At 41.2% G+C, this 72,089-nt stretch overlaps 3 protein-coding genes, 1 long non-coding RNA gene and 1 other non-coding gene across 6 annotated transcripts in view; 3 read left to right on the top strand and 2 right to left on the bottom strand.

The window, feature by feature from the left end:
- LOC115366739 (uncharacterized) overlaps nucleotides 1-540 on the bottom strand; it is a 10,189-nt gene extending 9,649 nt beyond the window's left edge. Inside the window, 3 exon segments of the mRNA XM_030062327.1 lie at nucleotides 78-145; nucleotides 266-359; nucleotides 500-540. Coding sequence (XP_029918187.1) covers nucleotides 78-145; nucleotides 266-269 — 72 coding nt within the window. The 5' untranslated portion in view covers nucleotides 270-359; nucleotides 500-540.
- A 13,593-nt stretch (nucleotides 541-14,133) lies between these two features.
- Nucleotides 14,134-28,069, top strand: dnd1 (DND microRNA-mediated repression inhibitor 1). Its single transcript, XM_030061330.1, has 5 exons — nucleotides 14,134-14,249; nucleotides 15,007-15,118; nucleotides 19,127-19,452; nucleotides 22,309-22,441; nucleotides 27,242-28,069. The coding sequence occupies exons 1-5, from the start codon at nucleotides 14,217-14,219 to the stop codon at nucleotides 27,781-27,783; spliced, it is 1,146 nt and encodes a 381-aa protein (XP_029917190.1). The 5' UTR covers nucleotides 14,134-14,216; the 3' UTR covers nucleotides 27,784-28,069.
- A 1,867-nt stretch (nucleotides 28,070-29,936) lies between these two features.
- On the bottom strand, nucleotides 29,937-45,046 carry hars (histidyl-tRNA synthetase). 2 transcript variants are annotated; one of them, XM_030061988.1, is made up of 14 exons: nucleotides 44,875-45,012; nucleotides 42,031-42,438; nucleotides 41,688-41,777; nucleotides 40,334-40,453; nucleotides 40,128-40,223; nucleotides 39,216-39,341; nucleotides 38,255-38,362; nucleotides 38,073-38,171; nucleotides 36,494-36,587; nucleotides 34,902-35,029; nucleotides 33,081-33,356; nucleotides 32,421-32,537; nucleotides 31,772-31,918; nucleotides 29,937-30,688 (listed from the first exon to the last, which is right to left on the bottom strand). In XM_030061988.1, exons 2-14 carry the CDS (start codon nucleotides 42,154-42,156, stop codon nucleotides 30,629-30,631), a joined length of 1,587 nt encoding a protein of 528 aa, XP_029917848.1. In that variant the 5' UTR covers nucleotides 42,157-42,438; nucleotides 44,875-45,012; the 3' UTR covers nucleotides 29,937-30,628. The 2 variants fall into 2 exon arrangements, with proteins under 2 accessions (XP_029917848.1, XP_029917849.1); XM_030061989.1 differs by lacking the exon at nucleotides 42,031-42,438 and having other exon boundaries at nucleotides 44,875-45,046.
- A 3,387-nt stretch (nucleotides 45,047-48,433) lies between these two features.
- trnaa-ugc (transfer RNA alanine (anticodon UGC)) lies at nucleotides 48,434-48,505 on the top strand. The gene has a single exon. It is a non-coding gene; the product is annotated as a tRNA-Ala (tRNA).
- Nucleotides 48,506-64,721: 16,216 nt separating this feature from the next.
- Nucleotides 64,722-65,304, top strand: LOC115366888 (uncharacterized). The gene is made up of 3 exons (XR_003928873.1): nucleotides 64,722-64,861; nucleotides 64,936-65,072; nucleotides 65,165-65,304. It is a non-coding gene; the product is annotated as an uncharacterized LOC115366888 (long non-coding RNA).
- The last annotated feature ends 6,785 nt before the right edge of the window (nucleotides 65,305-72,089 follow it).

The raw sequence follows: 72,089 nt of genomic DNA, 5'->3' as shown, positions 1-72,089 counted from the left end.
TCAACTTGTGTATCGAAAATGGAAACCTTCAAGTCCTCCATGTGTGATGTCACAACAACAAAGTATGCTGTACTTACACCGTCACGGCTCCACAGCTCCAAACGATCCAGAGGGAGGTGCTCTGCCACAGACACATACGGGAGACCTGCCGCAAAAATGAGAAACATCATACATTCCTGTAATAATTAAACTCATGTAAAACACATGAGGTTAATCTCACGATACATCGGTTACAATTGTGCAGATGACCAAAACTAAGACGTACCCATGCGTGCTGCGACACGGCGGAACTCCTGGCGGAACAGCTCCTGCAAGCCAGGCTCGATGTTCAGGCGTGGAGGGAAATCCAGCACAAACACCTACACACACAAAAAACATTTACAATCACATTTATGTTTCTAAAAAAAGCACATGAGAAAACACAAGCTTACACAGCCTCTAGCTGTGACAACACAGGACAAAACAAATACTGCCAGCAGCATCTGCAAATTAAACACACCTTCGCCCAGCGGCTGCAGACTGTAGCCAGGAGAGCACCGAAGTCCAGCGACGCCTCTCCGATGTTCCTGCTGGCTGTGAGGTTGTTGCTGGGGGCCAGCACACACACCACATCCGGGGTCCAGGGGAGAGCGGCGTGGGACACCTCCTTCCTCAGCTCTGCTGCATGCGCACCTGGAACAGACAGAAAAGCAAAAGAGAGAGGTACCTCGGGCATGGCGACGAATCCATCCACCAGGGGCCGCAGGTGGGAGTCTCCCACGACGAACACCATCTGCAATGACAGAGATACTGCTTTAGAACACAGACACCAACTAACCACAACCAGCACTGTCTTTCTGAAAAAGAAAAAGAAAATCTAATACCTTCTGGTCCGGCTGCTGGGCTGGAGTGACCAACTTGAAGCTCCGCTGGGTCAGCTCCGAAGTTGGCCATCTCCGCACGCGATGGCGGTAACCGGTACCGCGCCCTGTGTGGTTGACAACAAAGTTAAGGATGATGACACAAAATTCATACATCTTTACATTACATTTAAACTGCGTCAGTTAAACATAAAAAAAAAATAAAATAAACAAACTGTTTGACACTTACGAGCAACGAACTCGGGGACAGGCGGCTGGGGGGTCCATGGCTGCGGCTGCGCCATCCTCCGCTTCTGGGCCTGGGCACGACGGTGGGACTTGGCACGGGGCATCTAAGAATGAAAAACAAACAAAATTAATATTTTTTCAAAGTTCACAAAGAAACTTTAAAAATCAAAGTGAATCTGTACCAATCATACTCACAAACAATGCTTTACCAGACAACGTCAGCCTTCAACTACACAAATGTTTCAACTTACCTTGGCAGTGGGAAATCAACAAATTGTGTATGTGTGTGTGTGTGTGTGTGTGTGTGTGTGTCTGTGTGCTTGTGTGGAGAAGGAGTATGTGTGTGGATTAACAATTAGTTAAGTGTGTTTTTTAAATGGAATCAATGTGTGTGTGAACTTGTTCTGGATTAGAGGATCACAGATGTAGTGCAGGTAAGTAGCAGGTCCAAGGCAAGTGGCTCGCAGGTCAATTGCAGGTAGAAAAACACCAGATCTCACAGCCAACAGAGATGAATCTGTAAATTAAATGATACATATTGTTTGATGTAAACATTACGTGCCTAATAGGAAAAAAACCTATTTAAGTGAACAGAACTTTACTCCAAACATCATGAATACACATAGCTCTAGCTACTTTATAGGTTTTAATTTTAAATAAGGTCTTTTTCTCTACAACATGGTTAAGACACAAACTAGCATCCATATTATTGTGTTCAAGTAATAGAAAGAATATGCCCAACAGCACTTCTTTCAGCTCAACTGTGCAGCTCAAAACAGAGACACATCTTAACAAAGAACACCCTTTTCTCTCAAAATCATGGTTAATCAGCAAACTGACATCCTTATTACATTATTTGCCTCTTCATTAAACAGAAAATGGCTGACACAACATCTCACAGCTTAGCCATACCAGTGGACACAGACACCCAACTAAATACATCACAAACTATGGTTCCTGCACACAGCAAATGACACACACAGGGAAAAAAATTATTACAATTAATTATCAATATTAAATCAAATAATTTCCCTTTTCACACAAGGAAAATCTTCTTACAATCATAAAACCAACCACTAGTACAGCATTTGCATACGACACAACAACACCTGCTCTTTGAATACACACAGAAGCCACACACACTCAAACTACATACATCATAAGCTTAGTTCCATGCAAATAAAACCTGATATCAAACAACAAAAAAACACACATGCCAGTTTTCATCATCAAGTCCAATAATTTTACTTTTTCCTCACACCAAGATAAAGTTTTCATCTCAAAATCTGGTTGAACCACACATTAGCAAAGCTATAACTATAGCTAGCTAGCCCGCTAGCTAGCGCTAGCTTAGCGCGCTAATCTAATTAACCAAATGCCATCAATAAACTTTAAAATTCATCTCACGTCGACGGTAACGCTTCATAATAAACGTTTCAAGTCAACCACATGTATCTTAAGAGTTGAGATTATCAAATACAGGTTAGCTTTGCATGTAAAGCTAGGCTGCCCTCCATCCAAAACCAGCAAACAGCATAAAGACCATAACAACAGGCCTCGGGCCTACCGAACGGCAAGCTAGCGCTAGCTTAGCGCGCTAATCTAATTAACCAAATGCCATCAATAAACTTTAAAATTCATCTCACGTCGACGGTAATGCTTCATAATAAACGTTTCAAGTCAACCAGCTGTCTCTTAGGAGTTGAGATGATCAAACACAGGTTAGCTTTGCATGTAAAGCTAGGCTGCCCTCCATCCAAAACCAGCAAACAGCATAAAGACGATACAACAGGCCTCGGGCCTACCGAACGGCAAGCTAGCGCTAGCTTAGCGCGCTAATCTAATTAACCAAATGCCATAAATAAACTTTAAACTTCATCTCACACCGACGGTAATGCTTCATAATAAATGTTTCAAGTCAACCACTTGTATCTGAGGAGTTGAGATTATCAAACACAGGTTAGCTTTGCATGTGAAGCTAGGCTGCCCCTCCATCAAAACTCACCATAAGCCAGCAAACAGCACAATGCAAAGTACATAACCACTCTCTGAAATATAACATTTTAATTTCGTGTTTTACCTGTGTTATCATCAACCATATCCTCATATTAGCACAGAGTTCACACAATAGGCTAAGGTTAAGCTAACAGAGATGAAAACAGGTCTTACCTCGAGAGTCTGTGAGAAGAAGTGGGTGGGGCGGACAAAGACGCAGGAGCCTTTTAAAGCTGTGGGAAAAAAAAAACGTGCGTGCGTGCGTGCCTGTGCATATGCGTATGTGTGCGTGCGTGCGTGCGTGCGTGCGTGCGTGCGTGCGTGCGTGCGTGCCCGTCTGACCAAAATACAGACAGAGCCTCATTCAATCCAATGGAGAAATCCAGAAAACCCACCCCTGTTTGAGGCGTCACAGCTCGGTCACCGTTTGAGTTACAGACTTGATTCAAAGCTTAAACGAGTCACGAGACTCGGCTCTATAAATCTTCCATTTACATGATTTTGCTATCTTTTACCGTTTTTGAATTATGGCAGTTTTAGTTTGAGAGTGTTTTCTGCTCCCTCTGAGCTCTTACAATGGGTGTGTATTGCGCATTCCTGAGGCAGCTAGAGTGAGTCACATGTCCAGGCAGAGTGCAGAGCAGAGCACACCAGAGTCAAAAATGTTTGAAAACTCTTCACAGCTCCCACAAACTTGGTCCAATCCACATCAAAACTACATATTTTTGTAGGAATTTTTGTCCTCTTTCCATCTGCATAGTTTTCAAAGCTGTCAGACTTTTACTTTAGACTCCAGGGGCTTAATTAGTGCCAAAAGTCAGCCTCTGCACACCAAACTCCATGGGAAAAATTGAGGTTTTGGTTCTGGCCCCTCCGACTTGGAGGTGTTATAAAATCCAAACGAATCGAGTAATGACGGAGTTTTTAGCAACTTTTGTTCAGCACTGTGTCCTCTGTCATCTGTTAAATTTTCAAGCCGCTGACATTTACGCCCTGGGAGGAGATAGATTTTGTTCAAAGCGGAATTTTGGCGAGAACGTGAACATTCCAACGCAAATTGCAGACTTCCTGTTGGTTTTAGAGGGGGGGTGTCAGCGCGTGATTTGTAGGGCTTGATGAGACCTACATTTCGGCAGTGGTTTGGTCTTTCTATCACATTCCTGTGGGCCGCAGCGGCTGCCTTTGTGTGCCTAGGTGGCGCTACCGAGCCCATTTCTGCACTTAGGGGGTCCGTTTGTCCATTTTATCAAATTTTTCACCAGACCTGGCCTGCGTGCCGAATTTGGTGAGTTTTTGAGCATGTTTAGGGGGTCAAATTAAGGCCTAATGACACGTAATAATAGGAAAAAAAAAAAACGAAGCAAAAACAATAGGGCTTCGCACTGTTCCAGTGCTCGGGCCCTAATTATTATTGCTGCATAACATTACCTGAATGTTCTCAGTGGCATAGGGGACTGCCGGCTCAAGACTAATTAAAAGCAAGAAATAAATGATGATCCACTGCTCTACATCCAGATAGTTAACTCCCACCGGATGCAGAAAAGAAAAGCATGGACACTTATCTCTCAGTAGAGTGATGAGGGCGTTCAGGTGACCTAATGCTTCCTCTGGTGGCCATATTGGAGGACAACAGGTCTTTGCAAGCGTGGCTGTGAACGGCTGATAGTGTTTTTAAGACATACAAGTTGGCTGTTCCATCAGAACTTGACAGACATGGTTTAATTATCTTCGCCATGGATGTGACGCTTTGAGGGGGAGGTTATTTTTCGCCCCCGCCCATCCATTTCTCACACGGCCGTCACTCTTTCAACAGGACAGTCCAAAAGCTCCTGGACGAATTTGCACAAAACTGAGTGGATAGGCTGGCCATGGGTCATCAAGGAAGGGATTCACTTTTTGGGTCACCTGGCCTCAAGGGTGTGTAGCAATGGGTGGGGCATAGCACAAACAGAGCCATAGTTTCCAAAGGCAGTCATGTCACATTATGAAACCCAGCATAGAGAAAAAACACCTTAGCAATGAAACATAATTGGGTAGGATATATGTTTTTTTCTTCTACCAATAAAAGTTGAGTTTATTTACTGAGCAACACGCTTCAAGTCCATCTGATCTCAGCAATGTTGTTGTGAGTTTAAGTTTTTATTCGCCCCTGTGCAGTAGAGAGAAACAGGAAAGACAGGGTAGAGAGAGGGGATGACATGCAGCAAATGGTCTGGACCAGATTTGAACCCAGGCTGCTGTGGTGAGGATAGCAAGTATGTGGTACGTAAGGAACGAGTTGCACTTCTAAACTAAAAAGATGGCACTCAGCAAAGTGCATACCTGCATCAACACTATGCAATTCTCAAAATATGCCATTTCCATATCACATCGTTGACCAAATTAAACTTTTGCCAATTCTTAATTTTCAAGCTTTTAACTGAAGGTCAAGCCTTTTTGAAGTTCATCTGCTCTTCCTTGCCTCATGACCAAACCTTCCCTAACATTTGCCATGTTTCATTAATTCTTTTACAGCTTCTATTCCATTTTGTGATCAGTAACACCCACAGTGTTAATCGGGTCTTTCTTGAGCCCATGACTAACTTCTCCACGAGGTTTGTGCAAATCTATTTACAACTTTTGCCCTGATAACAAACAGATAAACAATACACCTTATCAGATTCACTTTGACTTAGGACAGACATGTGATTTAGACATGTGTGCCAGTCTAAATCACGTGGAATCAACTGAATTTGCTACATGTGGCATACACATGGCAGAGACATGGCGAGATGCATCTGAGCTCAGTTTGGAGTGTCGTAGTAAAGGGTCTGTCTTTTTGTTGTTTATGAAACTGTCATAATGTCATATGTGGTATTGTCTGTAGATTAGTGGCAGAGTGAAGGTGTAACAATCATATACATATTTCATCTTGTGTGGGACAATCATTTACATAAAATGTAGCATCATAATGACAATGATCAAACACCATAAGGGCTCTTCAAATAAATGGTCTCACAACCAGCTCTAAATATTTACATAAGAAATCCAACAGACCGCTCTTTTCAGGCCTCTCTCTCTCTGTCTCTCTCTCTGTCACACACACACACACACACACAGCTCTACAACAGCATACACTACAGTACTGCCAAAAACAAAAACATCAACCAGTAGCTAAATCTTTATTTATGTCTTTGTAAAGTATTTTTATTTGTGTGAATTGTGACAGAGCCAAACGTAACTGAATGGGAGAAATGCTTTATCATTATCATTATTGTTATTGTTATTATTATGACTATTAATATTATTCTGACTGTCTGACTCTGCAACATTCAGCAAACCCTCCAGCGCTGATGTTTCATTGTAGCCGTGTCTCGTTTCCTCTTTTAATGCCACACTGCGTCCAGGTTCTATTGTGTTGCTGTTGTTCTGGAAGACAATGGGCCATTTGAAAGCCATTTCTCTGACTTGAACAGATTGGTTTTCTTATTCAGACAAACAGGCAGACACTCAAATCAAATGACTATTAACAGACAACATGGCTAATTGATCACACTGGTGTAACTAATAGGAAGGAAGCCCAGAATGCACTGCACTGTTGACAGTCAGTCCTATGAATTTGTTATTAGTCAGGGGTGCAGTGGTTCTCTTTAAAGGAATAAATCAGTGCTGTTCTGATAATGTGACTGTTTTTGTTGTTCAGTTGGAGGTCATAGCTTTTCATGCTCCTTATATTAACCACCCATTGCCTACTATAATCACTGGACCAAGAAGTACATACAAATTGAAACTTATTTGTCTGATGCCATTATCAGTATCTGTGAACATTTGGTCACATGTTCCAAAATGTTTCAGGAGGGGAAAATTGTTGCATTGTGAGGCCGGACAGGAGGATCCCTGACAATCAGGCACATAATAATAAACCATGTTGTGCCTAAATATGCCTCAAGAACACTGGTGCCATGATGATGATCATGCAGATCTTTTTCAGCAGTTTCAAATTTATTTTATTGAGTTTTTAATATTTTTGAAACCCAGTAGTTTTTATTTTAACAGGTTCTATTTAACCCTCTCAACAATTTTAAATTGTTTATTTTCTTGTTTTTTTTTTTCACTTTTTATTTTATTTTTTTTAGCATTTCTCTGGTAAATGTTTGCTAATTCTCTAATTGCCTTTTTTTCAAAATCAAGAGGATTTGCTCAGGTTTCAAATGGTTAAAATGCAAACTATGTCCTGATGACATAAATTAGCTTTCTAAATTTGATAAAGGAGTAATTATGATGTGCAACAAGGCACATTATCTCTGAGCTGTTCTTTTAGATGTAAGAGCAACACTGCAGGAACCACACAGATGATCCAACACTGACACCCTGTGGAATGAACAACACAGCCTTTTAGTCCTGTTTAAGGCCTGTATCTGTATCTATATAGATCTATAGATTTATATCTATATCTATATCTATCTATCTATGATAGGTACGTACACACACTTAGTGGCCACTTTATTAGATCCACTTGTACAATCTAATGCAGTTCAGCTCAGCAGCTCTACAGTTTCTAATGTTCAGTTTTTGTTGACGTTGTGCAGAATGTGTCACTTTAATTCTATGTTTATTATTGAGGTTGTAGTTTGCAGAGGTCTGCTACTGGACTACATTATATTGAAAGGTGTTTCTAATTTTTTGTCCTCCATATTGCTATACATGAGGGGGACAGAATAGTAGAAACTCCTCTCAGTAAAATGCAGTCCAGTCCAACAGCAGCACTAACTACGAGCTCAGTGGCAGACACAGAAGTGAATGAACACCTCTATAAAACAGTTTTGTGTGTGTGTGTGTGTGTGTCTGTGTGTGTGTGTGTGTGTGTGTGTGTGTGTGTGTGTGTGTAATTGAACTGTTTTAAAATGTTAACCTCACTAATTAATACAGGTGGTACTGTAAGTGAATAAATTAATAAATCATTACATAACAAACCATGAGCATAACTTGTAGTTTGTTTGAAAGTTAATTTCAACATATATTTGTGTCTAATCTGTGTTTTTGGAAACTCTACAGTAATGGGTTTAATTGATTCATAAGTAAAAAGCTTGTGATGCTAGATCCACCTGAACTCAAAACCCATCTGAGAAATGCATATATGTTTGACAATAATGTGAATATCTTTTAAGAATAAGATTACCTTAGCAAATTCACAGTAGAAGCATCAGTCCATGCCAACGCTAAGCTATTAGAACCCCCCACCTTTTTCTCTTCTTTCGGAAGTTTGGAATTTTTCAACATGATATTATTATTTGGTAAATACTCAGAAATATTAGTCTTGGCTCAACAAAAGGCTTCAAAGGAAAACTGGTCCTGAAGTCTCCCAAGTTTTTCTGTGGGCTTATGTCCAGGTTGTATCATGGGCAGGTGTAGTAGAGGTACGATTTGTAACCTGAAGTGAGACAAGACAGAAGGCAAGGCAACAAAACATCAGCAAAATATTTATCTACTAAATATAGAGCAAAGTTATAACTAAACCATGGTGACACTATCCAAAATAAACAACAGTATAATCAGAAATCCAACCACTGATCAGTATAAAACGTTATAGAAGGGGGGAAAAAAAAAAGATAAATCAGTGGTCTACATGGTTCAGAAGGACTTTCTGTCTGAGGAGCTGTGGGGCAACATGTTACAAATCAACAATATCTCCTCTAAGAGAAAAGTAGTAAAGATGATCATATTCTCACCAAACCACTGATAAAAAATATTCGTTATTGGATATGATGGAATCAACTGTCTACAAAGGACCTCAATAAACACCGATTACATTATCTGATTCAACCACTGAGTATACAAACATGCATACAAGAATCAATAATTTATACACTGTGAAAGAGAGCAGTCAATAAAAACAGTGAAAGTCTAAAGATTCGTTTAGGCCGTGTGCAGCAGTTGTGTCCTCATGTTTCTGATTGTAGCAGCTCTCGGCTGAAATCTCCTCCACAGGTAGAGATTTCAACTTTTTCACTGACCCAGAAAACAAAGTGTGTCTCTGTACGGCCATGCTGAGTGAAGTGTGTCGCTGGAGGGGAGCTGTCATCATTGTCTTTAATTGTAGCCTACTTGTATGTTTTGTTATCCTGGCTCTTAACTGGCATGATTCTTGAGAAAAGCAGATGAAACAAAGTTACAGTAGTTATAGAATTACTATTACATTATAGTAAGTCAAACTGGAGTGCAGAGGACAAAGAAAGAACCAGTGACCTGCAGTCTCAGATGAACTTCATCTCAACAAAGCACAGGGATCATAAGGTCCAGAGCCAAGTGGACAGAGAAAAAAACACACCATATTTAATCATTTAGACAATCATAGACAGAGAGAAAGTGTGATTTGTAGTCTCATAACAAGAGGGGAAGAATGCACAGAATCAAAATGCATAAATAAAGAAATGAACAGCCTATATTTACAATCAGGTGGTGGTTGGTGGCAGGAACGTCTCAGTGAAGGGACTCACTGGTGGCGTTTACCTTTGACGATCCTCAAAGAGGGGATGCTGAGAAATGATGCCCTGTCTCTGTCTTGTGCTACTACTACTGCTGCTATTACTACAACTACTGCTACCGCTACTGCTGCTGCTGCTGCTACTACTACTACTATTGCTTAATTACCCACAAGTCATTGCACTGTGGACATGATATTGTAGTAAAGATGCTCCATACAGAAGATAACACATTAGAAGCTTTGCCGGTGGCATGGAAATGTTATGGTCGTCAAATGTATGAAACAATGACTGTTTTAAAACATTATTTGAATAATGGAGGCCAGAAATAATATTATCATTACCAATGAATCCTGCTAGAAATTTTATATCATCACCCATCAAATTACAGAAAAAGACGTAATCAAAATAGTCTAGTTGGAAAGGGAGGTCCATGCGTATAGGGTGGGTTTTTTATCGGGACCTGCTTTTTCTAAGACATGTTTTTTCTTTTAAGAATCTGCCAGGTACCAAGCTGAAATAATGTCCCATGGGGTTCAATTTGAACCCCATGGGACATTCTTACAAAACCTTAGTACAAAATCCGAAAATGGAAAAAATACAAAATAACTTTTGAACAATACATGCTACAGGAACAAATGAACACATTTTTCCATACAATTTGGACCCAGGGAATCCATTAAAATGGTTATTATTAAGATTCAAGCACATTTTGACTCCATTTCTGGACAAAAATCACACAAAAACAACAGGCGGACTGATAGTCCAGCAGCTACGCGCAATATTTCGATGGAACCGTGCACTTTATGATACAAGCATGAAATTTGGCACAAGTTTGACCTTTGGTCAAATTTGTATGGAAAACTGTGTTCATTTGTCTCTTTATGACTCGCTTCAAAAGTTATGCTGCTCTCTATTTTTTCTATTTCAGGTTTGGTAAGGATATACTGTATGTGTAAGAAAGGGTTCAAAATGAACCCCATGTGACATTACTTCAGCCTGGTACCTGGCAGAATCTTAAAGTGCACCCTTCAAGGATTGAGAAAAAATAATTTGCAAGAAAAATCCACCCAAAATATTTAGTAAACAGAGAAATATAGATGTGATCTGACGATTTTCAACAATTTTTTTGTAGTTTTTGTCCTGAAATGGAGTCAAATGTGCTTGAATCTTAATAATAACCATTTTAATGGATTCCCTGGGTCCAAATTGTATGGAAAAATGTGTTCATTTGTCCCTGTAGCATGTATGGTTCAAAAGTTATGCTATTTTCTATTTTTTCCATTTTCGGATTTTGTACCAGGGTTTTGTAAGAAAGGGTTCAAAATGAACCCCATGGGACATGACTTCAGCCTGGTCCCTGGCAAAATCTTAAAGTGCACCCTTCAAGGATTGAGAAAAAGCAGGTCCCGATAAAAAACCCACCCTATGCGCGTGGACCCCCCTTTCCAACTAGACTAAAATGCATTTTGATGCAGTACCAATGTGATGTAGTGCCAAATATAGGCTAGGCTAAGAATAATGGTCCAAAAACAACAAACAAAGGTCTTCCAACATTCAGTAAGTAATATCCAGTTTATTTTGTCATAGTCCAGTCCAAATTTACAAATGTTTGTGTATTTGAATGTGTGTAGCCTATATGTTCCATAGGAATGTATGAATATGATTTTGTTCACTCACAAAAAAAGCCTATAAATGGGATTTCTATATCTTGTCATCTGCAGGGACAGATGAGCAGACACTAAGATTCATCAACTTGCATGAGGAATACAAGCTACTTTTCAAAAAAAAAAAAAAAGTGTGTTAAATTACAAAATCTGAAGGTATATCATTATAGGCCAAGGTCTTGGCTGTTCAGCAATGCACCGGTGCAACCTCCTCATTTTGTATTTTTTTCATAAAATAGGTGTTTTTCCAGTTATTAGGCTACTTTGTTTTTGTCAACACCGTCACTGTAATGTTTTTTTTTTTAAATTTGAAAAACATATTTTTGTATTAAAAGAGACTAATACTTTAATAATTCAACAGCACCAAAGAAACATATTGTACAAATATTCATTTAAAACAAATATAACTGCCTCTGACGGTGGTGACACTAATCTGACGGTGGTGACAGTGGCCTCATTAAAACATATATTTCCAAAATTTATACCACTCAAGTCAATGGCTTCTTGCTTAACAACTTTATTTAACTATTTGGTACAAAAAATAAGAATCCTGAGCACTGTTATAAGCATTTTTCAGACTTCAGTCATCACCATCACACAGAAAACCTGACGGTGGTGACGTCTGACGGTGGAGACAAAAACCTGCTCTTTCACATGATAAACATGAGTTGTTCACATTAGCCAGCTTGTTTTCGCCCTGTTGCTACCTGCATCAGACCTCTTCTTAAAAAGTATACATTTATGCCATAATCTAATCTAATATTTTTTATACAAAAGTGACGGTGTTGACATGTGATGGTTGTGACAGTAGCAGTGTCCAAAAATATGAAGAGATTTAAGAGAAAATAGCAAACTTCCAGGAGCCTGAGTGGTCTTGAAGCATGCAGTAGAGCTGAAGGTTTGAAAAGGGCTCCTCAGGAATGTAACTGACCTTGTATTTGTAGAGTTTTTTGTTTTTTAAATAAATATCTGACAGTGGTGACAAATATGTGGGACACATTTTGAGCAACCACAAAATAATAGTAAATATTGTTCAAAACTCATCGTTGGTAGTTTTTAATACATATTATGATGTACTCTTTCATGTGGTAAATATATTATTCAATGAAATTATTACTTTTTGTTGTTTTAATCAAGTTGAAATGATTATCTCCTATCCGAGGACAACTGGTTTTGTAGGCCATGGGCCAACATATAATCATTAAATTAATACAAATTAAAAATAAACCTATAAAAGAACCTTACAAATGTACAAAGGACCCCCTGATTATGCCCTTGATTCTTTTTATTCATTACAATGTTGTAAATTTCCAACAGAAATAGCATTTTTCTTAGTGGGACATGATTTATCCAAATTCCCAAGAATCAGTGAGGTGTGAGGCATCCCTCAGTGAGTGAGTATGGTAATGATGGATTATGCTAAAATGACTTTGTGGCACATGTTTCATTATGCACATCACAAGAAAATTAAAGAGCCTCTTCTGTGGAATTACATCTTGTTTTTATTGTGGAATACTGTGGATTCGTCCTAGAAAAATTCTAAATCAAATGAGCCTCATCCAGTAGTGGGCAGTAGTGGGAGCAGAGGGTGTTTTCTGTGGCTTGACAGTACAGTTTAGAAGTAAAAACAAAAATCAGTGATAGATAATACACTAGAATGCAGATGTGTGTGTCTGCTTGGTGTCCTGTTCAGATTCCTGTTTAGATATCTAAACATTATGAAAATATTTATAGATGCTATGCTTATATACTGCACATTTTCCACCCTAAATAAATGATAGAAACCAGCTTATTGTAATTTTCTTGCACAGGTATTGTGAACTGGACATGGTGGACATTCAAAAACTGCTCATGGAAATGTGATGACTACTTCTTTCAGTTATTGAGTTATTGCCTCCCAAATGTATGTATATACAGTACAGGCCAAAAGTTTGGACACACCTTCTCATTCAATGCGTTTTCTTTATTTTCATGAATTTACATTGTAGATTCTCACTGAAGGAATCAAAACTTTGAATGAACACATGAACACACAAAAAAAGGTGAAATAACTGGAAACATGTTTTATATTCTAGTTTCTTCAAAATAGCCACCCTTTGCTCTGATTACTGCTTTGCACACTCTTGGCATTCTCTCGATGAGCTTCAAGAGGTAGTCACCTGAAATGGTTTTCCAACAGTCTTGAAGGAGTTCCCAGAGGTGTTTAGCACTTGTTGGCCCCTTTGCCTTCACTCTGCGGTCCAGCTCACCTCAAACCATCTCGATGGTTTGTCAGACAGATGGGCATGTCTGTTTTTGGCTAATTAAATGCTTAGGTACTTAAGGCACTTCATCACAATGATGTAAATACCATATTATAATTCAATACTGCAATAAAATAGTCCTGTATATTGGTTTGTAATGTTGCCTGAAATGAATGAATGCAACCACAGATACTGCATTAAAAAGACAGACATTTTCTGACAGTTAAGAAATGTATTACTGTGTCACCATACATTACATAAATACATTTTTTGGTTTCCATTATTTATGACATATGTTGCCAAGCGCTGTCATTTCAAACCAGTAAGATGCCAAATTAGAACCGTTGGTTTGATGAATCATTACACCTCTAACAGGAGCTGATATCTTTTCATATGTCCCTGCACTTTTATTTATTTAACCTATTATTTGCTTAGGGACCTATACTTCTACTGTTTGCTGCTGTTATGACTCAATTATCCCCATAGATATTTCGCATTTCTACTCTCTGCTGTACGGCAGAGAGCAGGCGGGCTCTCACCCTCGGGCTCTCCAGACCTGACAATTAGTTTTATGCTCTAATTCTGTAGGTTAAAGACAACTTGACCATGAATGCAGCAAGTTACACTGACATTGATAAGCTTCTGATATTCACACGTGTGTTGAAGGCAGCAGGGCTGGGTGGGGGGGGCGGGGCCGCAGCAAGCGCTACTAGACAGTTGGCGGAGCTGCAGCGTTGCACTTGATGTGGAGAGTTGGCTGAGATGCAGGGCAAGGCAGAGAACAAGCACAGCCAGGTACCTCACTCAAGTTTCTTTTGTTTACCCGCTACATAATTAAGGTCTTAGTCCAGGTAAACCCCTTCAAAACATTTTCTTTGAAATTTCACGTTAAGTCGCTTCAAAGTGAAACGTTTGAAATGAAAACTTTTTGCTTCGTGTTGTGCGACAGGGGCACGTCTGTTTGTTGCCAGACTGCCGAAGCCGCGTCATACTTACATTGAAATAGAATAGAATATACTTTATTGTCCCCTGGGGGAAATTTGTCATGGACTCAAGTGCATGATAGTAGCTGCCTTACAAACAATGAATATACATAAAATACAAATAAAATAAAATACAAGTGAAATATTCAAAGCCAGACAAAGCTCCCGCTGCTTCTGTATTGTGTCATTTTAGACACATTTCCCTGTGATAAACCAGGACGTGTGTGGCATCACTGGAAACCCCAGGCTCTCCAGTAGAATTTCAATACTCCTGTTGGTTTGACCAAAGCCTGGCCGTGCAACAGTGGCCGAGGCACCGCGGGCGCGCAGAGCTGTGCGGGGCTGGCCTGGGTGCTGTGGACTACACGGTGCGCGGCCAGGCCTGACGCTACTATTTTCTCTGCTTCATTGGTTCATGGGACTTTGTGTGTGTGTGTGTGTGTGTGTGTGTGTGTGTGTTCGCGTTCGCGCGCGCTGTACAATGAGGAGCTGCCGTTAACCTTGATGAGCTCACCTGTGGCTCATGTCCTTGATTGCACAGTTAGTCTCCACTGTGTGCTCCACCTCAGGCAGGCCTGCTGAACCCGGAGCGGCTCAAGGCGCTGGACACCTGGCTCACCAAGAACAACGTGAAGCTGACCCAGGTCAACGGCCAGAGGAGATATGGAGGACCACCTGAGGGTGAGAGCCCGTCTGCAGACATCACAGCGAGTAGAAATGCTGCATATGTAAGGGGATAGTTAGGACGGTGTAGAAGTGCCATTGTAAGAAAAAAAAAAAAAAATGAAGGCGGGGTTAATATTCAGAGAAAAAACTCAGAACTTCTGAAATTAAAGAAAAAGTTTTTCATTTATTTGTTAATTTATTTAGGTAAAGGAACTACCAAGGAGCATATATCAGGCATGCAGCTGATGACCTCAACAAATTCTGCTTTGCAACGGGATTTAGTAACAAGGAAATCCTGCTGATTTTAGCCAAGAATCACTATATTGTGACTCTGAATCTCAGAATATCTGAGTTTTTTTCTCGTAAATTTGTGACTTTAATCCTCCCGTTCGTTCCAAATATTTTCTTTTTCCCTACAATGGCCCTAATACGCCTTTGTAGTATTTTCTTATTTGCAAAATAAGGCAAGACTCTACTTAGATTATTGAAAAACAAGCATGTATTAAAGTATAAAAATCTTTCAGTATATTCATGAGTTCATCAGCTCAGTGCCTGGTTGTATGGCTCTCATACAGTGGCTCTATGCACTGCACTACACTCTGTCACCCTGGAGGTCCCAGCATCACTGGTAGCAACTTAATAGGGTGGGCTGTCTGAACAGTTCAGCTGTGCACCCCAAGCTCCTGTACAGCATTATGAGGCTCGGTTTAGAGTTCTCATATTCTGCCCGAACCCGACCCGACCCGACCCGACATTTTCGGGTCGGGTCGGGCCTAAAATTTACGTGAATCGGGCTTCGGGTTCTGTGGGGGATTTTTTTTTTTTTTTTTTTTTTCTAAATAAAAAAATAGAATTATGTGTTCTGTTATTGATTATGACGTTTCATTTTTATGTGACTGGTGGAGAGAGTGAGAGACTGGATTGGATTTGGAGGCTAAACTTTCAGTGACAGACAACCAGCTGTGCGAGCGCAGCGCAAACAAGAGAGAGAGAGTTGCAGCAGTATCTCGCTGTGCTGGCAGACTCGGAGCAGGGACGGTTTTTGCAATGTATTGACCCGCACATGCCGCGGCACCATCAGTCGGCATCAGGCGGGCCGGACACGGCACCGTCCGATACCGGGCCCACCCGTCAGGTCTGCCGGATCTGACAGGTGAGTTGCCTGATACCGACTGATGGTGCCCCGGTGCCGCGGCCGACCGGCTTTTTTTTTTTTTTTTTTTTTTTTTTTTTTTTTTTTTTTTCGGGCTTTATCGGGCTGTCGGGCCTATAGTTCGGCTAATTAGTCGGGTCGGGTCGGGCCTCGGGCTGGCCCAGTCGAGCCCGGGTCGGGTCGGGTCTTAATTTTCAGGCCCGATGAGAACTCTAGCTCGGTTTGAGTCTTTGAAGAATATCAGCTGTTGAACCCACTTGACACAAAGGAAAATAAACCAGAGTTTGTACAAAATAACACAATAATATAAAGAATGGGGAATGAAATGATCAAACATGTCAAAACTAATGTAATGTATACAAATGAGAAAAGATAGAGGTAACCTATATAATGAGACTAAATGTGAAATTAGAACTTATACTCATGCATAATATCTATGAACATATCACAAAATAGCCATTAAGATGCCGTTTGACTGTTAAACAGATTGTATTGACATTGAATAGATCTTCAATCAGCCTAAGAGTTTGCTGACTGCCGGAGAGCACTTGATTTGGTGTCATTTTATTTGGACCATCCAGAGTTAATATTCAACTTTGTATCAACTTACTGTCAAGTTTACATCAGGCCAGCAACCTAGCTTTAAAGGGTAATTCCAGAATTTGGGCCTTATTTTGCCATCATTTGGGGTCTAAATGACTAACAGGGACAAAATCTTTGGAATTGGTCCAGTATTGACATGCATCACATCACCCCTTAGCTGCAAAACAGGCTGCAATGCAATCTCTGTAATATCTCTCCAATATTCCAGAGATGGGCGTGGCTGCCTGAAGCTGTCAGCCCAGTCACCTGTCTCAGCAGCTTGTGAGACTGAGCACTCTGCACTTTATTTTTTTTTGCTTCCTTAAGCAAAGCACATTTATAATGTCTTCTTTGCTTCTTTAGTATTGTGTTTGCCTTTGGCAACACAATCTTATTCTCTGGCTTATTTCAGACAGATTTCAGAGTGACTGCTTCAGCTACATAAAATACTGCTTAAAATACCTTTTTAAGGTTTTGCTCTACACTTTTCAGCATTGTTTCAGCAATTTCTTTCAGCATTCACATACATTTTCTGCAGGAAATGCAATTTGTAGTATCTATTACTACTTTAGAATTAAAATGGAAACATGTTCAAAGTAATAAATTCTTTGTATGCACCTGCTCTTTGATAGGTCTTTTGAGAGTTTACGTTGTCCTGAAAAATCTTTTGACAGTTGGCCAAGATGTAGCAGGATATCAGCCTGCAGGTTGACTGCTATGACAGAGCAGTAAGTGCAGCACAATCCATACAAGCCCCTGAGCCACTGGGAATTAATTGACATCAGTCTCCATGGCAAAGGCAGCCAGGACTGTACTGAGGCTCTTTGTTACAGTGACGACCAAGTGTGGAGACAGCAATTTTGAGTAATATTGTTTTTAGGGGTGTGCGATGTATATCGTCTAGGATACTATCTTAATTGTTGTTTTAATGATATGCTTTGCTGAATGACAAACTCAAGTATGGCACTCATTTTGCAAAAACCAATCAAAACACGCCTTGAGAGTCCACACACACTCACTGCATATGATCAAGCCAAGTAGGACAGACCATGTGCAGTGTTCATGAATCACACCAAGCTAAGCTAGTGTAGTTGCCTGCATGGCTGAAGTTAAAAATGAGTGAACAAAAGTGTTTGTGTTACCTAATTGAAGGAACTATACCTTGTCCTAGTAAGACGTGTGACTTCATGCAAGCAGATGTTTCTTGAAGTGGTGCTCTGTGGGACTCTTTTTTTTTTTTTTTTTTTTTTTTTTTTTCAGGGAACCTGAATTATTTCAACGTTATTGTGATTGGTTTGTACTAATGATTCAACCAGGAGAGTTTCCCCCCCATCCGAGCATTGGAAATGGCAGTCCTGAAACATTGCATTTGGAAAAATTAATGATTTTTACTTATGGAACCTTGGCTGCCCAAAATAACCACACCCACTGTGATTGTATCTATTAAATCAGGCATCCTTGAAGTGCAGCCCTCGGAAACATTTCTGGTGGCCCGCAATGAGTTCTGCTTCCAATACAGTTTTAAACCAACCTACTTTTTAAACCAATCACACTGTACTTGTTTTAAGAGTGGTTAAACTGCACCCCATGGGATAAGCTGTCAGTGTAGGAATGGTTGCATGGCAGCTAGTCATACAGGGCTCAAGACAGATTACGTCATCATTGCAGGTACGTTAGCCGGTTAGTGAGATGAAGGTCGCAATAAACCTTGCATCTGTGAGAGGACAGGACATTTGAGGAGAGCAAAGCTTACTTTGTTGTATCTCACAGGGCAGATAAAGTGATGTGACTAATCTGCAAGCTGATGAGTACAATGTGCAAATGCCATTATGACACCAGTCCCAAACAGCTAAGCTTGTGCAGTTCCAATGAGGCTCAACTGCCCAACAGTTTTCACAAGTTGTGGAGGAAGCTGTTCAGGAACAGAGAAATAGTGTTTATTTGACATTACTGGCTGCAAACCTTTTCTAAAGCAGAAACTGTAGACACACATCTCTGTCATGAAAACATCTACAAATGGACAAATGGGATTTTTTACTCCTCTGGAGAGCACAACATACATTTCCCACATTTTTCACAACTGGCATGACTGTTACTTTTTTATATGGACCCCAGGAAGAATAGCTGTGGTAATAAGAGTAGTTGATAAGTTTAATAAACAGTAAGCAAAGTAGCCGGTAAAATAGTTGAAGTCTTTACTTTATTTTGCTGACTTGGGCATGTGATCATTTGTCCAGATAATTAAGCCAAACTGAACCATTCTCATTGTCTTTCCATCCTGCTGGCAGTTTGGGACGGCCCTCCCCCAGGAGACCGTTGTGAGGTCTTCATCAGCCAGATCCCGCGGGATGCCTACGAGGACCTGCTGATCCCTTTGTTCAGCTCTGTTGGGCCACTCTGGGAGTTCCGGCTCATGATGAACTTCAGTGGTCAGAACCGTGGTTTCGCCTACGCCAAATACGGCACACCAGCTCTCGCTGGCAGCGCCATCCACTTGCTGAACGGCTACATGTTGGAGCCTGGTGGTCGCCTCAACGTCCGCCGGAGCACTGAGAAACACCACCTCTGCATTGGAGAGTTGCCGCTTACTACCAGGCGAGAGGACCTAATGCAGGTAGCATCGCCTGGTGGGTTGTCCTCCCCTTAAAGGGATAGTTCACCAATTTTGAAAATTTGATACCACTTCACTTTCCCCCCAGCTGTTGTGTAGGACAGTAGTGGTGCTATCTTGCTCTCATTGTTACTGAGTGCTGGATACTGGCTGGATGCACCAAATGCTAACTGTTAGCTATCTTTTAGTGCTCTGCAGAAAGTTATTTTTGTCATCCAACATGAACATGTGTTCAATGAAGAAAACCAACAGCAGAAAACTCAGTCTTCTACTTCTGGTTCTCTGGTGGCTACTGCTCCTTTGGCGTAGAGCAGGGGTGCCCAACCTTTTTTGACCCAAGATCTACTTTTCAAGTAGCCAACCTCCCGAGATCTACCAGTCCAGTGTCAACATCGCAAGCCCACACACACAGTTTCCAGCCTGCAGTAACTAACCTCACAACACTTTTCTTGTCACATCACAAACCCTCCTTCTCTCAAACACACACACACACACACAGACAAATTCCTCTCATACAGTTGCCAGTTTGCATAGTGCACTGTAGCACAAAACCTCCCTCTCTTTCTCTCTCTCTCTCTCTCTCTCTCTCTCACACACACACACACACACACACACACACACACACACACACACACACACACACACACACGCGCCAATCTGCATGATGAGCAATAGCCATAACTGACCTTAATATGACCCAAACAGAAAAATGAACCAGATACAAAACAGGTAGATCTGAGTTTGAAAAAAGGAAATCACTTCCTACCTTAGTGGGAGACCTGGCACTGGGAGGAGGAGGCTAGCTTCTCGTAGTCAGGAGTATAGGAGCTGGTTGCAAGGCATAGGCAGGCTGCAAGGTGGTCATCAGTCATTGTTGATCTGTACTTGGACGAGAAAGCAGACTCGCACAAATAAGTTGATCCAAAAAGAGCTGTCAGGTTCAAGGCACATCTTCTGAGATTGGGATACTTCTCCTCCACCAGTAGTTTCCAGAACACTACATGCTCTCCAGGTTGAGCGGATGTTGATCTGGCTTTGACTTTGACTTTGGCAGCAACGTCACCAGCATCAATACTTGCACCAAATGGATAACACATAGCTGGTTACAGGCTCGATGGATGCAAAGTCAGTAAAACGCCTCTCAAACTCTGAGGAGATGCTCTGAACATGCTCCTCATAACTACACTGTCAAGCTGTGTCACACCTTTACCGTGACGTTGTAGTTCTGCTTGCATGTGGGGGAACTTGCGCAGGTCACCACGCTGCAGCCTGCTTGACATCAGCTGTAGCTAGCTTTTAAACGTGTTCACTGAACTCATGTTGACTACATCTTTACCCTAACCCTGCAGCTCTAAATTCAATTCATTGAGCTCGCCAGTGAGATCAGTGAGGAAAAATAAATCTAAAAGCCACTGGTGGTCCTCTAGCTGTACATGTTTTGAAAGCTTCAGGAAGTCCTTGATTTACAGAGCAACAGCTCTGTAAATCTGGCCAAAAACTTACCTCTGCTTAACCAGCTAACATCCGTGTGAAGCAGCAGCTCTGTGTGCTCAGCGTCAGTCTCCTCCAGGTGAGCACGGAAAAGCCTTCTCTGCAGACTCCTGGCCCGAACTGAACACACAGTCTTCATCACAATATCCATCACTTCTTTCATATTCAAAATGTTTCCACACAATGCTTGCTGGTGAAGTATACAATGATAATTCAGGATATCCGGGAAAGATTCACTTTCTTTGCACAGTGCAGTGAACCCACTAGTGCGGCCCATCATAGCAGGCGCCCCATCAGTTGTGATGAGATCAGCTTGAAGAGCGGCAGTTTTGTCTCGCTAACAAATCCCATGAAAGCATTAAAAATATCCTCACCTCTGGTGTGTCCTTTTAATGGCAGAATGGTGAGTAGCTCTTCTTTGGCGCTCATGTCTTCAAAAACCATCCTGATGAAAACACAATTGTGCCACATCCACCATATCAGTCGACTCATCAAACTGGAGGGAAAAGCACTCACGTGTCAGTATCCTTCCTCAGTTGCTCCTCCACATCCACAGCCATTCCCTCACATCGCCTTGTAGTCGCCTTGTAGATCAGTTTTATTTTTAAAGTCGGCAAAAAGGCTATCCGCTGCCTCGAGTTAAGGCTTCCTTCACAATATCGCCGTCTTTGAATGGCTTCTTGTGTTTAGTAAGGACGTGACTGATGCGATAGGAAGCAATAGTTGCGGCCTTACTCTGGGTCTTCGGTTTGGTGAAGATTGACTGCCGTGCTGCAAGCTGTGCTTTCAAAACCCGCACTTTTGTAGCGTGTAAAGGCATTTTCCAGCCAGTATCCAGCACTCAGTAACAATGAGAGGAAGATAGCACCACTACTGTCCTACACAGCAGCTGGGGGAACATCATCACATTTTGAAAATGTTGTCACTCATTGGTTGGTTATATTGAAATGGTGACTCTGGAAATTGTGAGTCAGATACAGCTAGTATGTCATGATGATGTGACAGTGTTTTGTTAATAAAGGTTTTACATACATTTACAACACATGAATAAAACCATAATTGTAATAACCATATAACATCAAACACGACTTGGGATGTACCAAATACTGTGTTCTGGAAAGCATGAATAATGGAATGGAATATGGAAGATATTTCCTCTGTCCAAAGTGGCTAATAATTCAGATTTGGGATTACAAAACAAACAAAGAAACAAACAAAATAACTCAGCTAATGTAATGTTCGCATGGCCCTAGCTAATGTTAGCAGGACAAAGAGAATTGTTTTTTGTTGTTTTTGGTCAAGTCTGTCAAAAGGTGTGACTGTCAGTGCCTTTTCATGATGCTCCTTTGATAATGTCTGTGCACCCAGGCGCTGCATGGCCTGACAGAGGGAGTGGAAGGAGTGTCTCTGAAGTCTGGGCCTGGTATAGTGGGGACGTCAGCTGTGGTCTCCTTCTCATCTCACCACGCTGCATCCATGGCCAAAAAGGTGCTGGTGGAAGGTAGGCTGAAACTGTGAGGTTAATTAAAAGATAAGAGATTGTCCAGACAGTGTTGTCCACCTCAGATATGATAGTCTGTGTCTGTATACATACTTAATGTGGCGCATAAATGAGCTTTAAGGGAAGCCCATATCCTGAATTGAGTCCAATGGCAACGTTAAGCTCAGATTCCACGCGGCTCAAAATTAATTTGGGGTTTTTTGTGTGGGATTTCCCCCTTACGTACAGCATAAGGGGGAATTACCAACAATATGTTTTCTTAGCTAATTTTTCTGTTGAGCTCACTTGCTAAAAACCTCCACTTGGGAGATTTTTTGAGGCTATAGTTGTGTTTGTGTTGTCTCTGTCATTTGGCATACAAGATGCCGACTCTTTACTGGTTTATGATCGCCAAGCACTCTTTAATATCTGACTTGCAACTGAAAAACAGAAGTATGTCCTGGCCACAAAACTTAATTCCTATAAGGAATACCTACTCATCTCTGCTGTGCTCCACTTCCACTGCTCCCTCGAGGAGGCGTTACAGACGCTGGAGTGGATGCAGTGGTCTGTTGATGAAAATGAAATTGTATTGAGCACTGTCTCCAGGGACAAATCACTATGGTGAATTAGCCGAATATGGATCAGATCATCGCTGTTTTGTTTCCTGGTGCTCTCTGGATCATGTATACATTTGGTTGTTTTTGGGCTGGATGAGGAAATACAGTTCATCTGCCTTTGTTTACCTCATCTCTGAAGAGGTGGTGAACCAGCTCCAACCAGGCTAGCCCTGGTGAGCTAGATAACTAGCAAATACAGCTTTTTATTTTGATGATTTCTTCACTTCCAGTGGATTAAATTTTTTGTGTGTGGCCAAAACCTGGGTGAGTGTCAGTTTTGACTGTTTTTAATAATAGTTTAAGCTGTCTGCAACTGTTGTCTGACTTCTACTCCAGCTTTGAACTGAATGTGTTGACGTTGGATAAGTTTCACCCTATACTGAGACTTTATTATTCATGTCTGCTGTACCACTAAGCCATTGGTGAAAATCTCTCTGTATCTCATTGATTTTTTTCAGTCTTGGGTTAGTCTGGGTTAGGTCCCACACAAAGAGCGTGGACACATTTATCATGTGGTCTACCACTTTTTAAAATTGAGTATGCAGTGCCATTTTCTGTGATAATGTGCCTGTCTTATTTGAGATATCTGGGGAGCTTACTATTTTATTCCACTTGTCAAACCATCCTGGATACTGTTGCTTCATTCAAAATAATGCATTCCAAACCTAAATGTGAATCATGACTGACTGACACCACTCGTGCTGTCAAGAATATAGGAAAGCTGAATAAAGATGGAAAGAAAGACAAGTTGCATGTATCTTTGACATTTAAAGGACAGCTGGTGCAGATACCATAAAATTGTTATATAATTATTTTAAATAACTGTCACAAAGCTAGTGTTCTTTTTAATACCATTAATGTTGTTCTTATCAGCTCCTGATCTGCTTGTCTTGATGTTTTGTCAGAAACCTGTGGGGAAAAAATTCCTTCATATTTTTTTTGACAAGATTGCAATCATTAGAACACGTATCTCACATCCATCTTATGACCCACCCATCACTGTCAACCACTCTGCTGTTTTCACCAGTTTGAGCCTGTCTCACTTCTAAAGGATGCTGTTGTCATATAAAATCTTTAGCTTGTCCCAGATGTTGTCCCTCCTCGACTTTTAAGAGATCTTTGAGACTATTGGACCTAACATCCAAAAAAAATATGAACAGCAAACTTCTATGGAGGACTAAAAGGGACAGAATGAAATAAATAAATACATCTTTAAATAAATACTGTGTCATTAATTAATTAAAATGGGAATTAAATAAATAAATGTGTCATTAAATGTCATTAATTCATTAAAATACCAGCTCATTTAATGTAAAAACATATATAATTATTTCACTATTTAATTAATTATTTCATGGACCGGTGTTGCAGTGCTTCATAACAGTGCTTCATAACAGCTGCAGACCTGCAGGTTTATTGGTGGTTCCCAAAATCTCTAAAACTAGATCAGGAGGCAGATCCTTCCAATTCCACACTCCACGTTTGTGGAACAAACTTCATATCTCAGTTCGGAGGGCAGATTCACTCTCTATCTTTAAGAGTAGACTTAAAACTTTCCTTTTTGACAAAGCTTATAGTTAGGGTCGGCCCAGGTTGCCCTGGACCAGCCCTTAGTTATGCTGCTATAGGCTTAGACTTTCCTCTCTTCTAATCTTCCTCTTCCCTCTTCCTTTCTTCTTCTTCCTGTCCCCCCATACCCCCCCTCCTTTTTACTCAGTGCATGCTATTGTTCCAGAGTCCACTGCCCCTTTGCTTTCGTTGTGCTTTTTGTGTCTTGCCTAGGTCAAACTGTCCTGCTTATACTGGAAGGTCATCCAGCTGCAGATGAGAAGGCTGGATGCTGGGTGTCACTTCCATCTAGATTACCTGTTCAGGATACCCTGCTGTTGTCTGCTGTCCCAGTTTGTCCCTATCTCCCTGTCTCTGTCTCTTTGTCTCTCTCTCTCTCTCTCTCCCCTCCCCACCCAGCTGGTAGAGGTAGATGACCGCCCGCCCTGAGTCTGGTTCTACCTGAGGGTTCTTCCCGTTAAAGGGGAGTTTTACCTTGCCACTGTCGCCAAGAGCATGCTCAGGAGGGGATCTGTTGGGTTTCTTGTTTTCTACTATAATTTGTAGAGCGTGGTCTTTACCTGTAAAGCGTCATGAGATAACTTCTGTTGTGATTTGACGCTATATAAATAAAGTTTGATTGATTGATTGATTGAGATCCTGCACAGACACTGATTTTTAAAAGTGTTATACATGCTATTATCTCATCTCGACCTGACTTGTAATTTCTTTTATGTTGGTGTTAGCAAAGCCTCACTCTTATGCTTGCAGTTGGTCCAGAATGCTGCTGCACCAGCCTATAAATCTTTAAATGGGATAGCTCCAACCTATCTCTCTGACCTTTCTTTTACAACCATGCATCCCATTAAGGGATGTGGTTGTAAAAGAAGCCCAAAATATAGAAACATAGTCAAGATGACTCAACACTGAAGTGTGTAACTTGTTTACCTAATGTAGATGTTACTTAAATTGCACATTTTTCATTTTAATAGTTGCAATACTTGCAAACATCTTTGCAACTATCTGGTTCAGTTTTAAAAAATGTTATATACCAATTGGTGTCAATAAAAACATTTAAATAAAAAATTGTCAGAGATGCACAATAATATCGGCACATCATTTGGTATCAGCTGATATTGGCTTTAAAATTAAATCAGTATCGGCCCAAAATGAAAATTTCTGCTGACATGACATGCCAATATGAGAAATAGATCAAATCTGTCCTTGGTGTGTCTGTTGTCAGGAATGTCTCAGGGACAGAATCATCCACGCTTCTTTCAGCAGGATAAATCTTGTAGTTTTGTTTGCAAGAAAATGTTATATAAGAACAAATATGTCATGCTGTACATCACCTAAGGTGAAATAGTTCTTATTTTGCCAAGTGAATGTGTACATTTTGAAAAGCATTGTGCATCTGTCAGTGGGCCATTACAGCAAGAGTAGGCATAATAAAATGTTAATTTCACCACAGCAATTTGGTGGAAAAAATGTGCATATCAGTGTCTGCATCGATCAAAATAATTGGAAAACATCAGCAAATCGGATATTGGCAAAAAATCCAATATCATGCACCCCTAAAAATTGCATAGCCTATTTAAGTTTACCATCCCTTTTTAAAAGTAAAATTTATTTGAGGCAGGGCACCACGATGGTTCACTTGGTAGAATGTGTACCACGTATCAAAACTAAGTCCTGACAGCAGTGGCCTGGTTCAAATTCAGCCTGGATATTTTATAACTATCATTTTTCCTTCCAGCCAGGCTCTGTAGGAAAATAGTCCCTGGGTAAATGTTTGCTTTACACAACCAGTTATCAGTTCTGTGGTTTATGAATGAATTTGGGTTTTTTTTGTTTGTTTTTTTGGCCTATGTTGTTTTTGGAAATTTTTCCACCATGAATAGAATGATATACTTGCAAGTTTTTTTAATATTTATTTTCTTTACTTTTGCCAAGAAAATGGTCAAATTTAAATATTAAACTTCAAATACAGTGGTCCCTCGTTTATCGCGGGGGTTACGTTCTAAAAATAACCCGCAATAGGCGAAATCCATGAAGTAGTCAGCTTTATTTTTTCCAATTATTCTAGATGTTTTAAGGCTGTAAAACCCCTCACTACACACTTTATACACTTTTCTCAGACAGGCATTAACATTTTCTCACTTTTCTGTCTTGTTTAAACTCTCAAAGTTCAAACCTTCATAGAAAAATAAGTCCATTATTATAGAATGAACGCATTCTGTACTGTACAGGAGACATGGCACGGAGGAGACTGATTGACAATGGTCTACAGTCCCTTAGCCAATCAGGACGCAGAACACAATGTGCTGTTTAAAAAAAAAAAAAAAAGCATGCAAAATTGCACTAAAAAAAATCCGCAAAACTGCGAGGCCGCGAAAGGTGAACCACGTTATAGCGAGGGACCACTGTACAAAAATACCCCTCAGCATCCTTGAGAAATCCAAATTAGTTGAAGCCAGGATGCCATAAAACAATTAACATGCATAACGTTTTGATTTTTGCTGCTGCCAGCTTTTTATGCAGTGTTATAGCAGTACATTCTGCCTCTCATGTGACTGGGAGATGGCACTGACACCTTGTAACAAGTGCACCTTTAATTCTTTCTGGATTTCCACACCCTCTTGTTTGTTTCCAGCTTTCAAGAAGAACTTTGCCTTGACCGTCTCCATTAAGTGGCAGTCATCAGTTAAGCCCAGCAAGGAGGAGCAGGCATCTTCACAGAAACGCCCAAAGAGCATCCTGCCATGCCCCACTCAGCCCCCCCGCCGCCCCTCGAATACCCCTCAGCCTCGAGTTTTGCCCCCTCGCCTGGTACGGCCTCCTCCCATCCCCCCAGGTTTCTGCAAAGCAGTGGGAGGGCCCATTACCACCCAGCCGCCTCATGCCCCCTGTCTCTCCTCTTCAGCTCATGGGCCTCAGGTTGCCATGGAGCCAATGGCCCTGCTCCTCGGTTTGTGTGAGGTGTTTGGGGGAGGCCAGCCACTCTGTGAGCTTCACTACAGCCATGCTGGACCAGAGGGATACCTCTACTTCAGATATAGAGTGCGTGTACCCAAGTTGGCCACACCCTTCACTGGGCTGGTCACGGTACTGCCTGGACCCTGCATGATGGCTATGATGGAGGAGGCTCGTCGGGCCATGGCCCAGCAGGTCCTACAGGCCCTCCAAAAGCCCTAGCTAGCCCGCTCACAAGCCAACCAGATAGCTACCTCAATGTACTAATGATCAGTTACTGCTACCTCAGTGCACAATGTTTCAGGAATTACCATTGTTTATGTTTTGTCATTGAAGAGAGATATGTTTCATGTGTATGTTTGATTTTCTGCATGTTTTTATTACTGTTGTTTATGGAAGACCTATTTGTCTTGTTTGAATTTATGTAGTTTATTTTATGCATGCTTTTTATGTGTTTTAGTGTTGGATTGCATTCTCATTTTTAATTAAATGAGATTTGAGATGAAAATGTGATGGAGTTGTGATTTCAGGAAGGTAGAGAAGTATGAAAAGAGGAGGGTGACTCAAAGACAACTTCCAAAAATCAGAGAGTTGATAGCCTTTGTCAGACTTAGAATGCCAGCACATGTTATTACTGGTTTATGATATGTAATGTCAGTGGGCCTTAGTCACAACCACTTTAAATCAGTTAAGTCAAGACTGTCTTTAGATTGTGACCACCCAGAGTTCATGAAACTCCTGGTGTGTCTAGTGAATGTTAAATGTTACTAGACTGGGTGCACACACACCCAACAGCTCCATAAAAATCAGCTAGAATGAGGTTTCCATTGCAAATCCAAAAATCATTGCTGATGCCAAATTACCACCAAATAAAGTGCTTATATAGCTTTTTCAACTCTGCCTCTCCCTCAGGTGGTTTCATTACTGCCATGCAGTCAAGCTTTGTTCAAATCCACAGACCTTTATTTTAAATTCTAGTGGAAATCCCAAGGTTCACAAAAATTCCAAATGTCCTACCGAATTCCAGAGAAATGTGTATAAAATGATGCACAAGACATCCAAGGCATCTTGGCTTTGAGTAAGTCACTGAATGAGTGATTTAGCTTCAGTGAGCTGCTGCAGCCAGCATATACAGAGTGTATATGACTATGGTACAGTTTAAAAAAAAAAATCCAACTTTGAAGCTACTATAAGGGATAATTCACCCATTTTGAAAAAATGTTATATGCTGTTACGTAGGACAGAAGCGGATCTTGCTCTCATTGTTACTGAGTGCTGGATACTGGCTGGATGCTCCAAATGCTAACTGTTAGCCTCCTGCCATTGAGCTGGACATGGCCACTGACATTGAGATTAACTGTCAGGTACCCTTTTACCTGCGTGCAATTAATTATTTGTGTAAGTACTGTTGGGCATATTGCAGAAAGCAGGTTAACTAAACTGAATTTGTTAAGGGAAATCTTGAATTTTTGGTTCTTAGAAGTGAGATTAGATGAACTCGAGGCCAGTAACTATGGTAACTTGCACTCTGAAGCAAAGTGCTCAGTAGCAGCTTAACTTGAAGTAACCTCCAGTTATTGGTCAGAAAACCAGTGGAGCCTGCAGCACTTCACCTGGGAGACAGTTAAGGAGATGACCTGCACTTTTTGTGTAATCTGTCCACATTTAAAACTCATTACATATTACATATAGCCAGTTTCTTAGTTGAAATTTGTTTTGCTGTGGTCTAGCTTTCTTACATGGCGACAAAGCGACAACTCAGGTTTCTCCTATTGACTTTTCCAGAGAAAATAATTTTAGATTTGCTTTGGTGTTAAAATACAGTAGATGATCTTTGTACTTTAGTTTGATTAATTTCACCTGCTTGTTCCTATTCCCTTCAAACACATTTCTTGTTAATGGAAAATTAACTCACTAGTTCGTACTGACTGCATGCAACCTGTAACATGAAAACAGAGGAAACCCGTCTCTTGTGCTTGTTCATCTGCTGTTACATAACCATGACATACATGTTTCCCACGTCACAACTGTGATACAACAGTTAGTTATTTCTGTCTATTCTGATCATCTGAGTACGTCCACAGATCATCAGCATTCTGTTGTCTTGCAGATGTAAATCAGTTTTGTGAAATAAGACATTAGCTATGAACATAGATTCACTGTTCAATATTTTATTGCACTCATTGTCAGTAATGTCGCCTGGTGATTCAATCTGGTTTGCGGCGTTAACAGCTCAAGAGGATCATCTTCTGGACAATCTCGTACCAGAAACAGGTTGGCACTTCCAAAAATACACACTGCTGTGCAAACAACTTCCCTCTCAATCCACAAGGCAATTATAGAGACAATATGGAGCAAAATTAAAACCAGACAAATCATTTGAATCCGTTTATTTTTGACACTGAACAAAACAGGCTTTTGTCTTAGAGGAGAAAAGGAGCTCAGACTTGAAACTGTAGGGAGTAATTCCACCATTACCATCTGATGAGTTCATGTAGAAAACAAATGTAACAGAGTTCCTCCTGCTGGGTCCTGCACAGAAAGAGCTGGTAGGGATGCTGCTCTGAGATCGGTTTTGCAATTAATGATTTTAATTAACAGCAAACAAGACTCAACTGATCTCCAAGAGCTTTATGGAGTGGGGCACACTTAGACTGTGTTTTAGGATACCTTTAGGATATGTTCCTCAGAGCACAACTTGTTTCAAGCTAAAAGCAATGTTAGACATTTGACATTCTAAATGATTTTACATTTCATTTAAATTGCATTGCCTTGGCTGTGTGTTATTCCTTGAATGTAGTACATTACATGTTGATACAATGCCAGTCAGCTTCACTGCTGTTAGCTGCTTGTTCTCCTGGAAACCTGGAGGGGTATAACACCAATAAATGCCACCCACTCCATATAACATAGGAGTCTGAAATGAGATGTGAAGTGTGCGTTCCATGGGTTTGCAGTGATGTGGAACATGCTCTGTTGATGACTAGTTAAGGAACTCTGTACAAGGTGCTGCTGTGGTTTTCTGTGGGAGATGCAGTGAGGGCTGTTGCTGGACGGATGGGAATGGCTAGATCTCTGAGGTCCTCCTCTTGATCTCCTCTATAAGAGCAGCTCTTGAAACATCAACCTGTAGAGACAAAGCCAGGAAGGGGATGGTGAAGGGGAGGTTCTGCTCGAGGTTTTTGGCCCTATTAAAAGGGTTTTTTTCCCCGTCACTGTTGCCCTGTGCTTGCTCTTAGGGGACATTTTGGTACCTGTTGAGTTTCGGTAAAGTGCCTTGAGATAACTTTTGTTATGATTTGATGCTATACAAATAAATCTGAATTGAATTGGCAGTTCACTCTACAAGAAACAACTCAAACTAATCCCAGTTTAGTAAATCACAAACTGTCTCTTCACAGAATGAGTTAGGGTCCCAGCATGTCTTGTGAATATCTTTACACACACACACACACACACACACACACACACACACACACACACACACACACACACACACACACACACACACACACACACACACACACTTTGTATCCAGAGACCCATGATTCGGGTAGGCCTTTTGACCATCAAGAAACTTGTTCCATTCTGGTTAAGAATTCTGACTTTGAACAGTTCAACCAAAATTACACTGGTTCAGAGCCTGAAAAACTGGTTCCAAGCTGGAACCAAAAAATAGTAGGACCTGAAGTGGGAACTGTAACTATGAGAGTGGGCATGTATTATTCTCCAGGGAAAGATGGAGACCACAGAGAAATCTAAGAGCTTGCAGTGGTCTGCTGAATAATAAGCAAAACTGCTGCTTTCAATTTGGATGGCACCCGAATTTCAGGAAAAGATGAAGGGGAGTACTAAAAAAAAAAATCAACAAGTTAGTCCTTTGTGGAGTACAGAGACTCCACAAAGGACCTAGTTTTAAGTAGCACTGGAACTCCCAGACAGTGTGTTAGGTTACAGAGCAGCAAACCTGGGCTGAATTCAGACACAGTGATACTGGAGTCAGTTGCCAGCAACCCTGCCACACCTACGCTGCAATGACTCCTCTCCAAACTGGTACAAGCACGGGCCAGTACACTAGTTAGCACCTTCACTTTGCCTTGGTTGAATCCCATTTTAGAGAGTTCCATTCTACATATGTAAGAGATTTTTTGAAAGAGTTTGTGTCCATGCATGTGAAAGACAGACATAATGAGTGAGTAGTCTATCATACCTCTTCTCTGGTGGCCACAGTGCGGAGTTTGACCACTCCATCTTTCAGCTCCTGTTCTCCCAGTATGGCCACCAGGGGAATCCCTGAGTCCTCACAGTGCTGCAGCTGACTCAGCAGCTTAGGGTTCTTCTTATACATCACCTCTGCCTGAACATACATACACGCACACAATTGCACACACACATACACGAACCATCAGTTAACTGTGCATAATTTTAAAATTCCATTATTTTATTCCTTGACCTACTTAAAATTTGAGACAAGTCTGTTTCGCCCAATGGAACAGAGATTGTTGAAAGGACCATTAACTATGATTTTTCATGGTTAGCGTTGTATCTACAAAATGTATATACTTCACATTTCTGCTAATCTTTTCCCACAGCAAGCAGTCGTATTTTAAAATGCACATTCAAACTTTCTTCACACCAGTATTCCATCATTGAAATAAATTCATCCACATTAGTTTCCCTAAAAGCAGCAACTATGTTGTGTTTTGATGACTTGAGATTAGACGGAGTGAAAGTCTCTCTGACAAACATCATAAATGCCTACTCTTGGACTAATCAAATCGAAGCGGGGTGTTTAATGTGAAGTTTCAATCCCTGCCTTTGCAAACATAGGACACACACATACACACGCACACATCTACCTTAATTCCAGCATTCCAAAGCTCAGTAGTGAGCTTGAGCCTCTCTTCCAGTAAGTTCTTTTGGGCTGACGCCACCATGACCTGGACCTCTGTGGTACGAACCTTCTCCGCTGAAGCCTGGACAACACAACGACACAACCAATTTGCTCAGGTTTCAAAGACTTCTAACGTTGATCCAGCGTCACTGATCTGACATTTAACTGTACTGTCTTAATAATTATAATTGTAGTTTTCTAGTCATTTAAATTTTCCAGGTAATTCTTTGTGAACTTTCTGCTAATAATTTTGATCTTTGATTTTTTTTTTTTTTTCAACAAATGTTCTAGTAAGTTTTTGCTAATTTGAGTATTGACTTTTCTTATGTTTTTGAAAGAAATCAACAGAATTTGCTCAGGACCAGGTTAACAACAACTTGACCATCACCATGATTTCTACCATGTTAGATTTTTATGACTTAAATTGGACACAACATGCAAGTCTTGACTTCACACCCATTTTAAGATTGTCTATACAATGCCACAAGACAAGCACCAACTCACTCCAGGCTGGAATATCAGTCACAATGGCAAAATATAAACATTAGCACTCATTTTTCAACATGGGGATGTCAAACTAAAATTGTTGTGGATAAATTTAGTAGAATAAAGTATACCATCTTACCTCTGCCTTCTGCTCCATGATGGAGAAGACCCTCTCAATTCCAATACTAACCCCAACACAGGGAACCTTCCTACTCTTGGGGTCGAACATGCCCACAAGGCCATCGTAGCGCCCTCCACCGGCCACACTGCCTACACTAACAGTCTCCTCTGCAGCCCCGTTCTGCGCTTCAGTGGAGACAGGGGCCGGGACCACTCCCACCTGGGTCAGCACTGCTTCATAAATGATACCGGTGTAGTAGTCCAGCCCGCGGGCAAGACTGAGGTCAAAGACAACCTGGAGATGAGAGTGTAGAGACAGGGTGATGGTGGCAGGGGAGGAGAATAAATGAAAGGGAAAGGCATAATGATGAAACACTTAAGTGTAAGGATCACAGCCATTAACACAAGCAAAATACTGAGCACACACATGCAGACACATTAGAATCAATCCAGGTTGAACAACTACTGTAGTATTTATCAACTCTACAATATGAAATCAAAATTGGTGTTGGCAAACTATCAGTCTATCCTCGCAAGAACACATCAGTAATTTCAATGCTTCTGTGTAGGCAGGGTCTGAAATTACCTCCCACTAAGGATTACATCAGTATTGTCAATAAAATTTGTCTTTGGTAATTATCATTTCTGGATTGACCACCAGAGTGGTGACTGTTTGAGACCAACGGGCCAATCACTGCTTAAACCCACACTGGTTTCACACAAGGCAGTAGGATCTAAACTTTCCTCCTCCGAAACCTTCTTTCTGTATCTCAGCTGTCTGGATGGTTAAATAACCCAACATTTCACTCTACATTATTCCCTTGCAAGTCACTTCATGATGAATTACAAACTTGATCCACTGGATAAATGAGTCAGCAAATTTTGAACCACCATTAATATATATGTACATACATACACATACATATGTATGCTATTGATGTTTCACAAAGGCCTTTGAAACATTTTGAGCATTTGGACTAAAACATAACTTGCTTCAGAACATGAAAATCTGGTTCCCACTTAAAAATAGTAGGACCTGAGGTGGGACCGGGCAACAAGAGTGGCCATTACTTTCAATTTGGACATCTCCAGAATTTCAGGAAAGCATGGAAGGGAATACTAGAAACCATTAATCTCAAATCGTTGAGTTGGTAAAGGCTGGGTTCATTAGAAGCCAGGACAAAATTAACAATTAAAAAAAAAAAGAAAGAAGTACAGAGAACAGGACAGGACCTAGTGAAAAGTAGCACTGGAAGAGTTAATATGGAGGAGGATTATGAACTCCTTGATGGCTTGCTGGGTCATAGAGCAGCAAACCAGCAAACGGTGATGCTAGTGATGCTAGATTGGTGGCCAGTGATCATGACACAGTTGTTCCACGCCAAACTGGTGCAAATGCTGGCTGGTTCACTAGTTAGCACTCTGGTTCCAAGAATCCCAAACAGAACCAGTTCAAGAAAAAGAACTGTTCTGGCCCAAAATAAGTAACACAGAACTCGACTGTGATACAGGGACTAGCCATGAAAACAGGTAAGGCCACATATTTTTAGGAAAAATACAATCTTACTTTAATTATTTTGCCCAGTAAAAATGATTTTTGGAAAGTGCATTTTCTCTGTTTACCTTAGTACTACCAACCATCCAAACATGACATAATACAGAACACCAGGAGGCCACTGCCTCCACACTTACTTGTAAGCTATCACTATAGAAACTGAACTGATTCAGAAATCCCAATTAAATTTCTGTGGCTATAACTAACTCATTTCCCCCTCACCTTCTCTTTGACCTATCTCCTGTGACCTTTCACCCATGACCCTTATTCCTTTGCCTGTCTCACCTTGTCTGTGACCTGGAAGATCTGCAGATAGCTGAAGAGCAGCTTCATGTCAGAGAGGCCAGCGCAGGCCTCCTTGCTCTGAGACAACTTCTGGTCCTGAAGGAGGCGCTCTGCTAGGTCCATTCCACCTACAACACACACCACCGCAGTTACGATTATGGTTAGATATTGGGCGGATACAATCTTGACAGACAGTCTAAATGCTCACAGCAATATGACAGTCTTGAACCAAGCCAACTTTGACACAGATTCTCCAAGTCTCTGGAACTCTAGAGGGATGGAGCTCTATTCTTCCAAAAGATCCTGTTCATGGAGAGGGATATTATATTATAGTAGGGCTGTAGTGCATAAAGCCTCATTACAAAGACAAATGCACATTTGAGAGTTGAGTGGCACTTGTCCACAGAGCTGTGGAAAAAAAAAATGATGTGTTCAGATGAGTCATCCTCCACCATATTCTCGAGTCCATTGGCTCTGTTATGCTATGGGGGACATTTTCCACTTGTCCCCTTAAAAGGAAGGCTCACTGCAAATCAATACAAAGTTACTCTGAGTCATCACTTTGATAGATTTGGTCTGTTCCAGGATGACAACACCCCCATCCACAGAGCACAAGGGCTCATATATTAGTTTGATGAGAGTGAAAGTGATGTAGGCTAAATCATTTGCTATGCTCTTCTCAACCTAGTTGAGCATCTATGGGAGATGTTGAAGCAACATGTGAGATAGTGCTCTCCACAACTACCACTATTAATTTTTATAATTTAAGAATATTATTTTTATTTGTGGCATTTCTGCGTTATTTGACAGTCACAGTAGAGATAGACAGGAAAGGCAGGGGAGAGAGAGGGGATGACGTGCAGCAATGGACCTGAGGTTGGATTCAAACCCCAGTCACTGCGATCAGGACTAGGCCCTGGTACATGGTGCGCGTGCTTTACCGGTGAGCCAGCGGGGCGCCCCTGGAAGAATGGTGCTCCATCCCCTCCAGAGACTACGCCAAGGTGCATCGAAGCTGTTCTGGCTGCACAAGGTGGCCAGACACCTTACTACAAAACTTTATGCTGTTTTTTCCTTTGTCAACCATCTGTATATACCTGCCAGAAGAAGAACTGTGCTTGAAAGGTTTCGCTTCATAGCTGTGTGTTACCATCAGCCTTGACTGATAGTAACATATGGTCATTACTGCACTTATTCAGGAAATTCAGTTTCTTCATTATATATGGTATAGTCACGTGAGATGATGATTCATTTTGTTTCATAGGCTTTGAAAATAATATTTTATTATACATAGTGCCAGTCACCATATTTAGATCACTTTACTCTGCAAAGCACTATGGTGAATATAGAGGCTCCAGCACAACCACTAGGTGTCAGTGGCATCAAAATGGCTGTTCTAGTGAAAAATTCCTGATTGGACCTAAGGTTCCCTGCAGAAAACCAACATAGTTTTGATCAATTTTACAATAAGTATTTAATCATTCAATGTGAATTATATCCAGAAAATCAGATTTAGACCACACAGAGGAGACTTAAGCAACCTCTATTTGTGAGCATGGGGACAATAGCAATCTTATGGTTTATAGTCTCACCCTGCAAACTGACGTACTCCCCAATGTGGTCAGCAGCCTCTTCCGACAAGCCTTTCTCATTGACCATCTCATTCTTCACATCCTCCCAGGACATCTAGGTGACAAGAGGAAGATGAAGATAAGATGACATGAAGAGGTAATTAATGTGCCTTGCATAGGCTTACTGGTGACAATCCTCCACGACTCCAGAGTCCACGACTTTGCAGACCTTACTAGTGAGATTTCCCAAACTTCATTGCACTATAGATATATGTACATGAAACATGTTTGTGGACAAAAGCCCAATCTGTTAGCCTTTCCTGCAGTTGTGTAGCCCTGTGCCCATGCTAACAGGGTATTCAGGCTCAACACTTTATTCAACATGAGTCTATTTGGGATGCATCTGAATTCTCTTACACAAGCAGCCTTATTGCTTTCCTTTCACTCTTTATAGTTTTCTTTACTGCATCATGAAGCTGACGATGAGTGATACCGACTTCTAGACTAATAAGTTGTCCACAAAAACACACTTGCAATCCATATTGCACATACCATTTTAAAGTAACATTAAGCCAAAATCCATATGTAGCCTAACAGTATGCAGCTCCACTGCCTACAATCTAAAACAGTCCTACAATACTCAAGTAAAAAGAGAGGGGGGAAAAAGGGAATTTGAAAAATGTGATCATGTGATATGTCTACCATTGTTTATTTTCAATACTTCTAAACAAAAGAAGCTACACTGTGTATAGTCTCCATCTGAAAGAATATATATGAATAGTTCTAAAAGCCCGTTTGCTTGTTTCTACAAACTGTCCAAGACAAATTGCCTATATTAAAATATTTTTTTTTTTTAGAAAAGTCACAGGAAGATCTTACTGATGATGTGATTGGTTTTGTTGTTGAAGTTTGGTATATGTCAGGTTCAGACAGCGCCATAACATTTAAACTGCAGGAGATACAGATTTGAAATTCAGAAACTGAAAATACTAAGCCTATGAATTGTAAAACAACATGTAAACTAGCCTCATTCACACGATGGGTCCATGTAATCTACCACATGGCTTAAGAGAGCGTTTGGCCCTCTTGTTTTCAATTTGTCAAGCTGCAAAGGACTGTGGTCCATAATCCTTTCCTTTTTGGTTGATCCTGTGTCACCTTGTGGAAGGAAGCAACAACGTACCCTACTGCCTCCTTTCCTTCATATTCATATTATAAACAATTATCATGGCTGCCAGCCAAAATATTTCCAGGTCATGCCCGTTCTTGAGCAAAGTTGTTGCGCTTTAGAGAATTCTGATGCCCCCTTGGATTCAGGCATGACTTTGCCAAATGGGATCTCTGTGTTCTCATGGCAATGGTGGATAGATAGAATCACCTACAGGACAGCAGGCTTTATAAACTAATAGAATAAATAAAAAGACTATTTATATTGAACGAAGAAAAACCTGTTCTTCTGTATATAAGTCTGTTGTACAGATAATTACACAATCACCTGCATAACTGATTCATAAATGAAATAAATAAAACTGCTATGTACTGGTCTTTTTAATATATAAACAGTCCTACCAGCTCATGGGACAGCAGTGAGTATCCATACCTTGTCCAGTTTGTCCACTGTTGAACAGATTGTGCGGAACTTATCAGCTGGAACACCACAGACGGCAAACATCCCATCCAGGATTCGTCTGTCATTGACCTGGATTTGGAAGAGGTTGTTACAGAGTCAGTGCCTACTGACAGCCTGCGCATCTTTCACATCTCTTGATTGATATCTCAGACCTTGATGCGAAACTCTCCAAGGTCCAGCTCACTCAGGATTTCATGGACAATTTTCAGGCACTCAGCATCAGGAATCATGGGGTCGTACTGTCCTGCGATGTCAAAATCCTGACACACACACACACACACAAGATGTTGGGTCATTCAAAAGATAGTGTACAATTTATTTAAAAGCAGGCTATGTTCAGAGATCTTCTGGATAATCAAATCTTTATCATGGTTTTCATATCTCTAGAGGTTCCTTTTCATGATTAAAAAAATAAAATGTACCATTTGTTGTTTTGCCAAAATCTTATTTAGAAAAAATGTTACTGAAATGGGCATATCAGGACATGGCTGGACTAAGATGTAGACAGTTGACTGGAATCCAACAATCATCTACTGCCAAGCAATCAGAGTCCGAGCACTCTCTGGCTGCTGGATATGTCCCAAAAACATAAAAAAATATATATTTTCACTTGAAACAAATTTAGAATAGTGCTTCCAAGACATATGGTAATGATGACTGCAGTGTAAGTACACCCTCCAATTCATCCTGTGGTCAAATCATTTATGATTTCAAAACTCTAAATCTAAAACAAGTTATATTGAAAAAAAAAAAAAAAAATCTCTATTTGCTCTGTAATTGATAAAAGATTCTCCATAAGAATTAATTGGGGCATTAATTCTGACTAGTATCACAATTAATTGAACTGTGTTCTAGTGAAAGGACGTTCTTGGCATTTCATATTATTGATACATACCCCATTATATGCACTATAATGAGTGCACATTTTTGACAATCACGAGATAAGGCTTGAAGTTTAATAAAAGGTACTTTACTATGACTGACAACTTAAACTGATATGTCTGAATTAGTATAGTGCAGTTATTCCAACCAAGGTGGGACAGAAGGACAAAACATGCTTTGAGTCAAGGCTAACAGCTACACTGAACACATACGTATTTCAGGATCACTCACACATTGGTAAAACTCCCGGTAGCGGCCGCGGGTCATGGCTGGGTTATCACGGCGGTAGACCTTGGCAATGTGGTAGCGCTTGATGTTGGTTATCTTGTTCATTGCTAGGTAGCGTGCAAAGGGTACCTGAGAGAGGGCAAGTCAAGGACCATCGGCTGGGTCTCTGGTTAGATAAAGCTCTTTGAGACAAGGCAGAGGGGTAGAGATGGGGCTCAAACATAGAAGAAAAAAAAAAGACGTTAACTACTAGCCTCACTCTTTGATTGACAAGTGGTTTCTGGAAGCTCGGTGCAAAAACACCACAGCAATGAGGACTGTTACTGACTGTACAAAACTTTTGTAAGCTATCTCAAAATAATACAACTATAGTAGTGAATTTAAGGCAAGTGCTATATAAATACTTCATCATAATAATAGGTTAATAATGATATAATTTTACAAAGCAGCCCTGAGATTCTGTATGATGATATGGTCTTGCTATAGCTCATGTCCTTAAAAACTCTTCTATCTTCATAAAACTGAAAATAAATTATCTGGTCGCACACTAACAGCATGCCGTTTTGCTGAAAATCAACTATTTGTTCAGTTGCGCCTCTGCAATTCTCCCCACAACGCACCTCAATCTACAATAACTTCCACTTGCTGAGAGTTTCTACTTTACAAATTGGAAATGTATGAACAACTCAATGGGGCCCAGACTGTCTATCACAGTTTTTCCTGCTTTCCTACTTGGGTTCTCATGTCAGAGTTGTGAAGGGGGAACAGCCACAGGGTTGTTGTGCCCACTTGGAATTTTATTTTTACTGACAACCACAACATCACTGAAGACAGAATCACCACAGTGTCTGAGTGCAGCTCAAGAGAAAGTCAATAAGAGGCTGGTGGTTAAGGATTGATGCTTTCTAAGGATACAGTGAGGTCATATCTGAGAGACAGCAGCTCTCCTCCTTGGTCCTTGAGGTCGTAGATGAGCTTGGAGTCTTCACCGTATTTCCCTGTCAACGTTTCCTACAAACACCAACATGAAAATAATGAAAAGTCACATTTAAAACCAGAGATGACATCAAGTGACTAAATGTCTACATGTGTGTTATGCACATTTGTAAGTGTCTACCGACCTTCAATTCAAAAACGGGTGTGTCGATGGTTTCAGCTCCATGGCGTTTGAAGCAGCTGATGATGGTGTTGAAAACCTTCTCTCTGATGGCCATCTGCTTGGGGTTGTAGTCCCTTGTTCCCTGGCAAAGAGACATTAGCTGTGTTTCCCTCCAAATAGCAAGTGATTTTAAATTTAAAAAATAAAAATTAAATCAAAAAAACAATTGTTGGACCATACAGTAGTCAAGATGCAGGGTGGAAACCTGCTCAGGGCCTGCCCCCACCAAATCACAATGTATTTCCATTAGCTGGACTGAAATGAATGAACAGGCTCTTTCAAGAATTATTATTGTGCCAATTGATATTCTTTAGTGTCAGTAATGCTGGTAATATTTCATGTTGTCTGAAGTAAGAAAGAGAGATCAAATTGTCATAAAACCAAAAAATTACTTTTGCAAACTTACACTTATGCATTCTAGTGTACTAACTACAGACATAATCACATATGTGTTTGGATATTTTACAGACAACATTTCAGAAAGTCCAAATTATGCTAATTAGACAGAGCCATTCACTGGGCTGATCACGCTAAGGCTATGTCACTATTTATTTGACAACTGTGATTCAATCACTATTTACTGCATAGTGTCTGTTTCGTGATTTTTTTTCTGCCTCAAGTGAGTAGAAAATGTTTGGGGTTTTTTTTGCAGCACTGACAACATTCAATCAAATTCTTTGATTTATCTTCTCTTATTTGATAATTATACTGCATATAAAAACTAGAATTGGCAACCAGCTTTATAATTGACATAATTTTATAAAAGACATCATTTTGAGCAGCAACCCAAAGCTTAAAAAAATGTTTTGAAGGATGAACAACACCATGTTTGTCTCAGATTCATTCTACGTAGTGTTTCCAGCGCTCTAGTTTGCTAACTGGTGGTGCTACTGTGTTTCTGTATCACTACAGCTTCTGTATCACAACAGTATGTTTGTTTACGCACCTGGTATGTGAAACCGTTGCATAAAGATACCGAAACAAAGTAGTTCCACTAGTTGGCAAGCAAGAGGGCTGGAAAGAACGTCAATAATGAATCCCCAGCAAGCGTGTATGCACCCCTCAAAACATTTTTAAGCTTTGGGTTGCCACTTGAAATTGTGTTGCTTGTTGGACCTGGTACACTTCATTCTTTCTGGATGAGAACAGCCATCAACTCCTTCTCAGACAGGGAAGGAGATGATGGGTCAAACTTGGACGTTCTATTACTCTTGCATGGAAAGGCAGATACCACTATATGGTTAAGAGCCTGTTAAGTATTGTTATCTATTACTTACATTAATGGGAAACCCCGCTAACTCTCAGTCTGGTCTTACCTTTGCTGTCTTGAGAACAAACTGGTGTTTGCCATCATCTCCTCCCAACTGAGCCTTTAGCTCCAGCAGTTTGGCTACCTCTTCATCAATCTGCGGTGCAAGCATGCGCAAGCATGCACACACACACACACACACACACACACACACACACACACACACACACACACACACAAGGAGAGAGTGGCTGTGTGAATACATTTAATGTGGATGTTTTCTAACAGATGTCCTTAAGCTTATACCATGTGCAATAGGAAGCATTATAACAAACTTCATTCAACCCACTTTATATTGCATTTTAGTACATTTAATCTCCACACACAAACACTCATTCCTGGAGGCCTACCTGAGCCACAGTAATCCCAGGGCAGGAACGCAGAGATCGGACACATATTCCAATCCGACAACCAACCAAACCAGCACATACACGAAAGGAAAACATGCCCAGCATGTTCATCCCAGGACAGACCATAAAAATAAAAAGGCAAAAAAATTAGGTCCAAATATTGGTCAACAAAAAGTTCAGGAGTGCATCAGTGTAGTATTGTCCAATGATATTGCCCAGGGCGAAGCCATGGCATCCAATGAAAACAGGAGCGGCAGAACCAGGAGTTGAGTTGCCGAGGAATGGCCAGAACGATTCAAATCCCGTTGGCGTAGATGATGGTGATGATGAGTAAGGCAGCCCAAGGTTTTTGTGGTGATCCAGGGTCAAGCAGGAAGAACAGGAGAAAAGGGGTGAGCAACCCTAGCACTAGGGGAGGCGGAGTATGATGCATCATCATCATCATCATCATCACAGCGTGGAAGACAGAACATGAGATGCAGGAGTCAATCAAACCAGCCAGCCAATCACAGCTCAGAGAGACAGGGCTCCCACTGTAGTCCTCATGTCCAACTCCCTCACACTCCCATGACTTTACATAATTTACAGTACTTCCATGAGGTAAAAGTGTTCTTCCTTCCTGTCCTGATATATTATGTTTTTCTGTTTGATTTACACTCCAGTTGGCCTAGAAGCTACCTAATTCAATAAATGTATATAGAGAGTTGGAAAATACACTCTGTATATTCCTGTTGTAAAACTCCTTGATATATCCAAAGAATTCATCACATTCTCAGACTTCCTTGTGTGAACTACACTGCTTTAAATTCCATGTTTCAGGAATTGCAGGAATAGCGGCAGCACTGGAAAGACATGGCACAAATGAACAACTAGGCATAACCAAAGTTATGCATGGCGATTTATAGATTAAGAGCATTTTCAGTTTTTGCTGTGAATGTAAAATTCCATGAGCTTTTCATAACAAAGTCTGGACACCTCCAGCACATAAAAATGCTCTTCCTTCTGGGTTTGTTATGATTTCAGTCTGGTTTCTTGTTTCTGTAATGTTGCCCATTTATAATTTGACATGTTAGACCCTGCCTGACATGCCTGTTTAAATTCCATGATACTACAGAAACAATAGGACCAGTGGGAACCCTGAAAGCAAGAAAGACAGATGGCAAAATATGACACTGGCTGAGCAGGGACAGTGGGACAGGGTGAAAGAAGACATGCTGAAACAAAGCTTCTATGTGTGGATTGTTCTGCTGGGCTAAATTAAAAAACAAAAACAAAAAAACAGCAAGTCATTTAACAAAATGCCACCACACCCTAATACATTCCACTCACTCCTTCATCAAAATCCAAAATGTCTACCGTCTTTGTTTGTTATAAATCACCTAGTCTAGTCATATTCAACCTGACACTGAGGATATTACTTTGTTGTTTCTGTTTTTGCTTCTTTTTCACTTCTTCCTCCTTGTTTTCAGCTGTATCACTGCTACGTTTCAACCACTACTCCATTACCTGCTTTTTTTCGTCTTGGCATGGATTAATTTTGGATCTAGCAAATGATATTAAAGTCCCACGTAGGCAAAACAACAACACATTCTGCTTAGGGCCCCCTGGTGGCCAACGACGGCCCGTGCTTGCCCTTCCTTATTTCACATACTTTGCACCTTTAAAACACAGTGCTCTGCCATGGGATCAGATTGGGAGAGTAACAGGGGAAATCAACGTTTGTTTAGCGTGAAATCAATGCTGCTTAGTGAATTGGATTGGTGCCGACCTTAGGAGTGGTTTCTAAAATGTAAATATGCTCCTCAGTATTGACATGCAACGTTCTCTTAGACTCAGGAAACACGGGAACGTATTAAGGGTGTGCGGCACCAGGAAGAGCCTTCCTAGATGCTAGATACTCTGCTAGATTAACAACGTCCATGATAACGAGGCTGGATATTGCATCAGCTGTAATGACACACTCCGTGCGGACATGTTTTGAAATGTCAAATCAATGTTTAAGGTAATTGTGCTGTGTCCTGGTGGCCTGGGGACACAAGTTATCTTTAGAAAGTAATGCTAATGACCAATTTTCCCGGCTAACAAGCCAGCTGACTCAGTTGTATCAAACCTACCCCAATGTGCACATCAGCAGCTAACCTAACAGAGGCCGATATGGTTAGCCGGCACGGCTAGTTAGCGGGCGGCTACCTCTAGCTAGTTAGTTAGTAGTTCTAGAATAAGACTTAAAAACAACTTAAATAGATTAAAAAAAGACAAAAAAGGTACAGACACTTCCAGTTATATAGATAATAATTGAGTTTAATTACGTGATAACTACCAGCCTCATTGCGTGCAGGTGTCTTGTGAAAACAACGGTTCTCCAAACAACGTTATTAAAACATAAGTCAATTTAATGTGGCTTTTTTATCGGCAAACGAGCAAGGTATAATATGACTTCAGGCCCTTACTGAATTACTGAAACCTTCCGGTTAATTCGGCATAAATATGATCCACCAATCCGTTCCTATTTTAGTATGATATACACTTTTGCAAAAGGTTCACGCACTTTAGCGTCGACCACGGTGTTGTCTGAAGGTTGTGAGAACAGCAAGCAAAAACATAGAGTGGTTTATTTGTCTGCCGAATTAATACATGGCTCAGATCTTGTATCGTGTTTAATTAAATACGCAAGTTCAGTGATAAGCAATGCCATTTTTTGCCTAGAGTTTAGCATAAGGTTGAGTGGAACGCAACACATTGAGGCTGGATAGCTACGCGTGAGACAGACATGCCGTTTCACCGCATGTTAGGAAGCCATCAGTCCCAGCCCATGACAGCGCTCACGCCAGGGCGCCCACTCACCTGTTCTTTGCTTGCCTTCTCCGCTTTTAATTTCCGAACGACTTCACCTTGGTTTTTAATCGCTTCTTGTATCTGTGTCCTGTCTGCCATGGTGTTTCATTAATGTCTACCCCTGTCACCACCACCGCTAGCTTACTCGCCGCTGTCACAGCATTCAGGCTAACGTAAAAGTAGGACTTCCGTTAGATTTTTCAAAATAAAGCATGCTTTTTTTTTTTTTTTTTTTTTTTTTTTTTTTTTTTTTTTTGGTCCTAAAACAGCTCTACCACAGTAAACGCACCCCACCCATTCGCTGTCCACTTAGCAGGTGCAAAATTGGATATAGAACAAAAAAAACAAATGACTCGAATACCAAAATTGACCCTGACAACCTTGAAGACTCTCTTCTTATCTTATGCTAACTCAAAACAATGATCTAACCGTCTAATCTGTGCTAACAGGAAAGCCCCAAAACAAAAACATGAGTTAACATAGAGTGATGTCATCTATCATGTCAGTTCTTGTCAGTAACAATATCACAATTATTCTTTATATGTAGACATTTTTATTTATTTATTTTAGATATTAGGGAAGAGGATTAGGGCCACATACAAAAATGTGATCCGAGATTAATTCGGATTTTTGAGCAAAACGACAGAATTGTGAGGGAGAAAAGATAAGCATTCTGATTGAGTTTGTGAAAAAAGTCAGAATTGAGATTAATCTCAGAACAAAATTTGTATGTGTTAATAATGCTTTTTCGCAAATAGTGCTTTTAACTCTCGGCACTTTGATAGTCCTGTTTTTTCTATTTTTTCCCCCTACACTTACATTTTTAAGGCAATCTTAAAGCGGAAACAAGATTCGTGCTACTTGTATCTTCATTGACGGGTGAGATGATGCCATGCTAACCAGCTAACCTTAGTTTCTATTTCTAGCAGAAAAGAAGCACATAGAAGCACTGTCGCGCAGTTGCTGCTTTTCACCAGTGCATGGCGCTATATTCGTACACACTGCTAACCTGACGCCCTCTGACAGGCAGCTCAGCAAAAGCCATGTCCCACCCTGCGTTCCAATACTCATACTACCATACTATTTTTATTTTATTTAGCCTTTATTTTACCAGGAAGAAGCTTGAGCTCCAAGAGCTCTTTTACGAGCATCACCTGACATAAAAACAACAACATACAAACATAAGACCAAGAACAACCAGAGCAGGACAAGATTACAAACAAAAAGAATAAAAGAAAGATAAAAGAGCAAGAAAGCATGCACGCCAGCAGCAGCCAGGGGGAGATAAAGAAGAGAATAAGGTAGTACAGGAAGGCTGGGATGACATAAAACATAAATGCAGAAGGATATAAGAGCAAGAGCAAGCAAGAAACAGCCGGGCTGGGAGGGGGCAGTTAAAAGTCAAGGATGGGGCAAGAGATGGAAAGGGAAAAAGGGATGTGGAGGGGAAATCAGCGTAGTATGCACATCAGGCAGGATCATTAACCAGAAAACAAGCAGGGGTCAAAACGAGGAATCAAACAGGGAAGCATTTGCATACCCTATTTAGTAGGGGGAAAAAAGAATTAGCATGCATATTTCATACTAAACTACACACTTTGTAAGGGCAGCTGCAGTACATACTAAAAGTTAAAAGTAGAAGTATGCGATTTGGAACGCAGGGCCAGTTTGGCTCCTAAACACACCTGCTGACCTCTGAGGTGTTGCATCTGTGAAGTGACATATCAGAGGGCCCAGGGCCGCCCCTAGGATTTTGTTTGTGGCCCTAAAACACTCCCATGACAATGTTCCCTCAGCAGCAGTCATGTCAGCTCACAATCCAATTACAGTTAGCTTTACTGGTGAAGTGTTCTTATGCATACAAGGAATTTGACTCCAGTTTGCAGTAGCTTTAGTGCTTACACGTGTCACTCAAAATCAGAAAATAATAATAATAACTTTATTTGTATAGCACTTTTCAAAACACACAGTTACAAAGTGCTTCACAATAAAATAAAATAAAAACAACATAAAAATAATAAAATAATAAAATACAATAAAAAAAAATAAAATAAAATAAAATAAAAATAGAAGTGAGGATAAAACAAAATGAAATTACAATAAAACCAGAAGGGGTCCCCATAAAATAGTGAAAGACCATAAAAGACAGAACCAGCAACTAAGAAAAGGCCAAACAGTAAAAGTGAGTTTTAAGAAGGGATTTAAAAGATGACAGAGAGTTTGCCTGCCTGAGAAGAAAGGAAACATTTACACAGTGAGGTATTTCACAACTAGTGTTGTAATGGCTGAATAACCAATAACCAATATACAGTTGTTGCATATGTATTTACAATTGTACATTTATATTCAGAATCAGAATCATAAATACTTTATTGAGGGAAAATTCAGTCAGCTGCAGTTGCTCAAATTCTCAAGACAAGAATATATTATAAGCATAAGTGAAATTATAAGAAATAAATTAAGAAATCAGAATAATAAAAATAAATGCATTAGAAATATGTAATGAAATAAAATAAGGTATGTGCATCATGTAGAAATGCATGCATTAATCCTTCTTGTGCATTGTAAAAGAGTAAGCATTATTAAATCACATGTGATTTAACAGTTCAGTGGGGGTTCCCTGGACTGGACACAGGACCATCTGAGACATTGATGAGGTAGATGGTCCTGGTGCAGCAGAGGTTGCTCTAAAATATTACAATAACACCCCTGAAAAAATAATACATTATATTATTATCAGGTATGTTATATGTATCTTCCAGGCCTATTTATTAACCACACAACAAATGCAATTTCATCCAAACATGTAAATTATCCAGTTCTACAAATATGCCCAATACGTCCAAATATGACCTATGAAAATACAATTTAACATAGCTTTAAAGCAAATGGTTCGTCTGAAACTATTTGGGACGATTTGGACATGTAATATCTTACATATTAAAAAAAAAAAAAAATCAAAACCCAAATGTAATATGGCACCTAGAATTTCACAAATCATAAATTATGCTTGCAATCCTACTTATGTTAGCTGGCAGGCAAATAGGAAGAAATTAAGCTTGTTCTCATGAAAACTTTTCACCTAAAGTTAATAACACTATATTTCAGTCCTACTCAGAACTAGCAAGCAAGCGGTGGAAAAAACAAGCATGTTCTCATGAAAAATGTTTCAGAATCAACATCTAAATGTTGTAATGCATTAATTATTTTCTAGTCAGCTTGCCAGGTCAAAATAAACTGACTATAGTGTTGCAAGAAAAACGACTGTCCAGGTAGGGCCACTTGCACCAGCGCAATCTTTATTATGTATTCAGTTTTATGAGAAATATGCAGCGCCCAAAAACCATAAACGGAATATGCCACATCAATGGTGTAAACACGAACTGAGGAGGCTGTCATACGGTACGTATATAACCGACTACAGTAGGGTAGTGCTGAGACTCTGACAATTATAGTTCTCACATGAGTTGACAGGCTGTAGAAGTAAAAATATACATTTTTTTTCTTAACGTAAATGTTGACGTATTCCAATATACTTATAGCCTAATGTCAATGGGTTTTACAAGGAGGGGATGTAGCTCAGTGGTAGAGCGCATGCTTTGCATGTATGAGGCCCCGGGTTCAATCCCCGGCATCTCCAAACTTTTTCTCTTTTCCCTGTTTTTCCCTCGCATAAGTACAAAGAGAACCGAAGTCTAGGTGGTGTAACTTAACTGTAGGACACTGGAATGATGTTTAGTACTTCGCAGCTAAATTAGGCCATACCACAGCCACGTTCAATCCCGCCCCTTCTCATGCCTGCCGTCCTTGCTCTGTGTTAAAACATGCATTTCTGTATGTGCGACTTCTCCCTCATACCTGTAACTAAGCGGAGAGGCTACAGATACTATGAAACACATAAAACCCTTAATATGTCAGTTGTTTTTTGTTATAATGTGTTATTTTTAATAAAATATTTAAAAAATATATTAGAAATATTTTTTTAAAAAAAATATTTCAGGAGTATTTCAGTATTTCAAGTGGCGTTCGAGGTTTTCCTGGTAGCCCTTAATAAATCGTTATCCCTTAGCATTTCAGGGATAAATCAATTTGTATTTAAAAATACATTAATAGTGTACTGACCCCAAGCTGACCCACACACACAATGGTGTTTCTTTTTGTGACATAATTATATACTAAGATATTTTACTGAAAGATATAAACAAGAATGTTTTTTTTTTCTTTTTTTCTTCCTCTTCTTCTTTTTTGATGAAGCACAGTTCCACCTGCTATCTTCTTAGAGGGACCTCCTTTGCTTCAAACCCAAACCTTAAACTCACATTTAAACCTTAACCTCTGACAGAAAGCACTTGAAAGAACATTTGAGTGTGTGTGTGTGTGTGTGTGTGTGTGTGTGTGTGTGTGTGTGTGTGTGTGTGTGTGTGTGTGTGTGTGTGCGTGCGTGCGTGCGTGCGTGTGCGTGTGTGCGTGCGTGCGTGCGTGCGTGTGTGTGTTTGATATTTCTGGTATCACAGAGGGTTGCCATCCCTCATTACTGCCTAATGCCTCACATTACTGGAAAAGAGAGCCCTCTCTGGAACTGTGCAGCTGCATACTACCAGGAGGGGGCGCCAGAGTCTGTACCTAATGGATGGCCTGGCCTCAAGCCTGAGACTGAGTAACTCTTGAGATATTGCCATAATGTGTAACTTGAACTATAGGATTACTGATCTAAGTGCACTAGGTGCTCTTCATCGTGTCTTCATCTGTATACAGGTTTCTTTTGTCAATTTTGCTTGTGCAGGCAATTTCACAGTAGCTCGTTGCCATTTTTAATCAAGTTTTTTTTTCTATAAACATGATGCAATAATTTATAAGCCTCCTTAGTGGAGTCTGACAGCTTGGATAAGCTTGACTGAAGTACATTTCTTTACCACCCTTGAAATACCAAGAAAGCAAAACCTGCTAATATACACAGTAATAATAATAATTACTACTACTACTACCAACAACAACAACAACAACAATAATAATAATAATCATTACAATGATTATTATTATTGCCTTTTCAAGGCAAGCACACAAAAATTGCGACTAAAGTGCCAAGTGCCATTATTAAAGTGCATAATTAAGTTGTCTGTTTAAAGTGCATTTTCTATCAACCATGTTGCACAATATTTAGAAGAAAAGCTATCAGTCACTAGTAACAAAGTGCTCTTCGTTACACCCATATAGTGTTGGGTGTTACCATATTATTTTGTTATTGAATGATTTACTGATTTGAAACCTGTCCTTAAAGCAGCAACGGAAGCTATTGGTCAGCCTACTACTGCTAAGAAAATGATAGCTCAGGGGTTGCTGCCGAGCAACTCCACTCAGACAAGCCAAAGACTAGGCCTAACTCTAGAGATTATGAACAATGGGCTAGATTCTGAAAAAGTAACTGTGTCCTATTTGATGGTTAAAACTCCAGCGGAGGGCGGCATGGTGGTGCAGTGGTTAGCACTGTTGCCTCACAGTGAGAAGGTCCTGGGTTTGATTCCCACCCAAGGTGCTTTCTGTGTGGAGTTTGCATGTTCTCCCTGTGTCTGCGTGGGTTTCCTCCCACCGTCCAAAGACATGCAGGTCAGGTGAATTGGAGAAGCTAAATTGCCCCTAGGTATGACTGCGTGTGTGTGAATGTCAGTGTTTGTCTGTCTGCCCTGCGATGGACTGGCGACCTGTCCAGGGTGTTTCACTGCCTTCAGCCTATGAGCGCTGGGATAGGCTCCAGCAACCCCCCCGCGACCCAAGTGGTTTAGAAGATGAATGAATGAATGAATGAACTCCAGCGGAGGGATCCCGAACTACATCTTCAAAAACAACATCATCCAACTCAGTCAACAACTTTCACACCTTCTGTGACAGCTGGCACACCAAACTTTGCAAATGTTAGAGTACAGGACAAAAGCTTGTGTAAACTGAAGGTAATTGGAAACTATGAGTTCACAGTTTTCTACTAATATTTACTGATTATTAACCCTTAACCCTAACCCTAAATCTGAAACTTTACATTATAAACAAAAACTTTACACTAATGAGTGAAATAAAATTACAAAATGCATGCATGATAGGTGCTGTGACTTATTTTTTTAATTACTGTTAAATGGCTCTATATTCTCACATCAATCACTGAAATAGAGTTTTCTCAGTAACTTGGAGCTCCTGCCCCCTCTATACTATGTCTCTCTCTTATAGCCCTGCATGCAGGCCAAGTACTCAAGACCCTCTGTACTCAGTGGGTCTGCCTCAATCGAAGGGCTAGATGACTATAGGTTGCAGCCTATGGTCCCTACGTAGGCGGCGTCCTACGTAGGTGCCGTTATCAGGTTTACCAGAACTAAAAGTTTAGTGAATTGGGACGGTGTAGCCTGCGGAGGATTCCTACCTCATTATTAGCGAGGCTTCCCAAAGTGCATTTGAGTGATGAAGCGTAAAATGCGGAAGTAGGTTTCGGAGGTGTGTCAGTTTTATGTATTTTATTTTATTTTGTCTTCGTGAAGATGCAGCGCTTGACGCTTGCACCGTCACAACCGGGTTATATATTTTCGCACAAGGGAGCAGCGTGATAAGGTAAAATAGTAGCCTATACACTGTTTATTATAACAGCACCCGTTGGCATAGCCTAATTGGTTATTTATTTACTCAGGCCGACTTATATTTCATCTCACGCCTCAGACCTAGTTGGATGTGGCTATTTATAATGACACGACATTTGTTTATTTTGAGAATGTTTAGATATCTAAAAGCTTTATAAATGCTCATTATTACCAATATTATTATTAGCATTTATAGAGCTATTTTTCACCAATAATATGCCCAAAGCACTGTGGAGTGGGAGACGGGGCACACTTCATGACAGCCACCATCTGGCCTAACACTAACAGTTTGTCTTCTCTTTCTTTCAGCACAGACCCCAGTACTGCAGGCTCAACCTGAGTGTCCCTGTCCTGCACATGTTCTTTGGTGGGGTAGACACAAGGGAGGATTTCAGAGTCTGTCGGGAGGCCCTGACCATGATACTGAGCCATCTTGACCAGCGCCACCACGGATGGGGTGTCATTATTGAGACCTTGGTTTTCCTTTTTTGGCTGGCATCTGAAGCATCATACAGGGTGGTCTCCAGGGTGTTCGACATACCTCGCCAAACTATCCACCACATTGTCCACCGAATGATGAAGGAGATTGTGGGCTTATGCCAAAGGTGGGCATTCGCCATTTTAAGTTGAGTGGGTTCTTGAGTGCTCATGAATTCCAGTATTACGTTATGTCCACTGAAAATATTCTTGAATCTTGTTTGAAGGTTCATCCGCCTACCTACCAGGGATGAGCTAGAGGCGATGTACCGGGGGTTTGCAAGGCTGGCAGGTGACCAGGTTTTCCAGAGGGCAGCAGGAGCTATCGACGGCTGCCATGTCCGGATGACTCCACCAGAGGAACCTTATGATGAGTGCTACAAGAACAGGAAACTCTTCCACTCCATCATCCTGCAGGCAGTGTGTGACCATCAGGGACGATTCCTCGACACCTACGTGGGCTGGCCAGGGTCTGTGCATGATTCTAGAGTGCTCCGCCATAGCCCACTCTACAGACGGGCACGCTACCCTCCTCCAGGCTACTTCATCCTTGTGGACGGCGGGTACCCATGCCTCGAGGAGCCACTCCCCCTCATCACTCCCTACAGGAGGCCTGTACGAGGTGTGGCAGCCAAGCGCTTTAATGCCCTTCATTCCAAGGCACGCTGCATCATAGAGCGTGCATTTGGGATGATGAAGACGAGGTTTAGATGTATCGTCCTTGGAGCGCTGGAGGTACACCACACCTTTGTGCCTCACGTGAGTAACCACTCAACAGGATGTTGCAATTCCAGAGAAATATAATTAAGCAATATCAACCAAGAGGGAGTGATGTTGGTCTGGATACAATCACTGGTGCCCTTCAGTCGTCGGAACGAGGCCGCAGGCTGAGTTCCAAAGACAAGAGCACCAGTGATGATATCCACACCAACATCACAAAGTTGAGTGTGATATTGTTTTTTACACAAAAGTTCTGCAATCGTTAGTAAACACTTATAAATGTTTCAAAGATTAGTCTGAGTGATGTTGGACAGGATGTGATCACTCTGGAATGCCTCTTAACCAATCACAATGAGTGAAATCACTCGATCAGATCTAACTGTTGTGTAATATATGTATAATATTCCTTCATATTGAAATGCAGAGTCAAATTCAGTTCTATTCAAAAGGTTTTAATATTCTTGAAGTTATTACTTCAAATATTGTTCTGAGATGTGTGGAATTGTGTATTGCCCATATTGTGCAGTCTTTCATTCATGTCTATCTGAAAATCATCTCAGGCCAGCCCATGTGGATGTAGGCAGCCATTGATTGTGCCAGCACTATGCCAGCCCTGCCAAACCAAAGAGGGGTGTGGTGAGCGGCGAGACACCCAACCAAATGATGCCCACCAATGTACATTCTTCTCTGTTCTTGTTTACATGATATGATATACTTTTATTGTCCTTGAACAGGAAATTTTTCTTTGTCTTAAACACCGCACATGCACAGAATTGCCTCAGTTCCTGACTCAATCATCTTACATAGTAAATGAACATTTGAAGAGTTCTTCTCCAAAATGCTATAAAAGCCTTTTTTTTTCACTTTTGCATTTTATTATCAGATTTGATTACTGATGGGTACCTTTATCTGTGTGGGAAATATTACTTTAATCAGATTTTCAGAATAACTTTTTTTTTTTTTTAATTATTTTTTAATTGTGCAATATGGCATTACAGTGACAACACAGGGCAGACAAACAAGGTGTGAACAACAAACAACAGCAACAGCATTTGTGGTTTTGTGTGTGCGTGTGTGTGTGTGTGTGTGTGATTTGAGAGTATGAAAAACGGTATTATGAGTTATATAATAAGTAATAATAGGAGATCACAGGCCGTGGCCCAACAAGCGTGACTGAGCAGGGACCCGAATGGTAAGTAGTAAGTATAAATATAAGTATATAAATATATAAATAAGTATAAGTAGTAATAGAAAATGACAACAACTATAATGCTAATCATAATAGTTACAGTAATAATGATGGTAATAATGACTTTTATTTAATGTTTATTTTATACCCTATACCTTTTGTTTTGGCTCTTAACTAAATGTTCTTATATGTTTACACATGCCTATTTTAGCTTTTATTAATGTTCTTATATATTTTTACTTTATATGTCGCTATTTCTATATATACTTTTTATATTCTTATTTTATATGTTTTCATATTTTTATCCCATATATCCAGTGTTTCCTCAGTGGGGGCCCTCTGCGCTGGGGGCTGTTCTCGGCTGGGGCTGGGATGTCTCTGCTCGTGGGGCTCACCGGCTGGGGTGGGTGGGGGCTCTGTGGCTCTGTGGCGGTGCCCCGCTGCAGCGCCATGGGTCCTCTGCCTACCTGTAGTTTGGTGGGCCCCTGAGCTGCGGCATTCTGGCCTGGGCCGTGGGCAGCCCCCAGCGCAGATGGCAGCGCTTCCTGACCTGGTTCCTCTGTACTCAGCCAAACAAACATTATGTGTGTGTATGTGTATGTGTGTGTGTGTGTGTGTGTGTGTGTGTGTGTGTGTGCGTATGTGTGTGTGTGTGTGTGTGTGTGCGAGTGTGTGTGTGTGTGTGTGTGTGTGTGTGTGTGTGTGTGTGTGTGTGTGTGTGTGTATGTGTGTCTGTGTGTGTATGTAAGAGAGAATCGTGGGGTGGGGGTCTAGAGGTTGGGGTGGGGAGGGGGGTGTTTTTAACATGTAAAGCACTTTGTGCTACATTCCATGTATGAAAAGTGCTCTACAAATAAAGTTTGATTGATTGATTGATTGGTTGTATCAGTCCCCCCCCCTAAAAAAGTGTTAGGGTTAGGGTTAGTAATAATAGTAATAATAATAACAATAATACTAACAGTAAATAATATTATCATCTTAAAACAGTATAGATAATATAAGTAATGATGATGTATGTAGTAAGTGCAAAAAGTAATCATTTTGCAGTGTCAGAGTACCATGAAAAATGAAACAAAATAGATAAATAAATAAATAAATAAATAAACAGAATAACCCTTTTTAAAGATCAAAAAACAGTTTTTCCCAATGCTGAGGAATTCTTAACTTCTAAAGTCTATTTCCCAAAATTGCTTTGGAAAAGAGCTCTTCATAAGTAGGTCTTACTAATGGCTTTAGCATAATAAGCATGAATACAGAAATTTACAGATGAATAATTACAATAACAATGGGTCTGAATCTTTTCTCTTTATTCTCTTAAAGCCAGCACAAGAGTCAACAGGCAACTTAAACATGTCAACTAAAATGAATGAAGAAATTAAAAAAGCTTTACTCAAATACACAATCCAACCTAAATGACTCTGGGAGAATAATCAAAACAAAAAACATTTATTTTTTCATTAGTTCCCAAGGAGAGAAAAAAGCTTCTCCATCCCCTCCCTACTCTCCCGTGCCCGTCTTTCCTCTGCCTCCCTCTGGAACCTCATATCCTCTTTTAGGAGGTTTACCAGCTCATCCTCTCTGGCCCTCTTCTTAGCCTTCTTCTTTCCGCGATCTGTGGTCCCTTCTGGATCTTCCGCCTCTGTCCCTGTTGGCTGGCTGGAAGTCCCTGGTTCCTCCTCAGGCTGTACCTCTCCCTCCCCATCACCCACCGCCGAACTTGGCCCTGGTCTGTCATCAGGGATGGAGGATATCAGGATAGGTGGGTTAATTGAATGTTTGTCCCTGTGCACCTCATCCATGATGGCATACCAGGGCCATGTCGCGGCGTTGGGTTTCCCTCCCACCCCCTCACCAGAGCAGGGTTTTTCCTGGCTCAAATTGAGGCAGAGGTGGTACCATCCTGATCATGCGGGGGTGGGGGGGGGGATTTTACCACGGACCTTTTGTAGCACAGAGGAGATATGTTGCTCAAACACTCGGTATTTAGTGTTAGTGTATGTTTATGTTAACAATATGTTAAATTATTATTATTTTAAAAATGTAAATTACTTATCAAACAGACCTAACAATTCAGCTACCAATGAATGAGCAGTAGTATGCATGTGATAACAGATTGAAAAATAAGCCGAAGTGATACCTCTTCTCTGAATAGACAAGCTAGGCCAGTGTTCATAGGTTTTAAATAATGCTATTAAAAGCAATAATCCTAATTTCTTTACTCACTGTTCTATTTCCACTACAGTCCATCAAAGTAGCTTTACAAGAACTAGAAACTCAAAATAAGCTCTAAAACTAGAGGAAATACCTTGAATAATCCAACTACATCAAACTATTCTTCAAAAAAATTTATTGTAGTGTCAACAAAAAACAAAGCAAGATATGACATCAAATAGTGACATACAGTATATGTTTGAGCTTTACACTGTCCCTTTTAGATCAAATAAGAAAATGAAATGAAACTATGCAACAAAATGCAGTTTAAAATGCAAAAAAAATAGATATCTATCTAGAGACAAACTCAAAATATCAGTAAAATATGAACTATTTCTGACATTAATATCCTGACAGACTCTTTAAAAGAATAAAAAGCTCAGTATTTGCTCCTCCTGTGGTCTGTCCTCTCTCTCCCTCACTGTCCTGCACTCACTTCAGCTTGTTAACAGTCGTTAGCTGTTAGCTTAAACAGTGAGCTGAAAGAGGCAGGTTTTGGACCAAGCAGGGGAAAAATATCGCTTTTCATATTACAACCTTGTGCTTGGTGAACAAGTGGTGTGATAAATGACTCACTGGCTTTCACTTGAGGAGGTTTTCTTGCTAGTTCTCATCAGGTTGTTGCCTCTCCGGCTGACGGACGGACTGAAAGTTACCGAGCTGCCGCTCTGCCAGGAGCAGGATGTGGACCAAACCACTTTTGGCCCTTTTCCATTAGTATCTACTCGGCTCGACTCGGCTCGACTCTACTCGCCTCGACACGGTTTAGGTGGTTTTCCATTACAGTTGAGTAGCACCTCGCCGTGGGTGGAGTCGCGGCGCACCGTCCAGCTCCCTCTGGATTCTTTGGGCCGCCACCAAGCTCAGAAAAGTCTCCACGTCTTTATTTGACCGCGGTCACGGTTTGCTTGCCATTTTCCGACTTTGACAACTTCACTGACAATCAATGCGCATGGCCGCTGTTGCCGTTTTTTTTTTTTTTTTTTTTAATGTCGGGTTTTGTTTTCGTGCAGGAGTCGCTCTCGTCACTCCCTGTCCAATCAGTTGCCTGCACGGCGTTTACGTCACATTTTCAGCTCGACTCAGCTCGCTTGTAACCCCGGCTGAGTAGGTGCTAAAATGGGACCTGCTAGCAGGTACTAGCACCTAATGGAAAAGCTCTTAAACCGAGTAGAGTCGAGCCGAGTCGAGCTGAGTCGAGCTGAGTCGGTACTAGTGGAAAAGGGGCATTTGAAGCATGGGGGAGGTCATAACTTTTAAACACTTAAAAACACACTATTTTACATTTATAATTAGCACCGCTTGCATTGCACTTTCATTGAATATTACTATATTATTCAAAATTTATGGATGGAGGGGTCTTGTCCCCCCCCGACACCCCCGAGATTTCCGCCTATGTTTGCATGTACCCCCTGCAATGTGCTCGCGTAATTAACACCGCCGATTAACACACACACTTGCGAAGAAACCGAAACACAAAACAAAATCCTCTAGGAAGGGAATTTCTCGGCTCTGCTCTTCCTCTTTGGCAGTTTTGGCAGCGACTTCCAGTGCACTCTTGTTGATACAGCGCCACCACATCGGCGCAATGCTGCAACTGCAGTTAAAATGACATCCATCTACCACGGCGCTTGTCAGAAAATAACAATTTTCCCGACGTCAGAGTTTTGAGAGCCGGGGGCGGCACGAAATTAGGCTGAGGCGGCCGCCTCGTAATTTTATATGCAGGAAAAACCCTGCAGAGGCTGGAGTCTTGCAATCCTAAAACAGAGAACATCAATCATGGCTGTTAAGATTAAGAATGACAGCAGCCACAGCACACACAATTTTACCAAAATGTGTCGAGTGATTTAATAGTCATACTTTGTATTTTTTCTTTAAATTGTCCCACTTCTTCCTGGCCTGAAGTAAAAAGTAAGTAAGTAAAATTTATTTATATAGCGCTTTTCCCAGAGAGAACTCACAAAGTGCTTTACAAGTTAAAAATACAAATGCTCAGAGATATAAAACAATATACAAATGCGATACAAAGGAAATAAAAATACAATAGACGGCAATAAAAACAATATAAATATAAATATAAACAGTATAAAAAGGTGATGCTAAGAAAATAAAAATGCAATAAAAACAACAGAAACAATGTACAAAGGAGAAACAAGGAAATACAAATACAACAGTGGCGTAATCCTATGGGAAAGCCTGTCTAAACAGATGTGTTTTGAGCCGCTTCTTAAAAATGTTGACAGAGGTCACGGCTCTTAGGTCCGGTGGAAGTGCATTCCACCATTTAGGAGCCACGGACTCAAAGGCTCTGTCACCCTTGGCTCTAAGCCTAGTACACGGGACTGCTAGTAGGCCCTGATCTGCAGACCTCAGGGATGTACTAGGGGCATAAGCATGGAGCAAGTTGGACAGATATGCAGGTGCCTGACCATGTAGGGCTCTATAAGTCAGTACCGGATCCTGAAGCTAATAGGAAGCCAGTGTAAAGAGGCCAGGACCGAAGTGATGTGACAGTGTCTCCTAGAGTGGGTCAGCAGCCTGGCAGCGGCGTTCTGTACTAACTGAAGGCAGTCAATGGATGCATTATTGAGACATGTGAAGAGAGAATTACAATAGTCTATACGAGATGAGATAAAGGCATGAGTAATCATTTCCAGTTCAGAATGAGATACTATAGATCTAAGTTTAGCAATGTTTTTAAGATGGAAAAAACATGAACGAGTAACGTTAGTAATATGCTCATCGAGGTGCATGGCCTGATCAAGTGTCACACCAAGATTTCTTAGGTTGGGCTGCATGTTTGAGGTCAGGGGACCAATACAGCTGGCTACCTTAGCAACATTACTGTCAGGAGCAACAATCAGTACCTCGGTTTTGGCAGCATTCAACTGGAGAAAACTGCAGGCCATCCAATCCTTAAATGCAGACAGACAATTATGCAGTGCATTAACGCCATTCATCGTATCAGGGTTAAAGGAAAAATATATCTGGAGGTTGTCTGCATACAAATGATAGGAGATATCCTTGAAACTACTAATAATATCTCTGAGGGGGAGAATGTAAAGTGCAAACAGGATCGGCCCCAGAACCGAACCCTGGGGCACCCCACAGGACAGGGAGGCAAACTCGGAGGTATAGGGACCAACAGCAACAGAGAAATGGCTATCGGAGAGATAGGAGGCAAACCAGTCTAGAGCAACCCCTGAGATGCCTACCCAATTTCTCAGTCTGTCTAATAGTCCAGTAATTTTAGGCCAAAAAAGGGGTCAACCTAGGACAAATTGCAAGAGAAGCTTTCTCAACTGATTTTGTATCCTCAGTATGTCCTAAGTGAGGGAAAAAAAGTCCCGAGGAATCCCATTGGTGGAAAGTGTTGAAAATCACCTATATATGACCATAAAATACCAAAAAACGCCTTTTCACACAGGTGAATGGGGTTAAAAATTTTACTTTCAGATATCACTATAAAAATTCACAAGTTGATTAAACACACAACAACAAGAAAAAAATTCAATTACAAGTTCTTTGAATTATTCTGTTAACACATGCATATCACACATTTTCTGATTTGATATGGACTAATTAGCAAATACCGGAACAGATATTAAAACAGTGAATTAAAAGGCTACTGTATGTATATGTGTGTGTGTGTGTGTGTGTGTGCGTGCGTGCGTGTGTGTGTGTGAAAATATTGTCAGCCTTTGATGCCAGTCATAGAAACAATGATTCATCATGTAGGGGGACTAACATTTCCAAACTCTTAAAATTGACCATACTAAAAGTGGTGAGCATCCCACTTAGTGATAATCATATAAGTTGTTTGATGAGCAGTTCTTCAAAAAGCTGCATTCACACGTCAAGTACACCAGTATCTGAAGAGCATGCTGAGGTAGACGATGTGAGGTAATGTTACTCTCAAAAATACTAAAAGAATTAATCTCTAATGTCAGATTAATTCTTTTAGTATTTACTTACTTTTACTTTTTCTTTATATTGTGAATTGATTAGCCACAGGAATTTTACATTTAGTGTCATGCAGTAGTTTAAAATTTAACGTTTTTATACCAAACTCTTGATGCTAGCTAGCTAACTTGCTAGCTAGCCACTTAGCTAACTTTAACCGTGCTTGCAGCAATGATAGATCTGCATATTACTCATTGTCATTGTCATTCTTGATAGCTAGTATGAAATATTTATGAATGTACATTGATATGAAATATCTATCATTAGGCTACATAATATTATGAGTATTCTGCCTTTTTTTTTTTTTTTTTTTTACATTCACACAGAGCACATGGAACAGACGTTATAGTGCACTTCTTTAAGTCCTCAGCTTGCTGAAGTCTATGTCAGCATCTACATCAAGGATATCTTCTTATATTTGTAGCTCTGACTTGGTGTTCATGATGGTGGGAATGGGAAATTTTTAAAAAATATTATCTTGACATTTTTTTTAGATATTGTGTTAATAATTTTGTATATTTACTCTATCCGTTTCCAGGAAATGGAGGCAAATGAGCAGTGTGTCATTTGTAGGCAGGATGTTGGTGGACCAGGGTCATTAGTATCAACACTTGGAGAGAAGGGAAGTGTGTCTATAAATGAGACCAGTAAAACAAGGGGAGACAGCATACACACTGTACCTGGTGATAAAGTACACAAAAAATGTTGCTGTGCATACACTAGACAACCAGAGATATCCAAGCACACCAGAAAGAGACATACACTCAGATCAACTGCAGGGCGTTTCTCTTACAAAACTGATTGCCTATTTTGTGGCACCCCAGTTGAAGTTGGAAAAAAGAGAAAGAAGCCATGTGAACCTGATGTTTATCCTTTCAGAACAGCTGACCAGGAGAGACTTTTGACAACATGTAATCAACGAGCTGATGACTGGTCAGTGACTGTAAAAGCACGGATTTTATATGTGCATGATCTACATGCTGCAGATGCAGTTTATCACAAGACTTGTGATGTGAATTTTCGCACTCATAAGCAGATACCAGCAGCATATCAAACAGACACCGAACAAGAGTCCAAGAGGGTAAAGGCTGGCCGCCCTGAAAATGATAAGAGGACAGCTGCATTCTTGGAGGTTGCAAAATACATAGAAGAAAACAATGATGAGCAGATCACCATCAATGATCTAATTCACTTCATGCAGCAGAAGCTTGTAAACTGTGAAAGTGAAGCATACAGTTACAAGCATATGAAGACAAAGCTGCAAAAACACTTTGGAGAGAAGATCGTGTACACTGAGATGAATGGAAAACCAAATGTGGTTACCATGAGGACAACAGTGAGGGAAGTCCTGCAAGACAACTATGACACACAGCAGAAAGAGACAGACACATGTGAAGAGAAGATCAAGCTTGTGAAAGCTGCAGCACAGCTTATCAAACAAGATATCAAAGACCTTGAGCAATCTAACGAATCTTACCCAAGTGTTGATGACATAGAATCACCAGAGGCTGCCGTCAGATTTCTTCCTGATACTCTTCGCCTTCTCCTGGAAGAACTATTTGTCGGTACCAAAACTCGAGCGAAAGTGGCAGCAATCGGTCAAGCAATGATGCAGGCAACCAGACCAAGAGTGATGTTGGCACCTCTTCAGTTTGGGTTGGGCGTGCAACTATATCACCGCTTTGCATCACGGTTCCTCATTGACACTCTTCATCATCTTGGGTTTTGCTGCTCGTACCAAGAGGTCCACCAGTTTGAACAAAATGCGGCCAAGTCCCATGGAACAAACATCCCTGATCTCTCGACAGAGTTTGTCCAATATGCAGCCGACAATGTGGACCATAACATCTGCACGCTTGATGGGCTTGGTACATTCCATGGTATGGGGATGATCGCAGCGATAACCCCTGGAATCAGATCAAGGAGGACAATCCCCAGGGTGAAGGCTACATCCTTGGATGTGGCAGCTGTCGGAAGAGTTGATGTAAGGTACTTCAGAGATGAAAGAAATGACTTGACGGCAATGACCTACCAGAAGCTTGGGAACCTTCAGGTCCAGAACAGCTGTGAAAACCTTGATGTCCTGTGGAAGTCTTCCATCCTCTTCGGGTCTCGCAGACCGGCATGGTCAGGAATGATGCAGTACGTGCATAATGGAAATCATCCTGGGAAGGCGAGTATTATGTTCCTGCCGATGATTGATCTCAATCCCAATGATACCACATGCATCTTCACAACCCTGACGTATGTTAGTGAGCATGCAAGACGTCACAATGTCACCCCAGTGATCACCTTTGATCAGCCGCTTTGGTGGAAGGCTCTTATGATTGTCAACTCTCAGCCAATGGATAGTGATCTGAGACAAATAGTCTTACGTTTGGGTGGCTTCCATGCAGAGATGAGCTTTCTCGGTTGCATCGGACACCTGATGGCCTCATCTGGGCTTCAAGAAGTGCTGGAGTTGATCTATGCCCCAAATGCAGTAATCCACATGATGTCCGGCAAAGCTGTTGCACGAGCAGTTCGTGCCCACTCAATCCTTGATGCAGCACTTAATGGTCTGATGCTGGCAGAAGTGTTTAATGTCCCTCTACCACAGCAATCTGTAACAACAGACAAGACTGAGGAAAGATGGTCAGATGCAGCAGCTACACTGATGGAAACCAATCCTCAGCTGACAGAGGTGAGCAGAGATGCAGATCTGGACGACGCTATGGAGATCTATGAGAAGCTGATGGATGGGGCACTATCTGCTGAAGAGGCCTGTCAATCTGATGTTCTAGTCAGAATCAAAGACCGCCTTCAGAAGCACAGTGAGTCCACCAAGAATACATCCAGAACCTCAGCCCTCTGGGTGCAATACATGGATATGCAAGACATCCTGCGGAAATACATCTGTGCGGAACGCACTGGAAACTGGGCCTTGCATTTACAGGCTATCCAGGACATGCTCCCTTATCTAGCAGCATCTGGACACAATCTGTACACTAAATCTGCCAGAGTCTATCTTCAGCAGATGCTCAACCTCAAGACTGAACACCCAAAAGTCCAACAACATTTCGAAGAAGGGTTCCACGTGATCCGACGGAGTGATCGCCTGTGGGCAGGTCTCTCACCTGACCTTGTCATTGAGCAGGTTCTGATGAGAAGCTTGAAAACCAGTGGTGGGCTCACACGGGGCCGAGGGATGACAGAACAACAACGTCTGTTGTGGTTGCTCTCTATGCCCGCCTGTGCAGAAATAAACCAGGCCATGGAAGGACTGACAGGGGTCAACTACAACAGTGGAGAGCAGAACAAGGACATGACTGAAGCAAGGAAAGTCCGTGACTGGAAGGACACACTGACAGTTGTCAGCTATCTAGAGGAGCAAAATCCCTTTAGCAATGACCCAAGTCTTCGCAACATTGCCACTGGGGAGCATGCCCTTTCCAATGTCAACGTAGATACTGCACGGTCTGTTGGCACAGCAATACTGACATCTATGGATGGACAAACACCTGCTGCATACACCTTTAAGAAGAAGGATCAAGTAGTCACACTCGGCATGAGGTGTTCTGTAAGGATTGACGGTGATCAAATTCAAGTTGATCCGCGGCTCCTCTTCCAGAGACTGGTGTTAGTGGCACAGAAATGTGATGAGCTGGAGTCAGCCCTGAAGTATGAGCTATGCAGCTATCCCCCAGCTCTGTTTGATTCCTCTCTGCTGCTTCGAGAGGCAAAGAAGCCTGCCCTTGCTAATGCCATCTGGACAAATGTCGGACCACGTGTTCCAGCAGACAATGTAGTTGATGGCAGCCAGTATGTCCTGGATGGGGGAGCACTCCTTCAATGTATCCCATGGTCCATTGGGTCCACTTACACATACATATGCCACCAGTACACACAGTATGTACAAAGGAAGTATGGAAAGGCTGTTGTGGTGTTTGATGGATATAAAAGTAACAACACAAAGGATATGACCCACCAGAGGCAATCAAAGGGGAGGATTGGAGCCACTGTGACATTTACAGCTGACATGACACTCACCATTAAGAAGGAGGAGTTCTTGGCCAACAGGGAGAACAAACAGCACTTCATTTCCATGCTAAGTGGAGAGCTAGAGAAGGCAAACTGCAGAACTTACCATGCCTCTGGAGATGCTGACCTGCTGATTGTGCAGAAAGCTGTGCAGTGTGCTACCACCAATAATACCACGCTAGTAGGAGATGACACAGACCTCTTGGTCCTTCTATGCCACCATGCCAGCTTGGAATCATGTGATCTGTTCCTTTGTTCTGAGACAAGGAGGAACGCAAAGAAGCCCCTCGTGTGGAACATCAAGGCTACCAAACAACTGCTCGGCCCAGACATATGTAAGCACATCTTATTCTTACATGCACTTCTTGGATGTGACACAACATCTCGTCTTCATGGGATCGGGAAGGGAGCTTCTTTAAAAAAATTCCAAGAAAGCGCCATATTCAGAGAGCAAGCTGAGGTGTTCTATCAACATTCAGCATCCAAAGATGATATAACAGAAGCAGGAGAGAAAGCGTTGGTGATTCTCTACAATGGGAAATCAACTGACACCCTGGACTCCCTCCGATACCATCGCTTTTGTGAGAAGGTGGTGTGGCAAGTGGTTCTTCCCTCCCGGCCACTGTGTGGCACTGTGCCAGCATTCCGACACGTTAATTATCAGCGAGGCCTATATATGTCGGGGGCGCCCATGCCTGAGCCTTCCTCTTTCCCCGATGCCTTTTTCCGGGTGTATAGAGGCAGCGTGGCTCCTCTGTTTGGCGTGGCGGTCAACGAGGGTCATAATACCGCTCAGGTAAGGCATCGTGCTGTTCTTTTACTGTTGAACGCGCAGCAGGCATCTCTGTGACGGTCTCCACCTGTTCGTAGCGTGGCTGACCACTGGTCCAGGGGCGGACGGACTGCTTTGCTGGAGGCCCGTTGTCGTGTGGTAGTCTGTCGACTTGCGTCGCGATGGTTATACTCCCGTCCTCCACAGTGAGGTCGCACTGTGGCACAGCTTGAGGGTATGTACCATGCTAAATTCGCTATACAACCATTATTTAGCGGTTAGTTGATAATTTTTATCTGTTTGTGCTAATTTTGTTATTGTTTTCAGCTACCGATCCAAGATCGGCTGCTGCTTTGGCCCGGCTCTGTTTCGTGTATGTGTTGTGCTCCCTCTCACGGGGTTACGTCGCCGGCCAGCCGCCGGAGCTGCGAGCCGCTAACCCGCGGCGATAAGGACCGGCTCTGTCCCCGCAGGCAGTGCATGGCCGGACCCCACACGCCGGAGGCCGGCCCTATACTAAAGAAGCGCCTGCAGAGTGGGAATCTGCTTTTAAGTTGTTTAGTCATTCGAGAGTTGCCTTGAGTTATTTTTTGTTTTGTTTTGTTTGAGTGAATTGTTATTGGTTTGTTGTTTTTCAAGTTAAATATATTTTTTTATATTGATTATTGTGGAGTTTCTTTTGTTTATTTTTCCCTTTTCTGTTGAACAAACTGTTATTTGTTTGCTTGTTGTTTTTGTTTCCTTTTTTTTTTCAATTATATTTATTTAGAGAGATGCACCAGGGGTCAAGTGGCTGGTAGTTTTAACCCTTCCCTTCCTCTCTCTGGACAGGTGCTGAGGCCCCTGGCAGCAGCCCGGTGTCCTGGTGGTGGTGTTTCCTTCACGTTCCCTTCTTGGTTGGTGTGCAGTGACACGGGTGCATAGTTTGAGGACTTTTGTTTTTCCCTTTTTTTACTCCCCTGCTGCCACGGTAAGCCCCAGCCCTGTCCGACTGTTGTCCCTCTACCAGCCCCTTTTTAAAGACAGTGGTGTGATTTTACCCTGGTGCTCTATTTGTTGTTATTTCTTTTTGTTAATAAACATTTCTTTATTGTAAACCGTCTCTGCCTGTGATGCTGTGAACCTGAGTGGCCCCCCTGTGCATTAACCCTTTAATTAAGAATTTCCTGGGGTGAAACTCCCCAGGTGGCGTTGTCGCAACCCGATGTACTAGCCTCCCTCACGCTACAGTGGCATCGAGCTCCACTTACATTGAGCCACAGGTTTTACCACCAACATCAGAGGCAGCAAAATACCACAGCCTGAGAGTGTACCTGCAAGTACAGGAATGGAAGGCATCAACCTCTGGTAAATTGACATTTTTACTGTTGCTCTGATTATGTTTATTCTTCAATTTTAGTGTCAATTTACTATAATGTTGTATCTAGTGTTTCATTGCTGCTGTGACAATATCAAATACTCATGATGAATAATAAAATGTATATTTTCTTACAGATGGACTTAGTCCTACAGAGTGGGGTTGGCACAAGTGTAGCGAGGGATTTGTGCCTATTAAAACCACTCTAGCCCCTGCTCCCGAGAAGCTACTAAAGCTCATACGGTGTAACTGCCAGGCAGACTGCAGCACCTTGAGATGCAGTTGCAAGAAAAACAACATAGAGTGCACACCAGCCTGTGGACACTGCAGAGGAGCGAGCTGCACAAACTCGACAGAGATGGCCTGTGATGAGAATGAAGATGAGATTGTGTAGTTTTACAGTGTATGTAATAATTTTTTGATCAGTTAAGCTATTTTGTTTTTTACTTGCATTTTCTTTTTGTCCTCTGCATTTTTCTTACCATGTGTCTCCTGTTTTTCCCTCAGTCCATTCTCCCGGGACCAGCCCTGACTCAATCCAGCCCCACAGACCCCCTAGCCCTTGAATTAAAAGGTTACTATATAATAGAGAATAAACAAACAACTTACATGATTGTCACTAAGTGGGATGCTCACCACTTTTAGTATGGTCAATTTTAAGAGTTTGGAAATGTTAGTCCCCCTACATGATGAATCATTGTTTTTATGACTGGCATCAAAGGCTGAGAATATTTTCACACACACACACACACACACACACACACACACACACACACACACATACACATACACATACACATACACACACACACACACACACACACATATACATACAGTAGCCTTTTAATTCACTGTTTTAATATCTGTTCCGGTATTTGCTAATTAGTCCATATCAAATCAGAAAATGTGTGATATGCATGTGTTAACAGAATAATTCAAAGAACTTGTAATTGACTTTTTTTCTTGTTTTTGTGTGTTTAATCAACTTGTGAATTTTTATAGTGATATCTGAAAGTAAAATTTTTAACCCCATTCACCTGTGTGAAAAGGCGTTTTTTGGTATTTTATGGTCATATATAGGTGATTTTCAACACTTTCCACCAATGGGATTCCTCGGGACTTTTTTTCCCTCACTTAGGACATACTGAGGATACAAAATCAGTTGAGAAAGTTTCTCTTGCAATTTGTCCTAGGTTTTATCATAAAATGACTGGACTATAAATAGTTGGGGGCCTTATGGCAAAATAAGGGTCATTTCGCGCAAATTCATCTACAAGCGCCAAATTTGGCACAGATGTAGCTGAAGGCATACTGAAATGATTTAGCCAGGGCGCCCAAGCCACAGACCCCTGAGGCCAAGATGGCGGCCAAATCCAAGATGGCCGCCGCCTGAAAAGGGATTCGGCTATAACTTTTGAACCACACGAGATACAAATACAATCTTGGTGTCTATTTTAACTTTTTTGAGCATGGGAAACCCATAGGAATACTAACATTTATGCCTGGGTATATCAGGACCCCAAATACCCTAAATCCAATATGGCCACTGTCGAAAAAAAAAAAGGTTTTAGCTACAGATTTTGAACGAAATCAACTGCAATTGAAAACTTAATGTCTATTTAAAATTGTTAGAAAGTGGGTTTTTGCTATACGCACATTGCCATGGGTGCTGGGCTAATAAAAAGTAACAATAGAAAAGACGTAGAGCCCGCACACCAGTACTCCATATCAGACCTTTATTATTAAAACAACGTTTCGATCAGCATGTGATCTTTGTCAAGTTGACAAAGATCAACTTGAAATTTGCTCATGTAAACAAAGAATTTCAAAGAACTTGAAATACATTTTTTGTCTGGCTTATTGTAAGTAATCAACTTAGTAAGTTTCATGGTGATATCTATAAGATAAAATTTTTACCCTATTCACGTGTGAAAAAAGACTGTGTTAAGTCTATGGCTAAACTTCAAAGTCGATGAGAGAGGGGTAAATGTTGTCCGATTAGGAAAAAATTTTCACCCACAGAGTTTTTTCATGTATTTCAACCAATTTAAAGGTTAGGAGCTTAAAAATTATGAAGTTGAAAATTTACATGTAAAAATGGGCCACCCTACTGTACATGTATGGAGAGCTCCATGGACACATACAGTAGTGCTACTCCATGCTAGTGAGAAAGATGGACAACAACAGTGAACGATGAAGATGGACAGCAAGTGTTTAACCAACCATTTCATTTCTTACCAAATTCCTTCTTCATGTAAGTAACCAGGAGTACTTTTTTGAGCAGTGTTTTATTCTGAATGATACAACAGTTGTAAAAACAGAAAAATTATCCTGCTTTGAGAGCAAATGTTTGTTTTTACTTCCCTCTAACTACTTTCCTGCAATGCCGACATGTCCTGCAATGTAAGTAATATGTATTATCTTATTTATGTCAATAATACTGTGCTGCCCCTCTAAGAGAATTAAGAATTTAAGTGAACGTTGACTGGGTTCTGGGTTGCTATGGTTTCCTCCCAACTGACAAACTAAGAAGAAAAGCTGTTTTTACTCCCTATTCCCTGGTGAACCCTAAAAGCGCATGTCGGTGAGTAATATTTAGCCTACCTTTTTATGTTAAATTTACCTGTTACCAGTGTTCTGAAACAGTTAATAATTGTATGGAAAATTGAAAACGGGAGTGATGCGTTAGCCCGTTTATGGAATCTTCAATGTTAAGTTAGCATTAAACTAATCGGCAGTTAGTTGTAACATAGTTGCTAATCCCTGATCATTTCAGCATGTTTTTGTGTATTTGTGTTTTATATAATGAGTAATTACTCAGCGTTTGTTGATGTCAAAGAAAGTTAAACACATTACAAATTATAACATTTAATTTATTTATTCATTATATCTGTATTGCAGTTTCACAGTGTTTCTCGCAGTAAACATCTGAAACTTACCTGCTGACTTCTGGATGTTTATTGAGGGACCTGTTTTTATCTGTCAAGCTAGAATTCAACTACATCCTGGCAAGGGCAGAATAAATACATATTCTAACCAACTATTCATGTTCTAACCATGTATGCATTCTTATCATTTTTGACAGGAAACATCCTAAAAACAAGATTGGGAAGTGCTTTTGTTCTACATCTGTCAATATCTATTCCTGCAACTACATAGAATGATGTCAAGTAAGTAATTTGTATTTTCTTATTAGTATAACCATGATAATATAGTTAAATGGATCTGTGTCAATCAATAATATCTAACTGTATTGATTGACATCATCATGAATTTTCCTACCAGGTCTTGAAGAGCCAATCGTGCTGCATGTCACTGGTGCATGGAAATGGAACAGAGGGGACTGATCACTGCTTTAAGTGGATATCAACAATATGGTCTCTACCTCTGGTAGTAACGTTACTAGCAGCAGCATCAACTGGGACTTATGCTGCCTATGCCAACTACAAGTTAATGAACCACTGCAAACACCCAAAGATGAAGGACGTTTATCCTTGGAAAGGGATCTTAAAGGTTTCCTTGATGTTGCTAATGCCCTCCCTTCTTCTGTTAACGTTACTATTGATCAGCTGAATGATGGGCAAGGTATTGCCGAAACACTCAAAACACACAATGCAAGGTATCACAAACACTGTAGAAGCTACTGCAGTAGTTTTCGCATTAAAAGGGCTCGAAAGGAGGAAGCTGACTCCCCCAAACAGAATCCTAAAAAGCTTAGATCATGCCAGCCTAAAGCAGGAGGTATTCATTGTGTGATATGTGAAAACGGGGGTACAGATGACCTTCGCAAGGCAGTAACAGATAGTGTCGATTCTAATCTGAAATGCTGGGCAAAATCAAGTAAAAATTTCAAGCTTCTTGGAAAATTACTCACAAAGGCTTCCGATGTGCATGCAGCAGACGTGTATTACCATCCAAAATGCTATGTTAGATTGAGAGACACGGCAAGGCGGCAAGAATCACATGACACTACCAGGGAGACAAAAACAGAAGCATCTTCCAGTGAGTGGGGGATAACCTTTGACCATTTAACAATTGCACAAATAGTAGCCCTAATTGAGGGTTCTGATAGGTCCTTCACTATCTCATATTTGCGGCAACTCTACAGGGACCTTATGGAAGACCGTGGGCATCCGTGTCTTTACTATGAACCCCACACAACGAGATTCAAGGAGCATCTCCTTAGCTATCTCCCTGAGTGGACTGAGTATCGGAAAGGCAAGGACACATATATCGTAAGCAAGGAACAAGTGTCTGAGAGAGTAGCTACTGCTCATGATTCCAGCCAGATTGATCAGGATGAAGCAATTTTGTTGATGAGGGCTGCCTTGGTTTTACACAGGTACTGCTTACAGCCAGGCTACATATTTGATGGTTCCTTCCCCTCCAACTGTCTAACAACTTCTGTTGCCGAACCCTTACGAGTGTTTAATGACATTGTTCTCCAGGGACCAGCGCTCCTCAAACCCACTATAGTGAATACAGAAGATGCCAAACTGAAACAGAGAACGAAAATAGCATGCCTCATTACCCAGTGTCAGAAGTACAATGCATATGGCGGTCCCCGTTCCAATCGCCTCTCCAAGACAGATGCAATACGCCATAACAAGGACCGAGAGATGCCCTTTCCCCTTTATATTGGCCTTAAATTGCATGGCAGTGGACGCAGCAAAGGGGAAATTGATGAAGCACATGCACAAGGGATCTCCGTGTCATATAAGCGAACCATGGAGGTGAAGCAGTCACTTGCACGTGCATTGTGTAAACGACACAATGAAGACGGCATAGTTCTTCCATCTAATCTTCGTCAGCATGTCTTCACCACTTATGATGTAGACAATCTAGATGGGCAAAACAAAGGGAATTACTCACTGGATGAGTTTCATGGAACTGTACTGAGTGCCACAAATCACCTGTCTCATGATAATCAAGGACTTAAGCGTCCTCCAGTGAAAATTGACTCTGAAGATACCTCCACACCCAAACTTCCAGACTCATATACACTTGTGAAGCCAGCAGAACTCAATACAGAAGATATCTTGGCACCCAGAGCTGGCACTGGTCCTACTCGACCATTACATGATCTTGTACATGGAGCCAAAGTGAAAGATGAGAGTTGGTTGGTGCATGGCAAAGGCATTCTTGATCAGGATACATTAGATGAAAAGGATGTTATTACATGGTCAGGTTTTAACTCACAGCTTTTGAATGATGACACAGTGAAACCTCGTGCTGAGATAGGAGTGTATCCCCTGTTCCCAGACAAAGCAGCCTCTGCATCCATGATGAAGCATGCAATGGAGCTCGCACAGGAAGGCACATCATTCCTCAATCCCAGCCAGATCGCTGTCCTTGGTGCTGATCAGCCATTGTATGCCATAGCAAAGCAGCTCCAATGGCAATATCCTGAGACACTTGGTGAAGACAAGCTCATCTTGATGATGGGAGCACTACATATCGAAGACAAAGCTCATCTTATGGTGGGGAAGCTGCTCCGTGATTCAGGCTGGACCACCATCCTTTCCCAGGCACAGGTCCTGACTACAGGACGTGCTCAGTCAGTTCTCAATGAGCACCATATCAAACGGACACGGTATTCCCACCAGGTCACTCTCATGTCTCTGTATATTCTGAAGCAGAATGCATACTCTACCTACTGTGCAGATCTGCTTGGCCCACCGGAAACATTCGAAATGTGGGACCAACGATCCCAAGCCGAGTTCCCACAGTTTAAGTACTGGTCTACCATAATGGAGGTAGAGTTCCTACTCTGTCGATTCATTCGGTCACTTCGGGAAGGGAACTTTGAGCTTTACGTTCAAGTTTGTGATGAACTCTGTGCTTGGTTTCATGTGATGGATCACACCAACTATGCTCGCTGGTTACCCATCCATG

This window comes from Myripristis murdjan, chromosome 10, assembly GCF_902150065.1.
Source record: "Myripristis murdjan chromosome 10, fMyrMur1.1, whole genome shotgun sequence".
NCBI classification, from domain to species: Eukaryota; Metazoa; Chordata; class Actinopteri; order Holocentriformes; family Holocentridae; genus Myripristis; species Myripristis murdjan.
The sequence above is the reverse complement of the archived record's forward strand: the minus strand, read 5'-3'. Positions and strand labels throughout refer to the sequence as shown.

Bases quoted from the DNA above. Each gene is read 5' to 3' on its own strand.
- dnd1 (XM_030061330.1), top strand. From the start codon at position 14,217: ATGCAGGGCAAGGCAGAGAACAAGCACAGCCAG. The intron at 15,119-19,126 runs GTGAGAGCCCGT...TCCTGCTGGCAG, and splicing joins ATATGGAGGACCACCTGAGG to TTTGGGACGGCCCTCCCCCA. The intron at 22,442-27,241 runs GTAGGCTGAAAC...GTTTGTTTCCAG, and splicing joins CAAAAAGGTGCTGGTGGAAG to CTTTCAAGAAGAACTTTGCC.
- hars (XM_030061988.1), bottom strand. From the start codon at position 42,156: ATGGTCTGTCCTGGGATGAACATGCTGGGCATGTTTTCCTTTCGTGTA. The intron at 36,588-38,072 runs GTATGGATACTC...CTTGTCACCTAG, and splicing joins CAGTGGACAAACTGGACAAG to ATGTCCTGGGAGGATGTGAA. The intron at 31,919-32,420 runs GTAGATGTGTGC...ATGTATGTTCAG, and splicing joins TTTGGAATGCTGGAATTAAG to GCAGAGGTGATGTATAAGAA.